This window comes from Pteropus medius, unplaced genomic scaffold, assembly GCF_902729225.1.
Source record: "Pteropus medius unplaced genomic scaffold, Ma_sr-lr_union100, whole genome shotgun sequence".
Lineage (NCBI taxonomy): Eukaryota > Metazoa > Chordata > Mammalia > Chiroptera > Pteropodidae > Pteropus > Pteropus medius.
This window is the reverse complement of record NW_024350397.1, coordinates 3,490,980-3,563,068: the sequence shown is the minus strand read 5'-3', so window position 1 is coordinate 3,563,068 and position 72,089 is coordinate 3,490,980. Positions and strand designations below refer to the sequence as shown.

Sequence of the window (72,089 nt, the reverse complement as noted above, 5' to 3'; positions counted from 1 at the left end):
TGTAATTTAATTAAATTTAATTAGCCACATATGGCTAGTGGTTATCCTGATGAACCACACAAATATGGATTATCTTGGTTAGAGACATAAAAACAAGTATTTTTAATCCAACAGTCTAGTTTTTTTAATCTATTTCGAGATTTTCAAAAGCTCTGTTTGCATAGGTGAAGGAAAATGAGAGGTTCAAACTACCAGATATAAAACAAGTAAGTCATAGGGATGTGGTGCACAGCATTAAGGAACATGGTCAATAATATTGTGATAGTGTTGTACTCCAGATGATTGTTGGACTTCCCATGGCGACCACTTCTTTAGGTATATAAATGTTGACTACTATGATAAAACTAACACAATATTGTGTTAGCTATATTTTAATTGAAATCTTTTTAAAAATCTACAAAATAGGACTTAAATATTCTAGAAACAATTTTACTTAAAGACCTTTTATCAAACCATATGAAATTGCTGATATTGTATCAAGTTTTGAACTATAAAACTTTCATATAGTTCAATGCAATACATTAATAAGCTCTTTGTGTTCTTAATAATGAGCTTCTAGTTTATTTGCTTTTGGAAATGGGATCACATCCGTTGTCTTTTATCACTTATATCCATATTAACATTAAAAGTGATCTCCTTTCTTAAACTTCAAATGTGGGAAACATATCTATAAGCTTAGATTGTATGTCTGAAAACAAAATTCAAAGAAATCTTTTTATTCCTTCAGAAAGTTTAGGTCTTATTTTTATCCAGACATCTGTGAGAGGTTTTTGTTGATGGATTCACACAGTAAATGATTGTTTATGGTATCTTCTGTCAGCTTTTAGTTTGGATGCTGAACAGCCTGATTATGATTTGGATTCTGAAGATGAAGTATTCGTGAATAAACTGAAAAAGAAAATGGACATCTGCCCATTGCAATTTGAAGAGATGATTGACCGTCTAGAAAAAGGCAGTGGTCAGCAGGTACAACTTAATTGTGCATATATAATAAGTGTGTGTGTATTTATATAAATATCTACATTTATATGGAAAAAGTAGAACGTTGAGGAGAGGGGTAAGCGAGCAGGCTATAGAGCTAACAAGAATGAAGCTATATTCTATCTCAGCCCACTATAACCTAATAATTTTGAGCAATATGTTTACATTTATCTGTGACTCAGTTTTCCCATTTATAAAATAGAGATGATAAATATCATAGGATATTTGTGAAAATTAAATAAAATAATGTATATAAAGTATCTAGCTCAATGATGTGTGCAAGATATTTCACATGTTTGCTGTTGTACATTCTGTTGTTATTTTGATTGTTTTCATTTAAATTTAGAAGTACTTTTAAACCTTATATATGTATTGTATGTGAAAATGACATCATAATTTTACATTTAGCCAGTCAGTCTGCAGGAAGCCAAACTACTGCTAAAAGAAGACGATGAATTAATTAGAGAAGTTTATGAATACTGGATTAAAAAGAGAAAAAATTGTCGCGGGCCATCTCTTATCCCATCAGTAAAACAAGAGAAGCGAGATGGTTCCAGCACAAATGATCCTTATGTGGCTTTCAGAAGACGTACTGAAAAAATGCAGACTCGGAAAGTAAGTGAATTTGGGAGAATTTTTTTTGGAATTTTTTTTTTTTTGATGTAATTTCTTATATCCTAGTTATGAATATCTCAATATCTGAAGGCTGTGTTTTAATTTGTTTAAGTAGACTTTCTATATAATCTAATTTAAAATGTTAATGTAAAATGAGTCAACCTTAAGATTCATTATGGAGCAATTGATATATTTTAATGTTAATCCATTTAAAATCATATACAGAATTGATTTCCTGGCAATCCCTGCCTCCTTTCACAGTTTTTAAATTCTCTTCCCTTCAAATATACACATTTTTATATATATTAATAGCTGTTATGTTCAGCTATTGTAGCTTCTAGCTCCAAATGCTTATTGACATTAAACAAGCAACTTTATATTTGCAGAATCGCAAAAATGACGAGGCCTCTTATGAAAAAATGCTTAAGCTGCGTCGAGATCTAAGTCGGGCTGTTACTATTCTAGAGATGATAAAAAGAAGAGAAAAGAGTAAAAGGGAGCTATTGCACTTAACACTGGAAATAATGGAAAAGAGGTAATGTATATTTTACTAGCATTAGGAAGCATGCTACCAGCAGCATTTTGAATCTTGAGTTGATTTATTTTCTAAGCAGTCATCTGTGACTCCATAATCTTTTAATAATTAGAGATTATTTAAATGTGTGGTTGATATACTTTGTAAAATTTTACGTGTTCCTCTCTTTGTTTTCAAGTGACTAATTCAGTAAACTACAATATGCCAGATATTTCCATTTTTAAATCTTGTTTTTCTAATACTTATGTGAGTTTGTGCAGGGTATAAGGGAGAGAATTTGTCAAAGTTTTTATTTTGCTCACTAGATGGTACTGATTTTTTAAAAAGCATAAAGGAGGGGGAAAGGTTCATAATCTTAACACTCTAATAATCATTCATCAAGGTACACAAGAAAACTTCCCAACTTCCTAGTCCCTATCCCTAAAGAAAACCACTATTAAATTTCTTGTGATTCAGTTCTGAAAAATTAGTTTTACAGCACAGGCAATTCAAATTAGCAGAAAGTTCCTCAGCACCATTTGAGGCATTAATTTCAACATGTCCGCCTGATCTCTCACCAAAATTGTTAAGTTAAGATTCAAACCTTTGCTTTTTTTTCTACCGTCATCAATTTATGGTGGCAAGATAAAGCTCTAAGCCAAAAAGTAAAAGAAAGAAACCAAAGGAATTATGTAATCTTTAATTTTAATAAGCATTCAGCAAATTAGTCAAAGTTTAACTGTAATTTTACCAACTCTAATCAGTGTATATAATTATATCTCTGTTACTAATAGTCCTAAGGATAAGTACTTACAGAACTAATTTTTTAAACTTTCTTTTTTATAATTCCAGGTATAATTTGGGTGACTACAATGGAGAGATTATGTCTGAGGTTATGGCACAGAGACAGCCAGTGAAACCTACTTATGCCATCCCCATCATCCCTATTACTAATAGCAGTCAATTTAAACATCAGGAACCAATGGATGTGAAGGAGTTTAAAGTTAATAAGGTGATAAAAGTTCTGTGATAATAGCTGATAATGGAGTGGCATTTTATCATTAGAATCAAAGTGAAAAGAAAAATACATATGAAATATTGCTGCAAAGCCAGCTTTTGATTCAGTAGGGCTTATAAATAATAATTCTTTGTAATTAACTTTTCCCAAAAACCATAATGTCACACTGCATAAAACTTGACAGAAATATTTATCATGTTTACATAACCAGATATTGCCATGATCTTTTCCTCCTAACAAATACTGTTTTTTGCCTATAATCTTTCTTGCCTTTTTCCTACACATCAAAGTCATACTTCTAGCCTCTGCCATCACTGCTTATACATATTTCTGACATGCCCTATGTTCATCAGCTCAATCACTCTTGCCCTCTATATTTTACCCTTTCGTTTCCCTAGTTTAATGATTTCAAAACTTTATCCTCTAAAACTGCTCAGAATTAATTCACCACTCCAGAATGCCTTCATTGTTCAACTAGTGGTAAATCCTCACTACTCTTTATTTTCATAACACCTCAGTATTATGGCTTTATTTTCTATGTTAACTAGTAATCTGAAGTCTGCTTTGTGTGTATGTAAAATTGTTTTCAGTATTATTTTCCCTATATTGATTTATTAATTCTTTAGAATAAAGACTAGATAGTCCCCTCTACCTTTTTTTAATTCTCTCCTGTATTTTCATAGAAAAGTAAGAAAAAGACAGGAGCTAGCAGTAAATATTGACTGCAGTTACAGGGTTTCAGAAGCTGGAGAACTAACATTCTTTTCCTTTCCTAACTGAAACAAAATAACTTATGAGATTATGTTTAGGCTGTAGGAGCGTATTCATGTTTTCACAGAGACCAACCAACCTCTAAGGCTTTACAATATAAGACATGAGTCTGTATCTCTTATACGAGTATGAATGCTTTCATATAGCAGTAAACTTCTTTTTAAAACTTCCCTAAAACTGCAGGTTTATTGAACATAGTTTCCTAGTGTTTGATTAACTAATGACTTTATTGCAGCAAGATAAAGCCGATCTTATCCGACCTAAACGTAAATATGAAAAGAAGCCCAAAGTCTTACCGTCATCTGCTGCTGCCCCACCTCAACAGACAAGTCCTGCTGCGCTGCCGGTCTTTAATGCTAAAGATTTAAACCAGTATGACTTTCCCAGTTCTGACGAAGAGCCTCTCTCCCAGGTAAATATAAAAATCTCTCTGTGACTATAGGGCAGGGATGTAGAAAGTCATGTTTTGACTCACTTCATTTTATTTAAAGGTTTTGTCCGGCTCTTCGGAAGCTGAGGAAGAAAACGATCCCGATGGTCCCTTTGCTTTCCGTAGGAAAGCAGGCTGTCAGTACTATGCTGTAAGTTTCAGGCTCTCTTTTTAAATAACAAGCTGTTTACCTTTAACTGAAAATAAAATAATTTGGATTTTTTTCTTTTTAAGCCTCACTTAGACCAAACTGGCAACTGGCCTTGGACTAGTCCTAAAGATGGAGGATTAGGGGATGTGCGATATAGATACTGCTTAACTACCCTTACCGTACCCCAAAGGTGTATTGGATTTGCACGAAGACGGGTTGGGCGCGGTGGAAGGTAAGGTGTTTCTGTATTGCAAGCATGGGGATATTTTAGACAGTAGAGTAATCAAATCTAAAATTTAAAGTGAGGTAATCCTTCTAAATAGCTCATTTGTTGTCATTTGCTATTCTAAACTGATTTTTTGACTGAAATACTTTGCTCCCTGGTTCTTATACAACCATAGCTTTTAATGCATAACTAATGGGTCCCTAATGGATCTGCTTTTCTTCTCAAGTTTGAAAACCTCAGATATCTATCCTAACAGAATTATGACAGAAGGCACCACGCAAGGGCAGGTGTAAATCATGATTGCATAAATTGTATTAAGAAACTACAAAAAGTTGTTTCAGGAGTTCTGGGAGATATTAAAAAAAGGATTAAATAGGCTAAGAAATGTCATTTATAGTATACTGAGTTGTTTAACTCATCAGTGAAAAGGCCTCTAAAAATCTGCATGACCTGATCTTGACATCCCAGTTTGTCACGATCCGATTGCTCTTCTGCCTTTGTTTAAACCTGATAGAACTCCTTCATACTCTAAACACCTTTGTATGGGGGGAGGGAAGGAATTGCAGAGTGCATAAAAGCAAAGAAAACGAAAGCTTTCACGTAAAATGCGGAAAAATTAAAAGGCAAAATAGATAATATCGAGGTGCTTTCAGGAAGAAACCTAAGGATATGATTTATGACATATTACTGGCTTATGCGTATGTTTGTCTCATTTTTTAATCTTAGTTGCAGTTTTCATCACTTTAAACATTAGTTTAGAATTATCCGGACATTAAAATACATTTTATTTAGCACTTTTCCCCACATCGTTGTGTTAACATCAATAGTAGTGAAAATTCTCTATGTTGGCTATATTTTATTCTGTACTAGCATTAGTCAGCATTAGCATTTTAAGATGGAGTCAAAATATATCCTCTCGAGTTAGGGATCTCAAATATTTTGTCTATTAGAAATTTCGATAGTATAACATACCCCAAAGATCATATACCTTTTACTGCTTTTCTCCTACCTTGCCCATCCTACCCCCACAACACACACACACAAAGCTTTTCCTTAAATAGAGAACATATATGTTAGCAACATTTTTTAAAGTGCTCTGGTACTTTGTGATGGATGTGAAAATCTTTGGTTAAAAGTAATTTGAAAATTATTTTCATATGTTATCCGTAACTTACACTGGTAGACCAACCCAAAGAACTGTTAGAAGACTCTTGCTGTTGTAAAATATTTACCTTATTCTTTGAGGTGGATTACTCTTCTTTAATAAGATTATTATAACATAAAGAAAGAACCCCTATCAGATAGTGAGATTTTAGCCTATACGGCCAGTTACGGAAATAATGAAATCTATAGCTTTTAAATATTCAGTATGAAATGGCTTTTGGGAGTTGGGGGAGAAAGAAAAACCTTTTTTATGTAATTTTTGAATAACTATTTTACATAAGTGTTTCCTGCCTTGTTTTTAACAGGGTCTTACTGGACAGAGCTCACTCAGACTATGACAGTACATTTCGCCATCTGGATTTGGAAATGCTTTCCTCACCACAACATTCTCCCGTCAATCAGTTTGCCAATACCTCAGAAACAAATACCTCGGACAAACCCTTCTCTAAAGACCTCAGTCAGATACTAGTCAATATCAAATCATGTAGATGGCGGCATTTTAGGCCTCGGACACCACCCCTACATGACAGTGACAATGATGAACTCTCCTGTAGAAAATTGTATAGGAGTATAAATCGAACAGGAACAGCACAACCTGGGACCCAGACATGCAGTACCTCTACACAAAGTAAAAGTAGCAGTGGTTCAGCACACTTTGGTATGTTTATTTGTTATGATGTACTTTTCTGTAGAAATTCATGTTCATCAATTTTTTGAATATGTGGTTTATTGTATTTATGGCTAAAAGTTCTTTTATCTCCAAATAGTTACAAAAAAGAAGAAAGACCTATGCTTAAGTATTTATTTGAATCCTGTTTCTTCATTTAAACATATCTACATACTAAGGTGGTTTATTACTGTTTAATGTATGACATTTGTTTCCTGGATGCACTGAGAACCACAAAATCCAGCAATTACGTTTTCAAAACAATATGAAAAGAAAACGGACCACAAATTATCGCTGTTTTATGCTTGGACACGTCTCTAGTCTTTTACTTAGACTGCTTAAAAGTAGACTGGCAAGGCTTATCTGCTGTCACAGTAATTCAGAATAATTTATAAGAGAGACTAATTTTTCACAGAACAATATTTAAGTTAAAGGATTATTTTAATAATTTTGGAAACATCTTTAGATAGCGTCTACTTTAGCATATGGCTACTTTGTAAAATGTATCTAAAATAAATGCTGTCTACTAAAAATATTTCTAAAATTTTAGATTTCTATTTTAAAGCATCAATCTGTTATCCGAAGCATGGAAATTATAGAAATTCACTGTTAAAATTATGTTACTACAGATTTTTGTAAAGATAATTTAAATTTAGATTTTGAAAGGACTATAAAGATATTTATTCTGTTCCTTAAACATGTAAGGCTACAGTAAAACCTTCTACTAAATATTAAAATGTGCTTTTTTTAAAGACCTCCAGAAAAGATTTCACAAACTAACTTATTTTGTGGTTAGAAAAAAAGTATTTCTATGAAGTGGAAGTTTTAGCTTATAAGAAAAATAATTACATTTTAGATATCAACTAGAAGATAATCTAAATTATCTGAGGTCTAACAGGTTATTTATAATCCCATTAATTTCCATCTCTCTGCTTTTATAGTCAATCAAAATGAAAAACTTTTAAATATGAAAGACTTATTTATAGTGAATGTAGAGATTTTAAAAGTATAAGCTTGTAATGCATTTTCCCTGATAAGGATTTTTAAGCTGTATAAAATTCTTTGAGACTTGTGGAAAATTGGCACATTCTCCTCCTTTTAAAACAGAGAAGTGGAATTGTGTAACCATCCTAAGGATCTTGTAATGATCTCTTTTATGAATTGTTTTGCTATTCAACTTAAGTAAGCCTTAATATTGTAAAACTTACTTAATTTGTGTTGGCCAAAGAATATTAAAAGGGAAACATTGAATAGTAATATTACCAAAAGTTTAGCTGATGAAAAAAAATCTTTAGTAACTGTAATTTTCCTTTAAATCATTTCCTTCTCATATATATATATATGTATGTATGTGATACAGCTCTTAAAAAATGAGTTTATCAATTTTTTTTGTTACACTTGTTTTAAATTTTCCCTTAAATTTTACTGGAGCTTCCTATATACTCAGAGAATAGATGCCTACAGTTTGCTATAAAGTAGAGCTTTATTCTTTTATATTTATAAATAGTCCAGAAACCTAAAGCTTTTGTCTTTATGCTCTATAAAACGTATTACAGTGGAATTTTATCACATGTACATTTAAGTGAATTCAATTACAGACCCCTGGAGAAAAACAAAAAATTAAAATTTAGCAGTTTAGATGTTATACAGGATTCTAAATACAGTTCCACTAAAAGAATGTTTGCCAGCGTGGATCCCTGTGGGAGCAGAAGTGGTCCCTTGCTCCCCTGCAGCAGAGCCTGCATTGCCACTTTAGTCATATGAAGCAGTTCACTTTGGGCAGTGTAATTATAATTTTAAAGATTTTTTTTTCCTAGAGCATGGCCCACTAACATTACTTCATCTGGTACTCAACCACAGAAACTCCGATCTAGTCTGTTGTCAGCATCAAAACTGGCTCTTGGGTTTATTGAAAGAGATGGGTCTGCATCATGGTACACTCTAAAGGAAATTTTAAGGCTTAATTTTTCCTACACTGACTTTAGAACTTAACTATTATGTGAGATATGAGTCAGTTGATAAACTTGCCTGCTGCTTATTTAAGCCAAATGTGTGTTTTGATTTTGTCATTTTTGCTTATTCTGTCATTGTTTAAATATTAATATGTGTGCTGTGGCATAATGATGCCTTCTGGACTGGTTTTTCTAAATCATCCAAAAGGGCCTATTTATTCTCATTTTCAAATAGGAAATTCTAAATGAGGATATCAAGAGCCCATAATTTTAAGGGAAGGGAATGAGTTTTAACACACCAACTTTTGTAGCCTCTGTTTCAGCTGTTCAGGATCTTTTTTGCTTGCTTCCCAGTCTTGGCCATTTTGCATAGTTATGTGGCCAGATGAGTAGCCTGGTGAGTCAGGTGCTGGAGTACTTGTCCTTCCGGATGCTGCTATACAACAGAATGACACCATGTTGAGGAACTCGAGAAGGCTTACCATATGTGTATTTAGAATTCCCAGGACTAGATTTTAGGACTCAATCTATTCCAAAATAAATTGCGCATTTTTCATAATCTTTAGTTAATAGGTGATTTGGACAGTTTCAAATCCGGTTTTCTAATTTTTTTTAATTTATGAAAAGACCTTTGAAAATTTAGTGTTTGTTCAATGACTAAGTATCATTTGCATGTGTTTGAGTTTACGGGATATCAGATGTCAGAATTAATTTTTTTTTATAATTAGGACTCTAATTCAGAAAGACTGAAAACAGAAAAATGATTTTAAAACCACCTTTATATGTTTAGGATTTGAATTCCTAGTTCTCAATGAAATTTCATCAGCATGTAACTCATTTTTCTAATCTCATACACCTGTACTAAAGACTTCTTCTCATAAGTGAATAGGAAGTATGTAGCTAGAATGTTATGTTCTAAGTGTCAATATCTGTAGCTTACTTAGTGCAATTTACTTCAGTTTGTAAAGTGATATTTAATCTTACTGTAGAAAAAGAACTCTAGGTTTGAGCACTGAATATTTTCATTGTTGGATTTTATAAGTCTGCAGGACCTTAATCCTTATCCAGATGTGTTTCAAAATTCAGAATTACATCCTCAGCGAAATCTGGAGTAGCACCTGTAGTGAAATACATTAATGGTTCTGCATTTTCACGGTGAAGTGCAAGAATATTCTAAGTCACACGACGTAGAATATTTGACCACAAATAATCTTATGTTCTGGTCATTTGCAGCCAAATGAATTCAGGTTTGGTCATGTTTTGCCATCAAATGAATTACCAAACTTCTCTTTTCAGATTGAATTATCTAGATGGCTGATCAAAACTATCAGTTCACGCTTACTGATTAGGGGATCATACTTTAATACTGTCTGGAGTCATTTCATTTTATATATATTTAAATTACCCCTTTTCCTTTATTAGAATAATTCCCTGGCTCTGTACTGATCAAAAAATTTCTAATTGAGAGATGTCTCTTAAATTAGGTCTTTGGGTTTAATAGGGGGTATTTCTGTTTGTTTGCTTTTCAAGAAATATACATTTTCGTAATCTAGAATCTGTCGTCTCAAACTGAATTTTAAAATTATTTTTCCCTAAGTACCTGTCACCCTCCCCACCTTTTCTTCTTTGGTCATCTCAGTTGTTCTGCTTCAGCTACAGGAAAGTGACCTAAAGGGGCTGTTCCAGGTGCTAGTGTACTGCATGACAGTTTCCATGTATGAGAAGTGAACTCAAAATCCTAGATTATTTCATCTAAACTCCTACCCCAGAGAACTATAACAAGCAACCAAACAGTAGTTTCTGACCTCTGCCTAGACACTTCTAGTGAGGGCACATTCAACAACTTTCTCAATCAGATGATTCTACCACTGAGCATCTTGTTTAGATGTTTGTCTATATATTGAACAAAAGCTGCTTCCTTAAATTTAAATCTGCTGGTTCCTGTTTTGTCTTTGGAAGCATACAGGATAAGTTTTCTTGATCTCCAACATCATCATAGTGTCTCAAATATTTAAAGTCCTGCCATGCTCCTTCCCTAGTCTCAGTTTTTAATCAATCATGTCCCTCACATGACTTCTCTGCTGCTTAGACTCATGTTTATTAGGTGCTGTGTCTGTGAGACTTTTTCAAAGCACTTGATTCACGTTGTTGGTACATAAGTTTTATTATTTTTTGTAGATAATGATAAATCTAAAAGAAACTTTTGTCTATATTTATGTTTAAAATCTCATTGGTTTCAAGGTGGTCTTTTTCCCTTTCCACTAGTAAATATCTGTGACCTCGCATGAAAGTTTCATCCCTATTATAAGGTTATAGGAGGAAATCACCAAAGATCCCTCCTGATCTAAAATTCTTTTATTTTTTTCTAAGAAGAAATATAAAATCTTAGAATCTCATGGTGAAAAAAGACTACAGTGATCACCTAATTTAATCTCTTCCATGTTTTAGATGAACATACTGAGTACCAGCATTTCCAGCTTGTATGTTGCTCTGTATGTTTCTTCTAGATTATTTATCAAAAACATCCAGGGAAAATTTTATAACCAGACTCTAGAGTATAGAGATACCTAAGAAATAGGCTAACTAACATAGTGATCTAAAATCTTGATGAGTATTAGTGATTAAAATGTCAGGTACATTTTATTTCTAAATCGGTATTAGAAGGAAGTTAATAGTTGTTAAAAAAAAAAAAAATAGTGACATTCTCAAGACCTTTTAGAAACCAAGGATTAAAATGTTGATTTAAATAGGGCAAAACTATTTGGAACTTTTATTCAAATTGATGTTCAAATTATTGTTGCTAGTTTTTTTTTATTATTATTATAATACAAACACAAGCAAAATTCTACGAAAGAATATTTCCGTTCATATAAATGGAGTTTTCTGTTTAGGTCTTCGGTGAATACTAAATTATTGTTTTCCTATATCTGTAATGATCTGCGCTTCCAGAATTGGTCCTTTTTAAAATTTTTTACTGAGCATCTCCTACTAGGAAATTCAAGACTTAGGCAACTCACTCAAGCTTAGGAAATTAAAGTGTAAATTTAAAAAAAAAAACATATTAGCAAAACTGTCTACTAAATTAAGGATCTTTAGGTTTAAACAGTTGCTTTTTATGGATTTTTTTAAAACATAAATATTGTATTAATTATAAACATTTTTTCAGGACAGCATTAAATTTTATAAATTTTCCTCAAGTTCTGATTCAACACATTTCTGCTCTATGTAAATGATCCAAGTGACAGAAAGTTACTTTTACATCAGTATTTAGGAATTATTCTATTATCAGTAAAGGTCTTCTCTGTAGAAATCAGATCTGAGAATTTTAAACATAGTAGGAAAAGAAACTCATCGAAGGACAGATATCAACTAAACAGATTTGTAATACAAAATTTAAAAAATCAATAGAATTTTCCCAACAAGAAATTTTTTGCTCTTGTAGCCCAAAAACTTAGTTCAACTTAAGTATAAGAGCCTGTGTTGATATAGTAATTTCTGAGGTTTTCATAAATATTAGTTCACTATTTTCTAATCCATTCAAAATATGAAAGAATTCCTACCTAAACATCTGTAGTTCTACAGGGTAGAAGCTGTATCCTGGTACATAAAGATTCTTCATGAATTATAAGTGAAAATTATAAAACTCGATGGAGTGATATTCTAACAAAATTATCAAAATGCAGTTAAAGACAAAAATTAAGTGGCAGTATTTTGAAAATAATAAACTTACGGTTGAGAAAATTTGCATGATTTATAGATTCCCTGGTATCCAGGGATGCATGATAACCCTTTTTCTTTTTCTTTTTTTTTTTTTGTTTTGAAATAATTCTTATCCAAACATCACAGGCTTCTTAAAGAAGCCTATAAGGTCAGATGTTGTGATTGTATGTGCTTTTTTTTTCTTTTTTTAATTGGCAAAAGAAAAAGGTTTCCTTTTTAAAAAATGCACACACTTTTGGGGGAGTAATAAATGAACATTTTTTTGTTTGTTTTTTTTAGAACTGAGCTCTCCATAGACAAACATAAGTAGCATAATACAGTGTCTTTCCTCAGACATCATTCTGTACAGTAAATCAACATAAACAACTCCGTTCTTATTGACTGGATTTTTTCCAGGTGGGTTAATTGGGTGGGGAAAATTAATTAACCTTAACATTTGGAGCCTCTTTTCTTCCTGTTAAACTTAAAGGATGGGTTCTTTAAAAAAAAAAAAAAAGCAATAAACCAACAATCTTATGTTTCATGTAGAAGAATTATTTATGACTAAAATTAGAAAATATGTATAACAATTTATACACAGAACCATTAGGGATCTTCCGAATGCCTTGGACAATAGTACGAGTAAACTAGAAACCAAATGGTAATTATCAGATTTCTTCTCAAACTCAGTGCAAAATTGATTTCTAAATATGTGGATTAAAAAGCTGGTATTACCTTTTTACACTGTCTAGCACAAGTGTCACAGCTTACAAAAATAATGATTCTGCAGCTTGGGAAGTGAGCGGTTCTCTTTCCTGTTTAACTCAGGAAATTTAATTTTGTTTTTCTTTAGACCCGAGCCACTCTCATTAAATGTGGTTGAAAAAATGCTGAAATTTTATTTGAAAAATGATCTTTAACAGGACCATGAGCTTTTGTCAAATACTTTAATTTTGCACAAATTTTTTAATGCTATAATTTGTTTTAGTATTGTAAGATGTGTATATCTGTGCATTTTTATAAAATGTTTCCTCATTTTATGTTCAGCATTTACAGCCGAACAATACCAGCAACATCAACAGCAACTGGCACTAATGCAGAAACAGCAGCTTGCACAAATTCAGCAACAGCAAGCAAATAGTAATTCTTCCACCAACACTTCACAGGTGAGGGATTTGTCTGTCTTATGATTATCCCTCATTGTTTCCCACCAGAGTTCATCTCTAATTACCAACTGTTGTCATAGAACCTTGCATCTAACCAGCAGAAAAGTGGCTTTCGCCTGAATCTACATCATAGCCATTCTATACAGGGTTTAGAAAGAACATTACAGGTGAGTATGGAAGCTGTTGCCTCTGCTCCCTATTTTAAAAAGTAAAACTAAAAAGCATAGTTAAATGAGATGGAGACCCTGTCTTCAAGTCCAGACTGTGGTCTGTAAATACTCCTCTTTCATTTATAACCCCACCTACACCTAGCTCCTTATCTTTGGTATTTTAATTATTGTTAAAATTGATTAAAGATTATCAAGCTAATATAACCTCTTTTTAGAATAAATCACTTTTAAACCTAAAGCATGATAAATGTTTGCCATTTAAACACATTTAAGGCTTAAAGGCTGAGAGTTGAGTCTCTGAGCATCTTGAAAGAAAAATTCATTTTAAAAAATTCAAGGGCCTTTTTATGATATTTTGTTATGATATTTTGTTAATTTCCATTCTAAAAGGATAATTATCTTACTGTCCCAAAGGTGCCTTTGGTTATAAGTGTATATATGTGTAAGTTAAGTGAAAGAAGTTTACCTACTCATTTATTCATTATATGTATTTGTCAATCATTGAAATGTTTTACTAGCTTATTTCTTGTCCAACACTTTGTGTTGGTGATTTACTGTTTCCACATTATAGAAAGTTTATTTTGTTAATTGGTCCATATTATATATAGTCACATATGAGGATCAAAATTCATAATCCTTAAGTTATAAGATTACTTGAACATTCCTTGAGTTTTGACTGTCAGAAGAGATATAAAGATATTTCAGTAGTTTGCCACTTCTTTTGTTTATATTCAAATTGATTTTTGCCCTGTGTAGCTTTAATATTAATTTGAGACTAAATGATGCTGATTAGATTTGTTTCATACTTTTCTTTTTAGGGTTTTGTTTCCAAGACTTTGGATTCTGCTAGTGCTCAATTTGCTGCTTCTGCTTTGGTGACATCAGAACAACTAATGGGATTCAAGATGAAGGATGATGTGGTGCTCGGAATTGGGGTGAATGGCGTCCTTCCAGCCTCAGGTAAGGATAAAGATACTGAAATGGTTTTGCTACTCTTTGTGACACATATCTATAATAAACAGCAAAGTTGCAAATTTTTAGTTGCTTCTTTTTTTTCCTCTAGGAGTATACAAGGGCTTACACCTCAGTAGTACTACGCCAACAGCACTTGTACATACGAGTCCATCAACAGCAGGTTCGACTTTGTTACAGCCTTCAAACATGACACAGACTTCAAGTTCCCACAGTGCACTGAGTCATCAAGTAACTGCTGCCAATTCTGCAACAACTCAGGTCCTGATTGGGAACAACATTCGATTAACTGTACCTTCATCAGTTGCCACTGTAAACTCTATTGCCCCCATAAATGCACGACATATACCTAGGACTTTAAGTGCTGTTCCATCGTCTGCCTTAAAGCTGGCTGCCGCAGCAAACTGTCAAGTTTCCAAGGTTCCATCTTCATCCTCTGTAGATTCAGTCCCAAGGTAAGTAGTTATCTTAAGACGAAAGTGTTTGAAAAATAAAAGATCTAATTTTAATTCTGACATTACTCTCTATGTGTTTTTTCCTTTTTTCTTGGTACATTAAAATGTATAAATGAGAATTCTTTATATAAGAACTAAATAGATAAATGTAATTCAGTATTGTTGAGAATTTGGACTAAATGGTATAGTGAATATTCATGTATGATTTGGGCATCACTTTCTTAGTGTAATAATAACTTATAATGCTCTCATTTTTCTTCCACTTTTGGGTGGAAGGAGTTCTCTTTAGAATGCTTCTTTTGTTTATGATTTCTGCCACAGCTTCTTATGTAGACAAAATTGATAGAACTCACCATAGCTAGTATGCTAAGCTGCTCTTAATGTAAAGGCTTACGGTATTCATACCAGGTCAACTTTTAATCAAACCATTATTTTCTATGCTAACTTGTCTTCTTGGGTTTCAGTAGACAGTTTAGAATGTTTGCTCAGGCTCCATTCTATTTTAAACATTAATGGCAATTAAAATCCTGCTGTTGACAAAGTACTATGGGAGAAACAAAAAGAGATAGATTAGGAGTTTTCAGTTTAGTTAGAAAACAAACATAAAGTGTGAAAAGTTAAATAATGGTAATTGTAAATAATAGGTAACAATCATTCTAGAGGTATCACAAAGCATTATATACGTGTCCAATTAATTGTATAGATTATGGCTGTAATTTCTGTATAAGGAGACATCTTTTCATGCCGGGGGTGTTCTGGGAATGTTCTACAAAATAAGATCAGATATGTTCTTGGTTGGGCAGAGAAAAGGAAGACAGTCGGAGAAATATAAATGTGTTCCGAGGTTAACAAGTAAACTAGTTTGTCTAGAGATTTGGGAAAGTTAGTTGAAGTCGGAGTAGGAGAAGGCCAGACTGATATTTAGAGGTCCTCAGCTGACAGTGGCCCAGAGGGAGGAGCAGGGTTTGTAGCAACAGACTGCAGCCTTTAGTTTCCAATCCCCATGCATTCCTGTCTGCTCAGTACTAACCCATTCTTATTAGTGTCCTGAGTCTGGTCATACCTAATCAGTCATAGTCCTTAAATATATAATGCATGGTTTTCATTGCTATAGAACTATAATCATGGGATACTCATGGCATATGGAAAACTTTTTATATCACTTATTTTAATCCCTTTGTTTCAAAGATGAAAAAACTGAGGTCCAGAGAGGTTAACTGACTTCTCTAAGCACACTCAGCAGCCTCGGTACTAGCACAGCTGAGACCCTGGTCTTCTGGTGCCCAGCTCAGTCGCTCTCCTACTCATCTACGCATGTAGAACCTGACAGGAAGGAACCTCAGTCATTGTGCCTTTTTTTAAACTCTTGTGACTATTTGGGGGTTCTTTCTGTTTTTAACATGCAGGTTCCTTGGGCACTACTGCAATTCAGTTAGTAATATGTTCAGCGTGGAATTTATAGTGGGATAAGCCTGACTTCTGGTTGTGTGTTCCTGATAACGAACTATAAAGGTTCATATTCCTCTACCCGAAATTTTGTCTCAAAAGAGTCAAACTTCTTCCTATTAAAAATATTTAAATTTTTTATTGGGAAGATAGCCTTGATTTGTTAAATTTGTATTTGTTAAATTTGTTGCAGAAAAGTAATTTATCGAACTTTATTTCAACAGGGAAAATCATGAATCAGAAAAGCCAGCACTAAACAACATAGCAGACAATACAGTAGCGATGGAGGTCACGTAGCTTCCTCGGGAATGGGACTGGAACCTGGGGACTTGATTAGGTGCTATGCATCAGTAGCATTTTGAATGCAAGGGATGATGGAATGCAGCACATGCGTTTCTGTGGCAGCTGTGGGGACTTGACAGCAATGCTCATCTCTCATGCTTCAATTTTTCTTTTCTTACTGTTAATAGGAAAAAATCAACATCTGTAAATTAAGAATACAGCAATTATCTGTACAGTACTGCATATTTGTAATACCCTTGTATATATGTTACTTGAATACAGAAATGTTCATTTGTGATGCTTTGCACTTGGGGGTGGGGGGTGGGAGGGAAATAACAACAAAGAGTGTGAGATGTGAGATTGTATAGAGATGAAGTGTCATCACATCATGTGCATGGTGCGGAACCTGCTGTTTTATCTATTTATTGTGCCGTGTTTACAGTTTTTGTACACTGTACCTTCATCGGTTCCTGTGCTGTAGTAAATGTGTTAGGTAGCTGTGGACTCCTTGGTATTTTGTAAATGGTATAACATAACTTGGTTCCCTTCCGGGTCCCTGAGTTTTCTGTGTATCATGTGAAAAAAAAATGGTGACATACATACAGAATTTTACAAAAAAAAAAAGGCATCAGTTTTAAAAAAAAAAAATGGGGAATGTACTGTTAAATGGGGATCTTCCTGGTCTACTACCATTAGGACAAGTAACAAGCTAAAAATGAAGTCTCCTGAATCTTCCCGTCCCCACTTGCCCACGATGCTGTGGGCAGTTTCTGGTACTTAAAGCACTAATGTTATGTTGCTGCTCTACAAACAGCCTAGTAGCCCATTTCCTTCCACACCAAAAAGTGTTAAATCAAGTATGCAAATGGAGTCCTTACAACTGGAGTTTATGTTGTCTTGCCCTTTTTTTAGCACAAAAAAAATTGTACTTTTTTATTGTCGAATTGTTTAAAAGACTTCATTCTTTACTTGTTCTTACAAAAAAGGATATAAGGGAGAAGAATGCAGTAATTGCTGTACGTGCATCATCATTCCAGTTTCTAAAAACAGCCAGCCAGCTCTTTTCCTTTTGAGACTCTCCAGAAGGCTGCAAGGCCAGAACCACAAATATCGGGTGCCTTCCTTTGGAAATATTTGACCTCTCTTCTGTGAAGAGAATGGTACTTAACAGACTACTGCTAGTGCTTTGTCAGTACCGAAGTCTGAATGCCCAGTCCAATGGCATACATTACCCTTAAGGTTTTTAATCCCACCTGGAAAAAATTGTGATAGAATTCTCACAAAATAAACCCAGGGCATTACATGTTGACAAACTAATGTGTAGTGGTCTTTTGCTTTTATTTTTACCCCAAGATTGTGTGACTTTAATTAAAGTAATTTGGTAAAGAGGGACATGGGAATGATAATGATGTCTTTAAGTTTATTTACAATTACTTATTGAATGATTACTCTCAGACTGTTTTCATTCCTACAACGGTGGAAAAATTCCTGCCCTCGTGGAGTGTATAATCTCATTGGGTGATAAAAACAAAATAAGTAAAACTTAAATTGTATTATAGTAAATGTTAGGGGGAAAGTACAGCAAGGAAATGAGGGGAGCAGTGCCAGGATGGGGTGAAGGGTGGGCAGGGAAGGGCTGACAGAGATGGTTGCATTTGATCAGCAATGTGAAATTGGGAAGAAAGCCTTACAGGCAGAGAGAGTGAGTACAAAGATTCTGAGGTGTGGCTGTGCCTGGTTCGCTAAAACTACAGCACGGTGGCTGGTGCAGCAGGAAAGAGAACAGCGGGGTGGGTCAGGGAGTAATGGGGAGCCCGCTGGTGGGGAGCCTGCTGTTGGAGGGCCCGGGAGGTGATGTTAACAACTTTGGCTTTTCCTTCACTTGAGAAAGGAGTTTGGAAGAAAGGAATGATGTGACCTAAACAGGCCTACCCTGGCTTGGGTGTCCAGGGCAGACTGCAGGAGGAGCCCAGTTAGGAAGCAAGTTGTAACAATCCAGATGAGAGACAATAGTGACAAGGAGGTCATGACAAGTAGTTAAGTTTTGCTTGTATTTTAAAGGTCGACCCAGCAAACCGCTCACTGAATAAATGCGAGGTACATGAGAGAGACGATTTTAAGGATGACTCCAAGATATTTAGCCCGAGTATCTGGCCACAGTTCAAAAGCACTGTGCTGAGGAGTGGGTTTGGGGGAAGCTCAGTTGGGACTGTTTGAGGTCTCCATGACACATCCAGCTGGTGGTGTCAAGTAGGCAGTCGTATATAAAAGTCTAAAATTTGGAGGAGAGGTCTTAGCTGGAGGTTAAAACTTCAGTCATCTTTATAGATGAAGTTAAAAGCCATGAATCTGGGCAAGATTACCAAGAGAGTGTGATAAAAATCTTCACGTAATAAATACAGCGATCCCTGATTGGATGTTTTAGAGTTATTCTTACCTTTAAGAGAATTCCTTTTCTCAAAGGGACAGACTTTCAATTCGGATAACGACCTTTGTGTATTCTGTTCTATATTTATTAAGGAGAAAAGATAAAAATGTGCCTTTCAGTTCTGGTGACTGGTTAGTATGACTGAAAATTTAAAATGTTGGTTTAAATGCACTCAGGAATAATTAGGATTAGGATTTAAATTTCTAAATGAAACCTACCAGATAGAATACGGCCTGGGCCCCCAAAGCACCTAGTATTCCTACTGTTCACAGGCAAACTTATAAAGGATTGGGGAACAAGAAAATGAGTCCTCATCAAGCATGCCCAGTTAGGAATTGAAATGAATTGCATGGGGGTCGTGAAGCAGCAGCTAGGCAAGTGATGATCAGCATCCATGTAGCACTTACTCTTATTTGACCATACCAACTCAGATGCAGAGAAAATACAAGTTCGTATCACTCACATTTTAAAATAAGGAAATTTACCCAGAACAGTCTTTGGCTTGTAAATATCTTGCCATTTTTCCAAATACTCTGCTACCAATGTAAAAACAATGCAAAAGCAATTAAAACACTAAGGTCTTAGGGAAAGGGAGAAATAAGTTATCAGGGGAACTTTGACATAATCTAGTTAGTAACTCCCATTTATTGAGTACTTACGATGTAACATCCTATGCATAGGAATTATTTAATCCTCACAATAACCCTTTTAAGTAGATACTAAGATTATCACCATGGTGTAGGTGAGATTCACTCAAGATTATACAGTAATTGACAGTCCAAGATTTGAACTCATCTGCCAGATTCCAAAGCTGCCGCTGTTTGTATCCACATACTTAGTGAATAAGCCTGGAAACAGGTTTCTAATGTAACTTCTTAGTAACCTTCATTCCTATTGTTTTCCAATTTTGTCCATTTCATGAGCAGAATCCCTAAAAATTTCCCAAACTGTGACTTTCTACCCTATGTATAAATTCTGTTTTTCCAAAAGGATAGCATTTTCTGAACTCCAAATTTAGGAGTTTTTTCATGAATATTATAACAATGTAGAATATAGAACAGTGTTAATGTATGGTATGTTACAGACAGATAAACGTGATTTCTCACTCCTCACTAATACTTAGTAGAGCAGATCTACTTCTTTCTATTTTACATATTGATATTCTATCTAAATTCTTTAAAAGAAAGAATTCTGCTATTTTTGAAAAGTTTGAAAGTAATTAGCAGTAGAGAGATGAATAGACAAATTTCACATTGATTCCACAACAAATATTAACTATGCCAGGCACTACTGCAGATGTTGGGGGACACAGCAATCAATGACTGAAGTCCCTGCCTTCATGTAGCTGATATTCTCTAGAATATGCATTGAAAAATAGGCTAGGCAAAATTAAATATTAAAATTAGAATTAACATTAGATAAAATGTCTAATAGAGTCATCTTACTTGAGATTTTTTAAATTATTTGTAACACTTATCCAGCTTTGGAAATTATCTGTGAAATACATTATTGCAAGAACCAGGCAACAATTCCAGGATCTTCTCACGAGTATATATTCTGAACAAATTAGGTACAAAAGCCAAAAAAAAAAAAGTTTCATATAGACAAAATATAAAACTGCATTTTGAAAGAGAATGCAGTCTCAGAAAATGATCTATGTAGTTCTATAAAACAAAAAGGGATTGGTATTATATAGATCATTAGTCTTTACTGAATAATTTATTTCTGACCACATGTATTAGTTTCCTGTGGCTGCACTAATAAAATAACGGAAATGATGACTTTAAACAAATAGTTGTGAAGTTTAGAAATCCAAAGTAAGTTTCACTGAGCTGAAATCAAGGTGTGAGCAGGGCCATGCTCCCTTTGGAGGCCCTAGGGGAGAATCTGTTTCTTGCCTCTTCCAGCTTCTGATGGCTGCTGACATCCCTTGGTGTATGGCGGCATCACTCCAAAGTCGGTCTGTCTTCACACTGCCTTCTCTGTGTTTGAAAACTCCCTCTGCCTTTCTCTTACAAGGATACATGTGACTGCATTTAGGGCCCACCCAGATAATTCAGGATAAACCTTTCAAGATCCTCAGTTTAATCAATCACACCATTTGCCATACAAAAGTAATAGTCGCAGGTTCTGGAGATCAGGACATGCAATCATTTTTGCCATTCAACCCACTACAGCACAGTGCTTACATGGCTCCAAATATTGAACCAAAAGATACTTTAAAAATAAAAAAGAAAAGCACAAATAGTTTATCTTTGTATGAAACCATTGTTATAAGTAACTGGATTTTTTTTTTTTTTAATTCTGTTTTGTCTACCTCAGAAAAAAATTATTAGGTTTCCAGAAAAAGCATCCATAATGATCATGGAGGTAAGAGAATCGTATTGTGGATAGATTGAGAACATTTCTCTAGTCTGGAAAGATGAGATAGAATATGGCTAAAGTCATTACAAAGGATGTACTTAGAGTGATCATTGATTTTGTTCAAATATTGAAATTCTAGAAACGAGATCACCCCAACCCATCCACACACACACAGTAGAGCTTGGGAAAAAATTTATGGTTGGTGGAAGAACTATACAAGTTTAGAGTGAATTTAAGGTATCAACTGTGCTTGGAAGTTAGATAAAAAGTTCACAACAGGTTTAATGTTTATAATAAAATTGATATGCTGTTATGGTCAAACTAGGGATTCTTTAAGAAAAATCTTACTTGCAAACTAGCCATTATTAAACCAACTCTAATTTCCCTTAGACCAGGGATCCCCAACCCCCGGGCCACTGACTGGTATCGTTCCGTGGCCTGTTAGGAACCAGGCCCCACAGCAGGAGGTGAGTGGCAAGTGAGCCAGCAACGCTTCATCTGGATTTGCAGCCAGTCCCCAGTGCTAGCATCACCGCCTCAGCTCCACTTCAGATCATCAGGCATTAGATTCTCATAGGAGCACCGATTCCCGGTGCCAAAAAGTTGGGGACATCTGCCTTAGACTAATCTGATTTGACTCAAGTTAGATTTTATTGTTTATCATTTGTGCTCTTGACTAAAACTCCAAGCCTGTGCTCTTCAATGTGCTAGCTACTAACCTCATGAATACTTAAACGTAAATTAATTATAATTAAATAAAATTAAAGATTCAGCTTCATAGAGACACCAGCCACATTTCAAATGACCAAAGCCATTTGGCACAGTGGCCATCATATTGGACAAAACATTCACTGCAGAAAATTCTATTCCAAAGCTGTATATTGATCATTTCTACTTGGATGTCTTCAACGCACTTCAAATTCAACACGTTCCACACTAAAGTCAACTTGCCTCTTCCTCCTCACCCTTAAAAAAGAATCCACATATGCAAATTGGTTCTTCTCTAATGTTCTGTACCTTAAACAGCACCACAATTTACCCATCTTACTGAACCAGAAACCCAGTCATCCTAATTTTTTTTCTTCTACCTAACCTCCCACATCCATCAGGCAAAAACGGTTTTTTTAACTTCCTGTATGTGTTCAATTGGTATACTTATTTCCATCTCCACCACAGCCACTTTCATGCAGGCCACCATAATCTCTCTTTCAGAATACTGCTACAGTTCCCTAACTGCTCTCCTGCTTCCAGTCTTAATTCTAAACCTTTCCCCATCTCATTCTGCTGCCAGAACATTCTTTCTAAAACTCAAATCTGACTGTTAATTTCATGCCCAAAACTTCACATGGTTTATAAAGACCATGTTTGGTCACTTTCCTCTTCACATATTCAAGCCCTAATGACAGCTAACATTTAGTGAGTACTTATTAAGTGTCAGCTTTGCCTAAGCACTTCATTTGCATTATCTCATGTAATCCTCATAACCAAGGCCATTGGTATGGTTGTATAGGTTATGCTACTGTTAACTATGTGGTCCTATATGATGGCAAAACAAAACAAAACAAACCCTCCCGACTTATGGATGAGAAATCAGGTAGGATGTAACTCCAAACTATTATAATTCCTGAGTCCACATAGGTAAGTAAAGGTCATAAGCTTAAGTAGCAGTTAGCTTCGGTGAGGACAAGTGCAAAGTACTGTGCATTTGTGGATGAATAATGCAAACCACATATAGACGATTGGTTATTCAAAGCTGGGTTATCAAAACCACAGAGGCTTTGCTTCTAGGAAAAAATATTCCCTCTTCCTTCATGAGGTTGAAAAGTGGAAGAAATTCTCACAACTGTGCCCCCTTTTGTAAAGTAAAGCAATAAATCTTTGTGTGACTTGTCGGCCATTCCAGGAAACATTTATGCCTATGCATAAATGACATTTAACAGTGTGATTATTCTGAATTTTGGATGTATACGAAGAACATTAGAAATGATAAACATGTATGTACATATAAGAACGTTTTCCTGTTTAGTCTTTTTAAAAGATAATTGACTTTTGAAGCAAAATAATAATGTATTATTGTATTATAAGGAGAAAGAAAATATATGACAACTGTAGCACAAAGGTCAGGGAAGGGAGAGGGCCTAAGGAAGTTGTATCATATCACTTGAAGTTAGGCTATAAGTTAAAGTTGTAGACTATAAGTCCTAAAGCTACTGCTAAAATAATAGTTGTAGCTAATAAGCTAAAAAAGAAGATAAAGTAAAATTATAAACAATATTTTACTGACCCAAAAGAAAGCAGAAAAGAAAAAGGAAACAAGACAGAATAAATGGAAAACAAATATAAACGTGGTAGATTTAAACCTAACCACAACAATAATATTATTAAATGCTAATGGTCTAAATGACCCAATTGAAAGGTAAAGACTGTCAGATTATATAAAAAAAGAAAAACCCATCTATACACTGCTTCCAAGAAAACCACTGTAAATCAAAGACACAAATAGGATAAAAGTTAAAGGAGGAGAATGATATACCATGCCAACACTAGTCAAAAGACTTCTAGAGTGGCTATATTAATATCGAAGTACATTTCGGAGTGAAGAATATTACTAGGGATTAAAGAAGGTCATTTCATAATGATAAAAGGATCACTTTATCAAAAAGACATAATTCTGAACATTTATGCATCTAATTATGGAAATTCAAAAACATGAAACAAAAGTAATGGAATTGAAAGGAGAAATAGGCAAGTAAACAATTACAACTAGAGATTTCAACACCCCTTCTCAATACTTGATAGAACAAGTAGACAGAAAAGTGAGTGAGAACTCGACTAGCACACCATTATCAACCGACTTGCCCTAACTGATATTTATAAAACTCTGTCTAATGACTGCAGAGTGCACATTTGCTTCAAAGGCACTTGAAACATTTACAAAGATATACTATATTATGGGCTATAAAATGTCTCAATAAATTTAAAAGGATTTAAGTCATACAAAGTATTTACTCTGACCACAGTGGAAGTAAATTAGGATTATTAACAGAAAGAGATCTAGAACACCCATAAATATCTGGATACTAAGTAACAAAATTTTAAATATCAGAGTCAAAGCAGAAGTCAAAGGAGAATTAGAACATATTTTACAGTAAATGAAAATGGGAGTACACCTATTAAAAGTGCGAGAGATAGCTAAAACAGAGCTTAGAGGGAGATTTATAGCAAAATAAAAATAAATGGCCTAAATCTTCTTAAGAAACTGGAATAAAAAGTGCAATTTAAACCTAAGCAAGAGAGATTCGAGACAGCATAGAATGTAGAGGCTGTACACACCTCCTCTAGTGACCACACCAAAATTATAACAAACTACAGAGCTACTAGTACACGCTGTCGCCAGAGGTCTGCTGAACAGAAGCCCTATAACTAGGTCACCTCAAATAACAGGTCACCTCAAAACGGTAGGTGGGGTGGAGATGTGAAATGACCTGGTCCCACAGCCATGAGTGGCAATCGAGAATTGGCAGGGCTATCTTGGCTGCAGAGCCCCCTTCACAACCTGAGGAGCGAGGGTTCTGGCCCCACACTGGGCTCCCCAGCTCAGGGTTCCAGTGCCAGGAAAAGAAGGCCCCACAACCTCAATCTCTGGCTGTGAAAACCATCAGAAGTTACAGCAGAGTGAGATGGAGCTGCGGGAAGTGGAGACCTTCATCTTAATGGGCCCACACCCGGCCTTACTCACTGACACTCGCTCTGAGCTCCAGTGCTAGGGCAGCTACTTGAGGGGTGCCAGGGCCATACAGAGAGGCACTGAGCTGTTGGACTTCATGGCGAGGACTGGAGGGGTGTCTGGCTCTTGGACAGAGATGCACGCGGAAGCCATTGTCCTTTTGGTGAGCCCTACCCCCATCCCAGCCTGCAGACGCAGGCTCCATCAACCTGGATAATACAGGTTGCTCCACCAAGAGGATTTCCCGAGGCTCCGCCTCTCCCAACTTGTGGGCCCACCCAAGCCACTTCCACTGATTTATTCCATACAAATGATCTGTCTTGGCCCCTGCTGCGAACTTTCATAAAATCTCTCAAAGGCTCACAAAACCCAAAGAAGCAACGACTGGCCTCAGCATGCCCTGTACCTCTTGCTAAGCAGGCCCAAATCCTGCACTTGTGACAGCCGACCTCGGTTTTGAACTTGACCCCTCGAGGTACCTATAAACCCAGCACGGGTGGCAGCCATATGTGGATTGCTTGGTGACTCTCACCAGGTGGCCCTAAGGTGCACAGGCTGAGACTGAACTTGGCCTACAGCTGGGCCCCTCCCAGGTCTGTGTCAGGGAGCCCTACAGCACACCTACAACATAAAGTCACTCTACGAAGACCAGGATATTTAGAAGCCCTACCTAATATATAGAAACAGACACGAGGAGGCAACCAAAATGAGGAGACAAAGAAGCACATCCCACATGAAAGAATAGAACAAAGCTCCAGAAAAAGAATTCACCAAAATGGAGACAAGCAATCTACCAGATGCCAAGTTCAAAACATTGGTTATAATGTCAAGGAACTTAGGGGACAAGTAAGTGAACTCAGTGAGAACTTTAACGAAGAGGTAAAAAACATAAAAATGGAGATGGAAAACATAATAGGGAGCCAATCGGAAATGAAAAATACAATATCTGAGATGAAGAGTATATTAAAGGAAATCAACAGAGCGGAGGAAGCAGAAGATTGAATCACCGATACAGAGACTGGGACACCAGAGGATACCCAATCAGAATGGCAACAAGAAAAAAAATCCAAAATAATGAAGGTAATATAATGAGCCTATGGGATAATATCAGACGTAACAACATTCACATCATAGGGGTACCAGAAAGAAAAGAAGAGTGAAGTTGAAAACCTATTTGAAGAAATAATGATGGAAAACTTCCCTCACCTGGTGAAGGAAATAGACATACAACCCCAGGAAGCTCAGAGAGTCCTATAAAAGATGAACCCAAAGAGGCCCACACTAAGATACATCATAATTAAAATGCCAAGGTTAAAGACAAAGAAACACTCTTAGCAGCAAGAGAAAAACAGTTAATTACCTATAAGAGAGCTCCGATAAGACTGTCAGCTGATTTCTCAAAAGAAACGTTACAGGACAGAGGGCTTGGCACTAAATATTCAAAGTGATGAAAACCCAGGATCTACAACCATGATTACTCGATTCAGCAAAGCTATCATTTAGTCGAAGGACAAATAAAGAGCTTCCCAGACAAAAATAAGCTAAAGGAGTCCATCAACAGCTAGCCAGCATTACAGGAAATGTTGGAAGGACTTCTTGAAGAAGAAGAAGAAAAAAATCGTAGCAAAAATATGATTAAAGATTGGCAATAACTACATATCTATTAATGAGTACTTCAAATGAAAAAGAATTAAGTGTTCCGATCAATAGAGAGGGTGGCCGAATGGATAAGAAAACAAGACTCTTACATATGCTGCCTACAAGAAGCTCACTTCGGATTAAAAAGACACTCACAGACTAAAAGTAAGGAGATGGAAGAAGATATTTCATGACGGACCTGGAGGGTAGTGTGCTGAGTGGAGTAAGTTAGAGGAAGACAAATGCCATGTAATTGCATGTATATGTGGAATCTAAAGAACAAAACAAACTAACAGAAACAAACTCATAGATACAGAGAACATTTCGAGGGTTACCAGATGGGAGGGGGTATTGAGGGAGTCGGTGAAAAGAGGGGAGGGGACTGAGAAGTACAAATTGGTAGTTACTAATAGTGATGGAGATTGAAAGTGTAGAATAAGGAATATAGCCAATAATATTGTAAAAACTATGTATGGTGTTAGAGGGGCACTAGGTTCGTTGGGGGTGATCACTTTGTGAGTTATATAGATGTCTAATCACTATGTTGTACACCTGAAACTAATATAGTATTGTATGCCAACTATAACTGAAAAATAAAAAATTATTATTATAAAAAAAAACTAAAGCAGACAGAAGAATGGAAACAGTGAGGGTCAGAAAGGACGATTTTTAAAAAGTAAAACAATAAAATCAATGAAAGCAAAAGCTAGTTCTCTGACTAGATCGATAAGATTGATAAACTTCTAGTCAGAATAATTAGAATAAAAAGAGAAAATACAATTTACCAAATCATGAGTATGAGAGGAAACATCACTGCAGATTCTACTGAAATTAAAATGATAAGGAAGCTTTAAAAACTATATGCCAATAAATTTGACAACTTAGGTGAAATGGAAAAATTCCTTAAAAGGCACAAATCACCAAAGCTCCCTCCAGGAGAAACAGATGTTTAAAAAAAAAAAAAAAAATTAAACTACAATAAAAGACTACAGACCAATGTGCTTCATGAACAGTAATACAAAGAATTTTTAATTTTTAGCAAATCAATTGAACGATATATACAAAGGAGCCTACATATAATTAAGAATCACCCCAAAAATGACTGTGTGGCATATCTAGGTGACTAATACCTGAGATGCTTACATAGTATTGCATGGTTGAGCAACATTGTAAGGCAGCTGAAATTTACCCTAGGCTTCTAAGGGAGTGTGAATAGAACTCAGATGGAGCTCAGAGTTGTAGAGCCTCTGCGTTGAAAGATAAGGAACACAATTATGTATCAACAACCAGGGATCAGATGGGGCAACGTATACCCTCGCATGTGCCAATGTGTGATCGGATGACATATGAAGTCCAGGCAGTTCTGGTTCAAAATCTGGCTATGCCACAACTCTCTGTATGACTTCATATGAGTTACTCAACCTCTCTAGTCTTTATCTCTAAAATAAGGAAAATATTAGTACCTACATTGTTGAGAGAATTCAACGAGATCCTGAAAATATAGTATTCACTCAGGCTGACATTAAAAAATAAAAAAGATAAAAATATAGTGCCTTCCCCTAAAAAATAACCAAATTTCATGCTGTCAAGATGATGCAGTCAAGTGGGAAGTAGGAAAATAATTCACAGCTTAATACTTGTTCTGTTTTTTTGTTTGTTTGCCAAATAAGTTGACATACAGATGTACCCTTCATTTCTTGCTCTTCCTATTATTATGAGAAATTAAGTGAGACTCTCAATTCACTACAGCCCAGATTGCAAAAGGAAAAGAGATATGAAAAGTCTAGCCAGCAATATGCTGGAGCCAGCTCACATCGAGTCATTTGTTAACTTTTCAGAAATTTTATGAACTGATTTTTAAACAGCCTTATTAAAAAGTAAAAATATAATCTTACAAGTAAATAAATTATATAAAAACAAAGGTAATAATACAAAAAAGAGAACTACAGAACAATATGCCTGATGAATATTAATGCAAAATCTTCAACAAAATACTGGCAAACAAAATTCAACAGCACATTAAAAGAATTATACACTGTGACCAAGTGGGATTTATTCCTAGAATGCAATAATGATTCAACATACAAAAATTAATCAATATAATACAGCACATTAACAGAATGATAGGAAAAACCCACATATTCATCTCAATCCATCTAGAAAGAGCATTTGACAAAATTTAATACCTTTTCATGATAAAAACACTCAACAAACTAGGAATAGAAGGAAATTATCTCAACATAATAAAGGCCTACATGACAAGCTAAAGACCAACATCATGCGCAATGGTATAAGACTGAAAGCTTTTCCTCTAAGATCAGAAACAAAATAAGGATGCCTGCTTTCACCACTTCTTTTCAACAACATAGTACTGGAAGTCTTAGCCAGAGTTATTAGGCAAGAAAAAGATACAAAAGACATGCAAATTGGAAAGGAAATAGTAAAGTTATCTCTTTTCACTGATGACATGACTTTAGGTGTAGAAAACCCTCAAGATTCCTAATAAACAAATTTGACAAATTTGTAGTATGCAAAATCAACACACAAAAAGTTAAGTAGTGTTTCTATACACCAACAATAAATAATCTGAAAGGGAAATTTAAAAAATAATTCCATTTATAATAGCATCAAAAAGAATAAAATATTAGAAGTAAACTTCCCCAGGGAGGTTAAAGACATATACTGAACCTACAAAACATTTTGGAAAGAAATTAAAGAGGACACCAGCGTACGGCATAGGGAATATAGTCAATAATATCGTAATAACCTTTGTGCAATGACAGATGGTACTAGACAGCATGGCGATCACTTCATTAGGTATTTTAATGTCGATTAACTGTTGTACACCTGAAACTAATATAATATTGTATATTAACTATATTTTAATAAAAATATAAAAAAACAAAGACACCAACAAAGGGAAAGACAGACTGTGTTCATGGATTAGAAGACAATATTGTTAGGAGGTCAGTTCAACCCAAACTGATGTATACATAGACTCAACATAATCCCTATCAAATTCCCAATGGCAATTTTGCAGAAATAGAAAAACCCATCCTAAAATTCAAGGGACCCTGAATAGCCAAAACAATCTTGAAAAAGAGCAAAGCTGGAGGTCTCACACATCCTGATTTAAAAACTTACTACCAAGCTACAGTAATCAAAACAGCGTGGTATTGACATAAAAACAGACATAAAGACATTATAATGAGATAGAATAAAGTGCCCAGAAATACTCACTTATATGGTCAAATAATCTTTGACAAAAGTGCCAATACCATTCAAGAGAGAAATAATAGTCTCTTGAACAACTGCTGTTGGGACTTTACACCATACATAAAAATTAACTCAAAATGGATCAAAGATCTAAATGTAAGACCTAAAACTATAAAACTCTTAGAAGAAAACATAAGAGAAAAACTTAATGATATTGGATTTAGCAATGACGTCTTGGATATGACACCAAAAGCACAGGCAACAAAAGTGAAAATAGATATATTAAACTACATCAAAACTAAAAACTTCTATGCATCAAAAGATATACTCAGAGTGAAAGACAACTAATAGAATAAGGAAAATATTGCAAATGGTGTATCTGAAAAGGAATTAATATCAAGAATATACAAAGAACTCTTATGACTAAGCAACAACAAAAAATGAATAATCCAATTAAAAATAGGCAAGTAGCTTGAATAGACATTTCTCCAAAGGAGATATACAAATAGCCACAACCATATGAAAAGATGCTCAACATCACTAATCATTAGAGAAATGCAAATCAAAGTCACAATGCGATATCACTTCATACCCAAAGGGTACTGATTATTGAAAAACAAAACAAAACCAACCCCCCTCCAAAAAAAAAAAAAAAACCACAGAAAATAACAAATGTTGATGAGAATGTGGAGAAATTGAAATGCTTGTGCACTGTTGGTGGGAGTGAAAAATGGTACAGGCGTGATGGGATATATTATATATGGCAGTTCCTCAAAAAATTCAAAAGAGAATTACTATTTGATCCAGTAATTGTACTTCTGGAGATACACACACACACACACACACACACACACATACACAGAGCAGGAATTGGAAATGATATTTGTACACCCACATTCATAGCAGTATTATTTATAATAGCCAAAAGGTAGAAACAACCCAAGTCTTCATAGACAAATGACTGACTAGATGAAGAAAATGTGATATATACAGGCAAGAAATACTATTCAGCCTTAAAAAGGAAGTAACTACAACATGGATGAATCTTGAGGACATTATGCTAAGTGAAATAAACCAGTCACAAAAAGACAAATACTGTATGATTCCACCTATATAAGATATCTAAAATATAAGGTAGAATGGTGGTTGTCAGGGGCTGGGGGGAGGGGAAAGTGAGGAGTTGTTTGATGGGTATAGAGATTGAATTTTACAAGATGAGTGCAGTTCCGGGTGGAGACTGATTGCACAGCAGTGTGAATAGACTGACCCTACTGAGCTGTACACTTAAAAATGGCGACGATAGTAAATTTTGTCAGATGTGTTTTACCACAATTAAAAAAAAAAGGTAATAAACACTTAGCCTCATCACTTCCTGGTTACTTTCCTATATTTACTCTAATCTACACTCTTGAGGTTACATCTATTGTATACATATGGTAAAAATATCGTGTACAGGTGGGCTTCTACACATCTCTTCCCAGTTTGACATTTAATGACATCGCATTGATAGCTTGGAATCAGCCGAGATAGTATTTACCCCCACAGAAATTGGTAAACACTAAGAATAGTTGCTTGTTTGTTTGGAGTGCTGGTTGTTAAATTTTACCAGCACACCCCTAGGTCTAGCATACGTGTTTCTCTGAGCCCTCTCGGCCACCAAACAATAAACTCATCACCCGCACAGGGTGGCCCTTTTCTTCTAAGCCCCTTTCACAGTGCTACGGGATGATGAGGGTGGATGTGGAAATCACATGAAGAGTGTTATTTCTGTTCATTGCCCCCAGGAGAAATAAATGTGAAAAAGATCACTAGGACCTGATGGGGAAAGTGTGTCAAGCCTGCGGTTCTGTGTTCGAGCCTCTAAAAAACTGCATTATTCACAGCTCTCCTTTCTGCCCAAGATAACCCAGACCAAACCCCTCAGGCAGAAATCCGGAGGCATGGACCAAGCCTCACACTCCCACATCTCCAAGCAAATAAATCTCTTTGATTATTATCAGGGCCAAAGTCAGCGGTTCTGGGATTCATCTTGATGTAAAAGATACAGATCTTTGAGGCCATAGATGGTAAAGTCTGGCTGACAAAACTTTTTATGACTCTTTCTTCAAATACTTGCTAATTAATCGCTTACTAAGTTGACAACTTTGTTCACACTCTGAGTACTAGGAGGAAGTCACTGGTGCCCCCTTGTGGCAACCTTGGAGAAGGCCAGAACCCAGAACAGCCCAGAAACCATGGAAAATGAAAGGGCACGGTGGGTGGCAAGGCAAAACGCACATCGTGGTGCTTCCACTTGTGTTATAAAAGGGATAGAGATGGGGAAGCAGGTCTACATAATCTCTATAAATGTTACCATGTCCACATAATGCTTCAAAATGTTTTTAAGAAATAGAGACAGCTTGTCCTTAAATAAAGAGAGGCCACACAGCAAGTGTTAACTGAGACTGTGCCAGACACTCTTGGGCATTGTTTATCAAAGTCTGGTCCTCCAACCACCTGCATTAGAGTCAGCTGGCATGCTGATAAAAGTGCATATTCCCAAACATCACCCAAACCTGACAGATTCAGTTTCTGTGGGTGGGAACATATAAAACAAGCTCCCCAGGTGTTTCTTATGAACCTAATGTCTGGACCACTTGAATTCAAAGATGAGTTAGAAATCCTACTAGGTCATCACTGCTGTTATAGCAGGCTCTCACTGAAAGTCTCTCGTGTAATCTGTCCCAGATCAAAGGAAACTGAAGAGACAGGACAATTAAATATATGTAATCCTGGATGGATCCTGGTCCAGAAAAATGACATTAGCGAGGCAATTGATGAAGTTTTAAAAATGTCTGAAGATTAGTTAGTATTGTCTCCATGTCACTTTCCTTGTTTTGGTGATTATACTCTGATTTTTTTAATAAGGAGTTAGCGTTTGGGAAGCTGGAAAAAGGGTCTCTGGGAATTTTTTGTACTAATTTTTTGCAATGTTTTGGCAAGTAAAAAATTCTTTCAAAATTTTAAGTTACAAATATTTTAAAAATATAAAGTCTCTGGTTTGGTAAGTACATCTTTGCTACTCGAAGTGTGGCCCATGGATCAGCTGCATGAGCTACACCTGAGAACTTGTTAGAAATGAAGATTTTTAGCAACCCCCAGGAAACACTGAGCCAGAATCTGCAATTTATAAGATTCCCAGGTAATGAATTCATATGTTCATTCAAGTTTGAGAAACAGCAAACTTTACTCATATTACCTCATTAAATCTGCCGACAACACTACAGTCCAGATAACATTATTCCCATTTTACTGATATATAGACTGAAACTCATGGAATCATCACTTTCCGGTGTCCCATGATGTAAGTAAGGAGAAAGGCCAGATTTGAACTGACGTCTATCTGATGCTTAAGCCCATTCTCTTAGTTAAAGTGCTTCCTGACATCTGGCTACAGATACAAAATTTCCAATTATATGCAAGAACTAGGACTCAACTCTTATAGACCTTATTTTCCGGCTTTGTGGACAAAAAAAAAAAAAAAAAAAAGAAAAAAAGAAGATGTTTCTATGGAAAGTAACCTCACAAGGTGATCTGATCATAAATTCCTAACTGGATAGGTCACGGTGGATAGTCACACCCCAGGCATAGTAAAATTTTTATTTTTGACTTAAAAAAGTATTGTCTATTTTTTTCTATGCATCCAGGTTAACACACCTTTGAAATGCTCCCTTTCAGCCCCTTCTTCTAAAGTGTACAAGAGAGCACATAACCTTAACTATCCTGTAATCCGATCACCATCTTGCTTTCTCCCACCTTCAAGTAATCTTCCTTACATTCCCTCCTTAATCACAAATGCATAAAAGAAACTGCAAACTGTTATTCTCCTATCTCCAGAGACTTTGAGATCTTGCTCCCTGGTTTGTCATCAGTTTGGCTCAAATAAACTCTTATAAAAATTTTCTACAGATTTAGACGTTTATTACATCAACAAGTGAATGGCTAGTATAGACACCCTGCACAGTCTCTTAGGGCTCCCAGTATCCAGTACTGTCAACTTCTGGTCATTATTATTGAGGCCCCCACAGCTAGTTGGAGGTGAGAAGTAGGCCTCCATTATGTGCTTTATCTAAGCACACCAAGGCTGGTCTTCAGAATGCATGAAGTAAATGACATCTCGGACTGGTGTCTTTTTCTTCTAATCCACATGACCTCCCTATATCCCAGTACTGCAAGCCTGTCCCTTCCCAGGTTCCTGGCTTTTGTCTTGGGCCAATAGGATTATTCCTGAATGGACAAATCTACTTTGCAGTGTTGGCTGAAACAGCTCCCGAGTGGTGCTCCTGAGGAGGTCTGCATGAACCTAATGTGAAGCACGAAATAGTGGCACTCAAATGGTGACAGAGACAACTGCAAGCTGGTCAGATGACATTCCCAGGCCCACATGTCTCTTTACTCAAAGCCAACCCTTTGAGGAAGAAGCCACACTATTGCATAAAGCAGGAGGAGGAAAGTGGTTACAGCCACACCTAGTTCTGATGGTGAGTCAGGCAGCTACTCGGAGATAAGCAGGGTGAAAGGTCTGAGCCTCAGATCAGTTTAGAGTTTATCCCTCCGAAGATTTATGTGTAAAGATTGTCTTCCTCTGACTCCCTTTCTTATCTCAACCACATTGCGTGTGTGTGTGTGCGTGTGCGTGTGCGTGTGTATTTGTGTGTGTCTGTGTGTGTGTGAGAGAGAGACAGAGATAGACAGAGACAGAGACAGACAGAGAGAGACACACACACACAGAAACAGAGACAGAGAAATAGAGATTAAGAGAATGAAAAGAGATAGAAACATCCTTAAATCCATTTAAACTGGGTGTGTAGAGTCAAAGTCACCTCAAATCCCACTAGCACAGAAAGTTTCACTTCTCCCTTCCTCTCTTCTCCATTACATGGTTATTGGGAAATCTCACATTCTAAAAACCATGTTTCCAAAGGAGAGGCTTATTAGGGGTGAGGGAGGGTATTCAGATCATCAGAGCAGCTTTTTAAACTACTTTTTTGGAGCAATAGCTCTCAAAGCTAGTTTGCCTAAAAATCATATGGGATGATTTTCACAGGTCTTGGGCAGGCCCCAGGAATATTGTTCTGCAGGTTCAGGGTACCAAAGCTTGGGGTGCATGGTTCTGGCAGCTGGAATAATGTGCGAAGAGCCGTGGGCAGATGTGACGTAGCTTTATTCAGGCATAGCAGGACACAAGGCACCTGCACAGCTCCAGCTCTTAGCTGGCATAGGCGGGGCTGTTCTTAGAATAAGGTGTATAATAATGGCTTAAGGCAGGTATTATAATCAATCACAATCTACAGGTTGTATAGGATGTTGTATCTAAGGTCACCTGAGACACTGTAGCGAAGGCCCCCCGGAAACTGTCTGGCTTGCTGGGAGGGAGCCTGACAGCATCCATTTTGTTTGCCAGTCCCCTCACCCAACAAATATGCATCTGCCATAAGCGTTCCCAGGCAATTGGGCTGAGGGAGATCTAAAGACCACCCTCTGAGAAACAGGGCTCTATAGTAGCGCTTCTCAAACTTTCATCAGCATTCCTAGGGATTTTGTTAAAATGCAGGTTCTGACTCTTAGTAGTAGATCCCACATTTCCAACAAGCTCTGAGAATGTGCTAATGCTGCTGGTCAGAAAACCAGCTCAGAGCAGCAGGGCCCTGTAGCATGAAGCCTTTTCCAATTATGCATCCTGATTCGGGTGTTCTCTAATAATATGTGCTGTGCGCTGTTATAGGTTTCTTGAGTTACCAGAACTACAACTCAACCTAGGAAAAATATGACAGTACTTTTATATAGTCTTCTCTCTGCTAAAAAATAAATAAAATATTGTGCGATTGCTTGAACTTAAATAAAATTGTGTTACACAACCAAACATAACTAAATCTTGCCAGTCAGCTAAGAATTACTCTATTTTTGAAAGCCACATAAAATTCAATAGAAAGTCTGCTGGGACCAGGTGTCTTCCGGTCTTTGGAGACAAAACTGCTAATTCAGGCTCCAGCTGCAAACATTTTTTCTTCTCAATTTTTCTTTCCTTCTTGGGAAAAAGACTTAAATTCAGTGATAGCAGAGCTCTAGAGTTCATTTAGAGAGAACTTAAAATGTTTTCCCATTTGTTATCTGCTGAACTGTGTGTGCCAAAGGCCCTGGCAGAAGGACATTGTCACTGTGCACACATGAGGTGATGGGAGAAGTGGCAACTTGGCCTAGGACGATCATGCAGAATCAGGGGAAAGGGCCATGGATGTCCCTTAGATTTTTGTTGTTGTTGTCGTTGTTGTTGTTTTGGAGTTTTTCCTCCCATTTTTAAATTTTTATTTATTTTTTTAAATTGTGGTAAATTATACATAACACAAAATTTACCACTTTAGCCATTTTTAAGTGTACAGTTTAGTGGCATTAAGTACATTCACACTGTTGTGCAACCGTCACCAACGTCCAGCCCCAGAACTTTTTCATCAACCTAAACCGAAACTTTGTACACATCAAAAAGTAACTCCCCATTCCCGCTTCCTCACAGCCTCTGATAACCACTGTTCTACTCTCTATCTTTATGAATTTGACTACTCTAGGTACCTCATATGTCTTAGTCAGCTCAGGCTACCATAACAAAATACCACAGGCTGGGTGGCTTACACAACAGACACTTTATTTTCTCACAGTTGTGGAGGCTGTTAGTCTGAGATCAGGGGCCCAGCATGGTTCTAGTGAGAGTTCTCTTCCCAGCTTGCCAATGGCTACCTTCTCCCTGTGTCCTGTGGGGAGAGAGCACTCTGATGTCTCTTGTAAGGACACTAATCCTATTGGATCAGAGCCTCGCCCTTATGACCTTATTTAACCTTAGTTACCTTCATAAAGGTCCTATCTCCAAATGCAGTCACATTGGGAGTTGGGGCTTTAACATGTGAATTTTGAAAGGACACAGTTCAATCCAAAACATTATATAAGAGGAATCATACACTATTTGTCCTTTGTGTCTGGCTTATTTCATTTAGTATAATTCCTCAAGATTCATTTGTATTATAGCATGTATCAGAATTTTCTACCTTTTTAAGCCTGAATAACATTCCTTTGTAAGAATATACCACATTTTGTTTATGTATTCATCCATTGATGGGTATTGGTTTTGTTCTACCTTTTGGCTATTGTGAATAATGCTGCTATGCATATTGGTGTACAGGTATCTGTCTGAGTCCCTGCTTTCAGTTCTTTCATGTATATACCCAGAAGTGAAATCTCTGGATCAAATGGTAATTCTATGTTTAATCTTTTGAGGAACCAGCATATGGCCCTTAGAGTCTTGAGCCATGGTCAGATGTTGACATGTGGTTCCACAGCCCCATCACATCTCTTAAAAGCAGGGCTGACTCTGCCAGAATCATAAAGGGAGAATTCTTTCTCTGAAGTGTATCCAGCGTCTCTAGTTTTTCTTCTATGCTGCCTATTGAGTGGCCCTTCACCCCCCAGATGTGCCCATGATGGACCTTGAAGCTCGTTACAAAGACAGAGATTATTACGTTAGATTAAAAAAAAATCAAGACCCAACAATATTGTGTTCATATGAAATTGACATTGAATATGAAAACACAGATATGTTAAATGTAAAAGGATAAAAATATACCAAGCAAAAACTAATTGAAAAAGGTTAGAATGGCTATATTAATATTATGCAAAGTAGAAGAGAGAACGAGGAATATTACCATGGATAAAGTGGCACAGATCGAAATGATAAAAGGATTACTCCATCCATAAAACACAACAGTCTTACATTTGTAGGCACCTAATAACAGAAGCAAAAACTGATAGAAATGAAGTGTTAAATGGGCAAATTCCCCATAACAGTTGGAGATTTCAATACTCCTCTCTAAGCAATTGTAAACAAACAATTAAAAAATCACTAAGGATATTGAAGACTTGAACAGTATCAACTAACTTAACCTAATTGATATTTACATAACATTTCACCACAAAACAGCAGAATACACATTCAAGTGCACATGAAACTAGATAACCATATTCTGGGCCATAATATAAGATTCAATAAATTTGAAAGAAATAAATCAAAGTATATTTTCTGATTATGATGTAATTATATTAGAAATCAGTAACGGAGAGAAATCTGGAAAATCCCTCAAATATTTAGGAATTAAACAATAGGCTTCTAAATAACCCATAGATCAAAGAAAAAAATTACAAATGATGTTAGAAATATCTTGATTTAAATTAAAACAGAAATACATTTCACAATTTGTGGGAAATGGGTAAAGTAGTGCTTAAAGGGAACTTTATGACATTAAACACTTATCTTGGAAAAGAAGAAAGATCTAAAATCAGTATTCTAGGTTCCCACAGTAAGAAATGAGAAAAATAAGAGCAAATTCAACCCAAAGTAAGCAAAAGGAAGGAAGGAATAAAGATAACAGTGAAAATCAGTACAAATCAGTACACATGTTCTGATAGAAAAACAACAGAAAAAAAAAAGCTGACTTTTTATGATCAACAAAATTGACAAACATCTAACCAGAATGGTTACATTAAAAAAAGGCCAAAAAAATGAAGAAACACCTCTAAAGATTTTACAGACATTGCAAGAATAATGAGATAGGGAAACAAATTTTTGTCAGTAAAGTTCACAACTTGAATAAAATGAAGAGACTCTTTGAAAGACATAAATTACCAAAGCTTATTCAACAGGAAATAGATAACCTGAATAGCTCTTTATCTATTAAATTGAATGCATGGCTAAAAAGAAAAAAGAAAACAACTTTCCACAAAGAAAATTCCAAACCTAAGAAACTTACCCAAATTCTTCCCTTTCTGATTGTGTTTTCAAAAGCCTAAAGTTGGGAAGAATGTTAGAGATCATGAACAAGGTCATGGCTGATGACATGAAGGGAGAAAGATCCTGAAAGATCCTGAGCCAAGAATGGTATTTCCCTAGACTGGGGACATGAGAGCTTTGGGAATATGCATCCCAGAGCAGAGGGCATCTGGGCTCCAATTCCTGACTGCAGGCCAGACAGGCAGCAAACTTTGAGACATGTGGCTATAGGCTACATCATGGAAGACAGGACCAAAGATTGCCCATGCTGCGTTCTGGTTGCAAGAGAGCCACTGGGGCTGAAAAGCCTACATGGAGGGAGGCAGTTGTCCTCTCAAGGTGCCCTGTGTGGACAGTGACTTGAGGACCAGTCAGACTTCATCCAAAGCCTTTATACTTTGTAACAAGCCCCAGAAACCTTGATACGACCCTAAAAATGGCTGCAATTTATCTCCCACCAGTCTAGCAAGAATGAGTCTCAAACAAAAAATTGAGTTAAGAAGAAAAACAATATTTCTTATACATTTGAGATTATAGGCTAAGAGATATACCCACTACAAAAATACAAGTAAGGAAATGACATAAAACAATATCAAAAGGAAAGCATCAAGATGAAGAAAAATATATAAATTGTATTTGATAACCTTTTATGACAAACACTATCTCAAAGTCAGAAAAAAGTTATCTGGCACAGATTCCACCAGAAAAGCAGAAAAAGGAGAAAGGAACTGGTTATTTGTATAGATGGAAATGGAAATAAACCGCCAAAGGGAAGATGGACTGCTCTTACAGAGTAACTCCGAGGTCAGCTGAGGCCACCCACTCTGTTATTTGAGCTGTGCATGAACTATAACTCGACCACAATTTTGCTTACTATCAAAGACTTACCCATGATTTCTCAAATTTCAGGAAGCATGTATTTTATGGCCACCCAAGTCCACTGAACAACCAGCCCAGGCGGCCAGAGTCTCACCTTCCAGGACTGTTCCCTGTCTGTCATATACTGTCACTAAAGCTTTTGACTTAGCAAAAAACTACTTAGTACAGGGAGAAATTATGGCAATTCTTTAGAAGCAAAAAAGAAGAGCCAAATTAGCATTCTTTTCTCTCAATTCACTAACAATTAATAAATATTTATTCTCTTCCTCCATTCCTTATATCAAGGGGCTGGCAAGTAATAAACATCTCCCCAACCCTTATTACATCCTTATGAAAAAAGTCACCCATTGTTGAGGCCCACACCATCTCCTCCCTAACTTTAGACATTATCCTGGGAGACTGTAATACATGTAAGTATTCCTTCTAACATACTAACCTCTTTGTCCTTCAACTATTTTAATGGTGCAGCCCAGTTTTGCATTGTAAAACTTTAGTAATGCACATCAAGGAGATTTCAAAAGACTCAGAAGAATACTAAATAAATCAGCAGCAATTTCAAGGCCATCATGATTACTGAATATCGAAGTCTCATAATTTGCATAAAATATCTACAGTTGTTACACTCCTCAGAAGCGTGCGGCTGTTTAAGTAGAACAGTTTCTGATCCTGACTGATGTACACACATCTTGCATCTACGGTTACAATCTCAGCTGAATCCTGAGCCCAACTCAGCAATCCTACTTCCTGTTCCCACTCAGCTCCTTCCACTTCTACCTCAGGACTCTCCACAAGTCTTCTGACCACTCTTTCCGTCTGTCCCCTTGGCCAGGAAGTTGTTCTCACTCACAGGGAAAGCAGAGTTTCTCAAGCATGAATACTAGTTCTCCATCCCCACCCCAGAGAATAGTTTGTATCCCACCCACACATACCTTGGTTGCCTCTGATCCTTTCTAAAAGGAGAGGTGGCCCTCCTCCATCCAGGGTTAATCCCACCTCATGTGCTTGGGCTCCATTTCCCCGTTTTCTCAGACACGTGGCTTTTCAAATATTTCCTCTTTTTCCTATGTCTTCAATCTCTCCCTTTCCACTGGCTTCTTTTCTTGAATAAGTAAACATGCTCACATTTCTTAAATCCTATGGGTGTGTGTGGGGAAGGCTGAATAAATCTTTCATTTCACGGTAACCTTTTCTGTTTCCTCACCCCCATTTACTGTTTTTTCCCCCTCATTGGAAACATTTATTGCTATTTCTGATGATTAAAAGAATATATTTTTACTTCAGAACAACTTTTAAATTAACCAGAATTACAAACAGCCTACTTTAATTTTCCCTAACTTGGCTACATGTAGCGAATGTATCAAGCCCTTATAAAAGGAAAGAGGCCAATATATTTGGAAACGTGAATAAAAAATTGACACAGATTTAACTACCACTCCCATCTTCCCTGCCCTCCTTACCCCTATTCTCTCCCTGCTAGTCCCGAAGCCCAACATTGCGCATTCTCCACCTTGGGGCAGGTATGGCTGAGGATTTTAATGGCTCCTTCTGGTCCATGTCTTGACTGTCCTGAGCTCCCCAGCTCCTTGAGGAGCAAGGAGGTCACAGGGTGAAAGTGAGTTGATGGATGTCATGGCAACATATCTTTAAATATGCTCCCCATCCCCAACTTCAGTCCATCTCCTCTAAAGCTACTATATTCACTTTAACTGCGTTCTGGTTGCAAGAGAGCCACTGGGGCTGAAAAGCCTACATGGAGGGAGGCAGCTTATTTACTCTTAAACTAAGTCGATGGACTAGAGGGTGGTAATTATTATTGACTTAATTACTTTATCTTACTTGGTAATAATTTGATAATAATCAGTAGTAATTAGGAATCAAAATATTCTTTGGGTAAAGCCTCATAGATCTATCTATACAAAGTCGCATCTTTCTCTGATCCTTCCTTTGTTGTCACATCTCTCTCTGACCACAGCCAGAAAAGGTTCTCAGCTCTTAAGGTCTCATGGGCCCATTCAAATAACCCAGGATAATCTCTCATTTTAAGGTCTTTAACAGTAATCACATCTGCAAAATCCCTTTGTCCATATAAAGTAATATATTCATTCACAGGTTCTGGGGATTTGCACGTGAACCTCTTTGGAAGGTCATGATTCTGCCCACCACGCATGATACATTTTAAACCTTCAATGACTGAATCTCTTGCTATAATTCTTTACAAGTGTGAGAGTGTGAACTGTTATGCTGATGATCACCTGCCAACCCAGACAGGGTTAAACCCATAAGGACTTGTTTCATCTACTCAAGCTATCAGTCCAAAAGTAAAATCTAAAATCTATGCACTGTTAGAAACACAGAGAAGCCCTCGACTGTCTGATGATAAAGAGAAGTACTTAGGTATTTAATAAAACTGTTTACATTATTAAATTTGTCCATTTTAATTGAATTCTCAACTTTTTTTTCCCACCTCTGTGTAGAGATGATTAGTGACTCCAAACAGCTACTGTGTCTCATTAAAACTTTTTGGTTTTCCTAATGGCCATCCAAATCGTGAGGAGAAAGTCATTTCAAAAGAAACCATTATTCTTTGAGGTAATATGCTTAATTGGATGAATTTTCAAATTAGCAATACCTGCAGATGTTTTTGTTCATCTGAACAGCTTGAATTTACTCCTACTAAGCAGTATTCCACAGATGACATGTACATAATAACAATACAACTAGATCTGAGGAGAGGCATTGTTTGATTATGGTGTCCTTGATTCCTTTTGCTAGTTGAACAAATTAGTTTCAAATTCAGCCAAAGATCTTTTGGAGAGAATTTTAAAATAAAAAGACTCAAACAACTTAATAAAATATTCTCAGGAGTAATTTTCCAGCTCTATTGGCAGCCTCAACTAAATAAGGAATGTTTTTCCTATCATTTTGGGCACCTTTAGTAAATAACACAAGTACAAGTTCTGGCAATCTCTGCAGATAGCTTTTTTTAACTAATATTTTTTGAACAAAAATCACTTATATTACTTTTGTTAGGAACTGACAAAAGAGTGTTGCAGAAAAATCAGACTGGTGAGAAACCAAGCACCACTTAGAGAGTTGGAGAACTCAGGTTTATTACGCCTGCGGTCCCAGAAAAGCTAGCACTCTGAAGATCTGGGCCCCGAGCTCAGGGGCAACCTTGCTTTTATGGGGCTCATCTGCACAGTTACAGTTGGCCAGTTGGCATGGGCCAATTGGTTAATTTGTCCTCAGGTGGTTACAGAGAACAGGAGTTGCTATGGGCTACGGGCAGTTACAGAGCGTGAGATTTTCAGACATGAATTTAGGCAATACATCTGTTATCTAGAGAGAACAAGCAAGGGGGGAGGGTGAGTCTTCAGTTGATTTCAAGGTCACTCAGCCCTTCGGCCTATGCAGCAAGCATGTCTACAGAAGCAGAACAAAGAGCTGATTACAAGGTTAGCTATTTGAGTGGAAAATTCCTCTTCAAGAGTAAATTATATGTAATCACCTCTCAAACTATGAGTGCACACAAAGTAAACTTGGTGCAAGTTTACATCAAAATTAAAACATTCTCATTAATATAGATCCTCAAATTCTTTTTTCCTTAAGCTATGTGAAGTTGAGCTCAATATCTTTATTTCCTGACTGATCTTAACCACTTTCCTTCTCACTGGAGAACATTTTGGTAAATTCATTAAATATACCACTGTTTATACTCTATGGTTTACTTCTTTATGTTTATTTATAGCAAGTGATACTACTTTTCTGAGTAGTAATATAAATTTTCTTTTAAAATACATTTATAGGGGGAGAAAAAAATGGCATAGATGATAGAGGCTCTGTGCATCCCTCTGGTGACCAAATTAAAGTTGTGACAGTAATAAGGAGCAGCAGCAAGGAAAAACGGCCTGGGATCTTGATGAACAAGCCATACAACTAGGGAGAAGTCCAACAAAGCACCCTGCAATGGCAGAAGGTGGGATGGGGTGAGGACGCGCAACTGCCCAGTCTCCAGCGGCTGAGTGAGACAGAGGCTGTGGCAGCAGCAGAAGCCTCTTAAAGGGGCCGTGTCCACGAGCAGATTTTCGTGGTGACAACCTGCTCGCTCTGAGCACCAGTGCCGATTGGGCTGCATGCAGGGGGCACCAGGAACTTACAGGAAGACATTGTCGGAGTGAGGGCCTAGGCGAGACCCTCTATACAAAAGTGCTGGCAGTATCCATTGTTCCCTGTTGAGCCCTCCCCACTCCCAGTGCATGGACACTGCACCGCCATAGCTGTGATGTCACCAAAATGGATAAGAGGTCACTCTGCCCAGAGTATTCCCTGAAACTCTGCCTCCCCCAACTTGCGGCCCCACCCAAGCCATATCCAGGTGTATCCCCAGCGAGTCAGGTGCTCCTTGCTGAGACTCACACTGGAGGGGGCAGCTGGCCTTGGTTTCTGGTGTGGACTTTTATGGTAACTATAAGCACAGCATCTGTGGATTGCTTGCTGAATCTTAATAGGTGGCTCCAGAGGAGTAGAGGTTTGGGCTAAATTTGGCCTGCAGCTGAAACCCTCTCAGGACTGTGCCACTGGACACCTACTTCACAAATACACACTAATAAGACCAGGAGACTTAGGAGCTTTGCTTAGTACATAGAAACAGACACGGAAAGGCAGCCAAAATGGGAAGGCAAAGAAGCAGAAATCATATGAGAGAAGAGAACAGAGATCCAGATATAACGAAGTCAAGTAATCTAGAGATGCAGAGTTCAAAACACTGGTTATAAAGATGCTCAATGAACTTTTGGGAAGTGTAGATAAATTCAACAAAGAGATTAAAAAAAATGGAAATGGAAATTGTAAAAGGGAACTAGTCTGAAACGAAGAACACATTATCTGAGATGAGAAGTATATTACATGGAATAAACAAAGTGAATAAAGAAAAGGATCAAATGCCCTATCTAGAGGATGGGAAAGTCAAGGACACTCAATCAGAATGACAAGAAAAAAGATGCCAAGACTATACAAATAACTTAAGGAGTCCATGGGACACTATTAAGGGTCCAAATATCCATCTGATTGGCGTAACTGAAGAAAATCAAGATGTTGAACAGCTGTTTGAAGAAATAATGATGGAGAACTTCCCTAACGTGGGGAAGAAAATGGACATAAAACCCCAGGAAGCAAGAGAATTCCAAAATTCAGGGATACAAAGAGGCCCACACCAAAACACATCATAATTAAAATGCCAAAGTTTCAATACAAAGAAAGAATATTAAAAGCAGCAAGAGAAAAACAGATAGTTACTTATAAGGGAAAACGCATAAGACTGGCAGTTGATTTCTCAAAAGAAACTATGCAGAACAGAAGCGCTTGCCAAAAAATATTTGACAGGATGAAGACCCAGGATCTACAACCAAGAATAATTTATCCAGCAAAGCTATCGTGTAGAGTTGAAGGACAGATAAAGAGCTTCTCGGACAAAAATAAGCTAAAGGAATTTATCATCACCAACCCAGTATTACAGGAAATGTTGGAGGGACTTCTTTAAGAAGGAAAAACACGTATCAAAAACAAGAATAAAGAATGATAACAATTACATTCCTATCAATAAATACCTTAAATGGAAAAAAATTAAGTGCTCCAACCAAAAGATAGAGTGGCTGAAAGGATAAGAAAACAAGACCCCTACATATGAAAAGGAAGGGGATGGAAAAAGATATTGCTTTGATGGACCCAGAAAGTATTTAAGTCAGACAGAGAAAGATAAACACTATATGATTTCACTTATATGTGGCATCTAAGGAATAAAAAGAACAAACTAATCATAAAAACAGACTCACAAATATAGTGGAACAATTTGGTGTCAGACAGAGGGAAGGGGAGTTTGAGGGGCTAGCGATGTTGAGCATCTTTCCATATATTTGTTGGCTATTTGTATGTCCTCTAGGGAGAAGTGTCTGTTCAGGTCCTCTGCCCATTTTTGTTTGGATTGTTGTTTTTGTGTTGTTGTTGTTATTGAGTCATATGAGTTCTTTGTATATTTTGGATATTAGGCCCTTATCAGAGGCATTGCTTGCAAATATATTTTCCCATTCAGATGGTTGTTTCTTTACCTTGCTGATGGCTTCTTTTGCTGAGCAGAAGGTTTTTAGTTTGCTGTAGTCCGATTCATTTATTTTAGCTTTAATTCCCTTGCCTTTGAGGTCAAATTCATAAAATCCTCTTTAAGTCCAAGGTCCTTGAGTTTAGTTCCTATGTTTTCTTCTGTGCATTTTATTGTTTCAGGTCTTATATTCAGGTCTTTAATCCATTTTGAGTTAATTTTGGTGTGTGGTGATAGACAACAGTCTAGTTTCATTCTTTTGCAGGTGGCTTTCCAGTTTTCCCCCACACTATTTCTTGAAGAGGCTTTCCTTTCTCTATTGTATGTTTTTGGCTTTTTTTGTCAAAAATTATTTGCCCGTATAAATATGGGTTTACTTCTGGACTCTCAATTTTGTTCCACTGGTCAATGTGTCTGTTTTGCTGCCAATACCATGCTGTTTTGATTACTGTCACTTTGGAGTATAATTTTGATGGGGATTGCATTAAATCTGTATAATGCTTTAGGTAATATGGTTATTTTAAGTATGTTGATTCTTCCAATCCAAGAACATGGAATATCTTTCCATTTCTTTGTATCTTCTTTGATTTCTTTTAATAGGGTCTTGTAGTTTTCATTATATAGGTCTTTCATATGTTTTGTTAAATTTATTCCTAGGTATTTTATTCTTTTTGTTGCAATTGGAAAAGGAATTATTTTTTACTTCTTTTTCTGATGCTTCATTATTAGAGTATAGGAATGCTATGGATTTTGAACGTCGATTTTGTATACAGAGACTACTGTATTTGCTTATTGTTTCTAGTAGTGTTCTTGTGGAGTCTTTAGGGTTTTCTATATAGACAATCATGTCATCTGCAAATAGTGACAGTTTGACTTCTTCGTTTCCTATTTGGATGCCTTTTATTTCTTTCTCTTGCCTGACTGCATTCGCTAGGACTTCCAATGCTATATTGAATAACAGTGGCGATAGTGGACAGACTTGCCTTGTTCCTGATCTTAGAGGGAAGGTTTTCAATTTTTCATCATTAAGTATAATGTTGGCTGAGGGTTTGTCATAGATGGCCTTTATTATGTTAAGTTACTTTCCTTCTATACCAATTTTGTTAAGTGTTTTGATCATAAATGAATGCTGTATCTTGCGTATGTTGAACCATCCTTGTGCCCCTGGGATGAACCATCCTTGTGCCCCTGGGATGAAGCCCACTTGATCGTGGTGTATAATCTTTTTAATACCTTGCTGTATTTAGAGGAACCTGCATTTTTAACAAGCCCCCTGAGCCTCTTTACCCACTAAAGTTGGAGAATAACTGCCTATAAAAAAATACATTTATATTAGTAAACATGAGTCAAATTAAACAAAATAGCATACATTGAAATTTTGGAAATGTTGACATAACAAAATTAAAAGCATTGGCCTAAGTGCCTGGCAAATAGTAAATACATGATGAAAGATAACTACTATTTTTTGAAAAATTTTTATTTATGTTTTTAGTTAAATGATTGTAAAATTCTACATTTATATTATTTAATCTACAATTTAAAATTTATTCAACAAATAGACATTGTCTGCCCTTACATGTCAGGCCCTGGGAATTCAAAGATGAAAAAGAAGAAAATAGTCTCTGCTTTCAAACAGCTATCATTTGAGTGGAGAGAGATATACTCAACAACCAAGAACAATATAATGTTTTATTTCTTATTATGGACCTATGTACAAAGTATTGTAGAAGCACAGGGGAAGACCCCCTAGATTTGCAGGGCAAGGTCAGGGAACTCTTTATCGAAGAAAGCGATTGAGCAGATATGTGAAGGGTGAGTGAAGGGACTCACAGGCAGTTCCATCGTCCTGAGGATGCAGCTTATGGAAGAGAACAGAGGGAGATGAGGCTTAACAGGAAGGTGGGGGTATCCCTGTGGACCTTCGTAGCCATGCGAAAAGTTTCGGTTGTATCATGTGGCTAGCAGGGAGCCAGAGAGTAACTTAGTTCTGGGAAGTAAAATAATTAGATTTGCATGTTAGAAAAATCACTCAAGGAGGAGCAATGTGGAAAAGCCATTGGAGGGGACAAGGCTAGAGGCAGGAGAGTGGCAGGTAGCTGTGCAATAGTCCATGTGAGAGCTGATTCAGATCAGACCAGGACAGAGTGGATGGAGAGGATGGGCAGATCGGAGCAGTGGGAAGGAAGAAGAGTCAGCCAGACTTGGCTCTCTCCAGCCGTCCACACAAACTTGCCAGATTTCTAGATAAGCCTGTAGTCAGTTCCACTTTCTCTTAGTCAAACCAGAACAGCATTCTTTGCAGCTACTCTCTGAAATCCTCGTGTAAAATAACAGGAACCATTTAGTTTCCAAATCAAGCAACTGTTGATTGCCTTGTCTTTGGAAATCAGTATTCCATTCACAATACTGCAAATGTCTGCTGACGAATGTGACTTGAACAGATGTTAAAATAATGTTTTGGGTAAGTAGGGTGCTCTGTGAACAAGGTTAGAATCTTCCCAGTATTATTTTCCAACACCACACACCTGGCATCTTGGCTAATTGAAACTGTTAGATATTATCCAACATAAATCTTCCTTATATGGCTAATGTAGCATAAAATTATGCCAATCGAAGCAAAACATAACGCATAATAAACATTGGCAAAACTGGTGACTGTAACAGCAGCTTTGCATATGGAGTGCAAAATCAGGTTTTCTTCTTGGAACATGTGGCCAATTCTTTTTTTAAGTGGAGTGCACAAAACAAAATAAGGAATGTTTACTAAATTTGCATTGTAACGTAAAAATTTATTAGTTATGGAAACAGCAATAAGGGTCACAAAAAGGATCCTAGTCAAGGTTTTCTCTGATTTTGGGAAGGTGTTTTTGACAACCTGGTGCCCTGCAAGTGTATGCACATCTTCCACATCAGATACTGAAGACAAACCTGGCTGTTCGGGGCCAGTCACAAAAGACGTACAATTCTCCCATCCTCTACAATGCTTCTCCATTTATTTACCCGACCTTAAGGGCTAGGTTATCCTCTACGACAACGAAAACAGCTAACATTTTGGGAGCCAGATATGATCTAAAAGCTTTACATATATTACTTTGATTAATCCACTTGACAATCCTATGAGACAAGTACTATTATTACTGATACTTTTTAGCGGAGGAAACTAAGGCACAGAGAAATTTAGTATTATGCCGAAATTCAGACAGCTAGGGAGTGGCAAAGTCAGAGTTCAGACCTCAGGACTCCTACCTGCTTTTCTGTACTGACTCTAATTGGGAGGAGATGCTTAATGACCTCAGGGCCTGGAGTCATATCTTGGCATTTATACCTTAAGCAGAGTCTCCTGAATGAGGAACTAGAAAACCTACCATATTCTGTATGTCAATGAAATATAGCTAGAAAATTTAATTAAACATTAAGATTTCATTTACAGTGATGACCCCAGACACTTGGGCATTAATCAGTTAGCCAAGAGAGCTAATCATTGAAAACTGCAAAATCAAAGAGGAGACTACTTAAGTTGAGGTTGTCATTAAAATATATAAAGATGTTTTATATTTTCTCTTTTTTTGCATAAACCTCACAAATTTATAAAGTTCTAGAAAATATTAGAGAGAATTTTAATTAAAGTGACTATTTCAAAGGTAAAATCATTTTTAAATTATGATAAAAACTACACAAGACTCTCCAGAAATTAACTTCATCAATTATATGAAGGGAAAAGGAAAAGGAAACAGAGGGGAAAAGGAAACTCTGCTTAATAAATGCTGTGGAAACAAGTCTACAGCTGGGTAGCAGATGTACAAAACTGTTTGACTCCCCAAACTGCAAACTATTACAAGTGGGTTAAAAAATTACATCATATAAAATCTGTAAAGTACTAGTTCATCCAGCTGAGAAAGAGAAATAAACTTATAAAGAAATGAAAATTATTATCAGTTCCAAGATGTTTGGATTTCTTTTTTCTTATTGACCCCATGGTGTTGCATTTCTTTTTTCTTTTCTTTCATTCTCTTTTTCCTTCCCAGGTAATTTTTGTAACAGTTTGAGCTGAAATGACAACCTATGCTGGGGAGCAAGATCTCAAATGCTCTTATGCCATTGCATTTTTACGGCTTATCTCATCTATCCAGTTCTGTTGCTTCTTTAACATGGAAAATTAAATTTTTTTCTCAGGTTGTTATAATCTGCTGGAGGTGGGGACACAGATGAATGGCCATGGAAAAAGAAGGGACTTCCACCTGGCCTATGGCTTGCTTTCTTCCAAAATGCCCACAGTCAGATCGACATGAGAGAAGTCCAAAACTGTAGAGAATTTTAATGAGTTTATTTGAGCCAAACTGACAATTGCTGGGAAGTGAAATCTCAATGGATTAAAGAAATGCTCCAGAAAACGGCAGTTTTGCAGCTTATTTTATACATTAGACTCAAAGGAGGAAATGTAAATCCATTGGCGGTGGATTAATGGGGCAGGAGAAAGCAAAACAGGAGAAACTCTGAGATTGGATAAAAAGTGAAACAGAGGGACACATACTTCTTTTATATCGGTGGGTATGGCAGAGTTAATAATTAACATTTACAGCACATAGAGATGGTATGTGAGGAACAAGATAACCATGAGGGATTCTTGCTCTGGTGCTGCAGGCTGTGCTTGGAGGGGTGTGGAGAAAATGAAATTACTACAACATTCCAAGAGTATGTTATCCCGGATGCAAAAAGACAATTAACAAGCTTGCTTAAGGTAAAGACTGATCTTTGTCAAGAAAGGTCCAGAATGCGACTACCTGCCATGATCTGCTTTTTGTTAGGAAGTTTCATGTTCAGACCATCCTATATGGTTAATTTCAGTCTCTGAGTTTGTAGGGCCCCCCATGCTGGCTTGTCCTGAGCTTCTCAGGTTTAGTATGTGGCCCCTTTTTCCTCCACACTCACATAACTAGGTTACATGACAGTCTGTTTGATTTCATAGGTTTGGATATTTTTAAATTTTATTATTGCATAATGGAACACATTATGTATATGTCACAAGAAAAACAAACAGTCAAGAAACAACATTTGTGAGGCTACAAATGACTAAAGCTATGTTATGAACAAACAAATACAGAACCAGAAGTATTTACTAAACGCCCTGAGAGAGGGAAGGGGCAAGCCATTAGACGCGCGCCCTTCCCTTCCACGCTTCTTCGAAGGTTCCCACGGCCAGAACCAGAATACAAGGAGGAACTCAGCCTCGCCCTTCCTATCACCCACACCTGGGGGTCAACTTCGACCTCAGATTTTCAGAAAAAGCAAGGAGGTCAAATCCAAAACGTTCGACGGCCCAGACCCACACTTGGGTTATCAAGGAGAAGCCAGGAGCCCTTCCCAGCCGCGGGAGGGTCCAAGATTACGGTAAAGGCGGTCAACCAATCAGAGCGGAGGCGCCGCCGCCATGCTTACTACGGGCAGAAAACGGAACGAAGACTTGGCGTCAGTAGGGAAGAGCTGTAGAGCAACCGCCCAGGGCTTAGGAAATTGACTATACAGGCCACTCCACCCTCAGTTAAAATGGCAACCTTTGCTGCTTCACTGACTTGGAATTGGCGTCAGGGAGGCTTTCTACGTAGGGCCGCAGAGTAAGTCAGAAAATAGTTTTACACCGCAGCGTCGGGCGGATTAATTGCCGCTTCTTTCCGGCGGGATTTCACAAATGGCTTTTACACTTGCAGTGTTAGAGCTCAGGTGTAGAGGGCGAGTTAGAACACACTGCCCCTTCCCTCCGCGAGCTGAAGCCGACGGCCAGGAGCGAGGGTCACAGTGCTGGGGGGCTGGGTCCGCGGAAATACCCTTCCCAGGGAGAGGTCGCAGGGGTCGCCTGGCTTCTAAGGAAGCGGAGGTCTTACTGGGAGCGTTTGCGTCCATGGTGGACCCGCACGAGGGAATTTGGGAGAGCCAGGTGTTCCTCTGTCTGTCTTAGCTGCCATTTAGGCGGCTTTTTTACTTCAGGCAATTTCAGTCTCGATGCAATTTTGGTTCCAGACTTGAAGCCAGAATGGTTCCAGACTTGAAGCCAGAATGGTTGACAGCGTCATCACAGCATTTTATTTATTGACCATGGATTCTTATGATGCACCAGAATTGGCTCCCTGACAAAGAGCATCTTCAAGCCTTTAGGACTACTTTATAGGTGCCGTCCACCTGCAGAAACGATTTGAATCAGTCAGGGAGCGGATTTCATTTGTCCCGACTCCACCTCGAAGGAAAATTCCCCAGTGTTCACATTTGCAGGAAGATGTTTATCCTCAAAAGGTTGCATTCCTTCTGCAAGGGACTTTATGTAATTTAACTCCCTTTTATAAATTCTGTACTGATCTTAAAAAGTATTCTAAACTTCTGGATGCATTTACTGCTGCTGAAAAAGCAAAAAGGACTTGCTGTGGAAGTGGGAGATTTCAACATCAAAGTGATTTTCTCTACTCTCCTAGGAATGAAAGGAACACAAAGAGACCCTGAAGCATTTCTTGTCCAGATTCTGTCAAAATCTCAATTGCTCTCTGAGAACAGAGAGGGTAAAGTGTTGTGGACTGGTTGGTTCTGCTGTGTATTTAGAGACAGTCTTGGGGAGACTTTCAGATTTCACTTGTCTACTCTTATTCTTTGCAAATGGAGCAGCAACTAATACAGCCATAATTGGAAACTGCTTTCAGAAAACTTGACTGTTATTTCAGTTCCTTAGCAGTCAGTGCGTTTAATCTTGGATGGCAGCTATGTAGACTGCATACAGAGTGGACCATTATATGGCTACTACTGAATGTCTTCGGTCTGTATCATGTAGCACTCAAGGTCTGGACATTTATGCCATACATCTAGAGGATACAAAGGTTTTGTGGGACAGTGTCCACAACACACTTAAGGAAGTTACACAGGAGGAAGTTGACTTAGTCGTGGCCTGCTTTTATTCACATTTCCATAGGCATTTCAAAATTCATTTGTCAGCCACGAGATTTATTCATGTTTCAACATCTGTAGTTTTAGCACATACTTGGAAAAATAAAGGTTCTGTGTCATAAATACCTTATTGGAGTGTTGGCATATTTCACAGAACTGGCAGTTTTTCAAATTGAGCAAGGCCTTGTGGGGACTATAAGGTATGTATTATATACCTTTTTCTCATTGATTATTTGCCTAATTGCTATGCTGATAGGGATTGCTGAAGAAATGGGCATCTATCTCTGCATCTGTTTTCCTCAAAATGTCTTTAGAGCAGGGCTTTTCAACGCTGTTATGAACCGGGCTGCACAGCGAGAGGTGAGTGGTGGGCAAACAAGCAAAGCTTCATCTGTATTTGCAACCGCTCCCCAGCGCTAGCGTCACCGCCTCAGCTCCACCTCAGATCGTCAGACATTAGATTCTCATAGGAGCACTGCTCCCTGGTGCCAAAAAGGTTGAGGACCGCTGCTTTAGAGTTACCCATTTGGAAGCCCAGAGGATCTAGAAGAACAAAGAAGGTGCTAGAGGACAAACCACAGCCCAGGTGCTCATGTAATAGTTGTGATGCTCTGGGATGCCAGTCTCGAGAAAATGCTGAGTTGTTAATTTGTAAAAATTAACATCTTTCTAAAAAAATATATTTATTATGTCAAACTTTTAGGATTCAAATGAGACTTCACTAGTATTGAGTATTTCTGGTTTGGGCCTTTAAAACCTTTAATTCCTTTTAAGAATTTTAGACTTGCATTCAGAGAGAATTTATGTCTTCTAAAGACATTTCCTTAGCATCATTTTGCTGTGTAGAACTAGCAATCAATCCTCTCTAAAGGAAATAATCGTTCAATTCTTATTGCAATGTTGAATTAAATATTCACTTTTTATATGAAAAAAGGGCAGATTTCATTCTAGGAGTGATTTCAGAGTAGACGAATTAGGAGTTTACATGGGGGCAACAGAGAGACAGAATCTACAAAAATACTCAGCTTCAATAACAAAGGAAGAGTATTTTAAATAACTGAAAATACTATTACCATAAATGATAAATGAGAACTTCTTAATTGTCTTTGTCACCCTAGTCCTACCACAAGGAAAAAAGTAATAGGCAAACCATAGGAACATGGAAGTGGGCAAAGATTTTTTTAAATCTCTTTAAACATAACTATTTTTTGTTAGAAACATGTTTTTTTTTTAATTAATTTATTTTTTAATTGAAGAAATGATTTAAATCCTCCCCCGTCTATCTCACCCTTCCCCCTCCCCGCCTATCTTCTGGTAACCACTAGTCCTTTGTCCATGTCCATGGGGCAAAGATTTCTAAGTGTACTTTCAGAGCAGTGCTGGGCTCGCGCCTTTGATCAACTCTGTATTGACTGCACTATTTTACAATTCCATAGGGGCAGATAACTTAGGCATTTTTTTTTTCTGTCTGGTAGAGATGAATATGATTTCTGTCCAGTGGAAAAGAAAATGCCAAAGGTTACAGCTGATGGTCTTGCAGGATACTAAGCTGCTTATCAATCCCCAGCTCTCAAATGCTCCTTGAACGAATTTTAACATCTTATTGTTTCCCACATCAAATAATGGACTTATTTGACATGAGCTTATTTTATGTTTGCAAGAGAAGCAAGGTGTTATTACCTTTCTGAAAATTTACTTTAGCCCTTTTGGAGATCATCCTGTTGAGATGTCCGAATGAACTTACCTGACAGCCAATTAAACTACCTTGCCTGAGAAGTGCACCCATGGGTTGCTTAAGCTCAGACATATATTTTCTTGGTTTCCAGAGTGATTCTCAAGTAGTGATAAAGCTACAGGTTCTGGTGGGTTTTTCTCTTTCTGATTCTGTGGTTTTATTTCTGCAAGGCCAATCAATTATTCCCCACTAAAAGCAGCAATGATTGGAAAGTTTGCTGATATGGTCTCATGGTTTGGGGATCTCTGTTGGATAGGATAGATGACAGAGACTTATTCTCTATTGGATGACAGATGACAGAGAATCTGGTTTGTTTGTCTTTTTGTTTGTGTCTTTAAGAGCTCAATTCAGTAAACCAGATATTTGATGCCCACTGTGAAGGGACTCTTTGAGATCAAAACAGGTGAGCTTTTGTGTTTCTGTGTTTACTTTTGATTTGTGGCTGAAGTCATACAACTGAAGCTATAAGCTCTCTTTGCATTTATGTTTAGAATTTAGAATAGCCTTTACCTCTAACTGTGCAAGTATGAAATATTTCTCTACATCCAGAGGTTGTTAATAATTACCTCTCTTAAGTTAAAGGAGCCCTGTTCTGATTGTTTATAGAGATAAATAGGTGCCTAATAGTCACATAGATAAATAGTGGAATAGTCACAAAATTTACAGAAAATAAACCAATTGTACCTTTAATACTTTAATGTGCTAAACTTTTAGGGAAAAATTGTTTTTATAGAAACTGCTAGCTCGGAAACATTTTAAAAATTCAAGTTTATATAATTAAGGTAAATCATTGGACAAATCAGACTGATTTGAAAATTTTGATTTAAGAAAGAAAATAAACAGTTTTATGTTTTTTTTTTGATTTATCAGTACTAAGTAAACTATAAACATACATTTTACTTTTTCATCAGATTTAGGTTTATTTTCTCATAAAGAGATTAGTTAATTTGAATGTCATACATTTTTTATATTGGTTATTTATTAAATAAGCTAACATTACTCCTATATAATGTTTAGGATCAACAAAATGTATATTTGTGTTTAAATTGAATAATAATTTCAACTAAGTTTTTATAATAGTAGCTATATTTTATAATATGCCAGCTTAAACATAATTTCGAAGATCCTCAGGTAACTTAAAAACTTGGATTAATAGTAAATCAATTTAATTAATGAATAACCTTTTGATACCTGAATAATTTCTAAGTATGATTGAACATAGAACACTGATTACTAAGTATGATCTTAAGTTTTTGGTTTTTATTTTGGGTTTATTTATTTTTATTTTTTATTTTTTTAATACACAAGGAGTGGTTATATCTTTGGTTCATGTTAAGGAATGTGTTTATTTTGCCACTTGAAGAAGTTATGAAAAGAAGTGTATGTGTGTGGCTGTATGGAGTAATGTTATATGTATCATGAGCTTTGCTAGTCTGTGGAAATGCTTATAAGTAACAAACAATTCTCGGTGACCTGCCTCCCAGTTTTCTATTTGAGTATAAGTTAGTTAGTTCGGTTAAGAGTTACGATTAATGTGAACTAGCAGCAGTAGTGACAATTACAACTGTGCATGCAAAATAATGGGATGAGTTGTTTTCAAAGGAAAAAGAGAGTTTTGTCCTGAAATAAAACATGTTTGTTTCAGAATATGCAAATGTTGAGAGTGTGAGGGAAACAGATTTTATTTGCTTTAGTTTATTCTAGCTGAGTCTGAAAAGAAACCATGATATGCGTTAATTTTTTATAAAGTTTTGATGGGCTTATTCACCAAGTAATTTTTTAAAAGTGGGGAGAGCATCATGAAACATTACTTCCATTTACTATATGAATGCAAAACTAGAACTTGGCATTTTCCTGTTTCATGATAACTTGATCCTAGAGCTTTTACCAAGTGGTAGTAAAAAGTTATCTTTTACCTTTTGAGTGATCTACCCAGATAGCAGAGATTCTACAGCTTGACAGAATAATGTCCTTGATCATTCAAAACTAAATACAAAATGGTCTTCACTTGTGAAAGAGCTAAATTTTCTTACAATTCTGCCGTTTTCTTTTATGTTTATTTAAAAATATTTCACATTGGCTAAATAAGTGACCATGTATTGATTCTTAGGTCCCCTGTGATCCTGTCTTAATCAAGTATCCAAATATCCTCTAATTATTCTTTCATTTTTGTCTCCCTTTCAAAAAAAAAATTTTTTTTTTCTTTTTCTAAAAGGGCGCTTTCGTACAAACTATTTTGAACTATCCCATGGGGCCCTGGAAATCACAAAGATATATTCTTTCCGTCTTATAAAAGGAAAGATACTGGAAATAATTAGGTTTGTGTGGCATTCTCTCTCTCTCTCTCTCTATATATATATACACATATATATATATGTATTTTTTTAATTCAACATTGTTGTAAGAGCTGCCAAATCAGAAGAGATGCTCAGCCTTTCCTAAATTAAGTTTGTATCAGTAAAATGTTATTAATGCTAGTATTCCAAAATGTGTATGTTTTATGAGAAGGTCTATGGAGATTTATAAATGCCTTCTCTGTCGCTTATATATTCTTACTTTCAGGGGAAACATTGATTAAATCCTGATCCTAGTAGAGAATTTTACTTTCCTCCATTCTGATACTTTGCAATATATTAACCATAACTATTCAGTCTCGTGATCATAGGGATGTCTGCTCCTCTCAAATGCTTGTCTGAAGGCTCTTTTCAAATTCTGCTATAAGCTAGAATTTGTTCTTTATGAAAGAACAGTTGCAAAATCCTTGAGAAAGGACTGTAACAGTTACTTTAAAGTATCCATACTTCAAAGAATAGACTTTTCTGTACAGACATTTGAGCTGAAGTTGCTCAGATAACATTCAGACTATTCCAGTGAACTGAGTGGGGATTTCCAGGACTCTTTTTAGTCCAGATGCAGACATATGTCATGAAAGCAGATTACTGACCCAAGATCCAGCCACACAAGAATCAATTCCAACAAGATTGAGCTAAGGGAAATTTCATATGCTATTTTGTTTGGAATATTGTTGGTATTATTTTCAATACTCTAGTTTTCATGGAAATAGGAAGAAGTCCTTTCTCTGTTTTTTAAAACTATAGCTAACTCTCAATTTAGTAGCCTATGCTTTTGCAAACAAACTTTTGTGCATTTTAATGTGAAAACATTAAAACCTTTGTACATTTTAATGGTATCCAATTCTCACTGAGCCCTCAGAATTCAGGAAACAAACACTTTTATTGAATCTACTTACTTTTCATAACAATATAGTTATTTTTACAGGTTTAATAATAATTTGTCCTTACTTTTACCTTGAAACAATGGGAAAGTCAACTGTGCGATCAAGACCATACCTGGAGTGTTATATTGGAAAATGATTCTTATTTGTCTGGTCTAAATAGGTACTCCAAGTAAAATACAGAATCTGGTGCTTGGTAGTTGCTCAAAATTATATGGCTCTAAGTTTGCAGAGTAAACTCAAGTTGGCCTCATGGTTAATTAATTATCTTGCTACACCTATATAAATAATCAAGCTAACCAAATCTTACGAGACCAGCCTTGACTGTATCAAGAATAGTCTTTGGAGATTATTTCTGATTGCAAGTGAGGGAAACTGTCAGAGTGATTATGCAAAACCTGGAAATAAGCAAGAGAGATTTCTGGGTGTTCTTTCAGTACAGTGTTAGACTTGCTCTTTGATTTACTTTCTATCATTTGGGCTATTTTACAGCTCTTTACAGGTTGACCTAAAGAGGTCTGGTAGAGATGCAAATAATCTGACTGGTAGAAAAGATAACGACGAGAATTACAGTTTATTGCTCTGTAGATATTAAACAGTTTTTGTTTAATCCAGCAATCTTATCCTAATGATCCTTCATTAGATTGTAAGTGTCCAGTTCTGCAAATGCTTTGAGCCAGTATTAACTTCTTCCTGGATCTCTTATTGAGTTGGATAAAGTTTTCAAAATGTATTTATTATAGATTTGTGTTAAAGCTATAATTTTCCGTATTTTAGCAGAGGTTCAAAATGTTTTCTAAATAAATACAAAGCCCCATAGATGAAGTTCCAGAGCATGCCCTTTACAGATGGGACCAGGGGGCTGAAATCTAGCCCATGCGGCATTCATAAAGCCATCTGCCCTGTCGTGGGCCTGTGTCCACCCAGAGGAAGGGCACCCTTTTCTTCACCCAAAGATATGCCTGCATGGCTACTGTCATGCTGTCTTCTAATTTGCCAAAAGGCACTCTTAGGCTAATGGTAGCCCTAACCGTACGTGTGAAAGTAACAATGATGTTTTAAAAGTATAAAATGCAATGAAGTAAGTACTGCGTGAAAACTAGGATAAATATGTTGTGAGTAACCCGTAAATATTTTCAATCTCTGAAAAGAAATATGCCAATACATAACAACCTATGAAACTCACTATAATTTAATTCAATGTGTCTGTTTTAGGGTATATAGCCCAAGAAAATAAATTCTCCCCCTTTCTCCTCCAAAAATAGATATATGTACATTGATAACATCAAAAATTGTCAAACAGTATGCATAGTAGCCCCAAGGACTACGTTAATTCCTTGCAGTATTTTTATAAACTAATAGTACATAAAAAAAGAGCAGACTGAAGAAATGTAAACTGCTTTATGGTGGGATCATGTACCCCCAGCTCTGTAGCTCCTGGCACATAGTAAATAAGGTGCTCACTAAGAGTGTGATAATGGAATGAATTTGAACAGGATATATGCACCTAAAGAGCATTGTAAAATCATAATGCATATATAACAATCCAATTCCAACAAGGCTGGAAAGGATTAGAGACATGTGGAGGCCTGTGGAGTTTGAAATTTAAACTGGCCAAGGAGATTTAAGAATATTTTTCAAGAAGCAATAGTATGAAAACAGTATTATAGGAGGTAGTAGTGACTAATTGGATCATGGTTAATGTGGGATAAAGATGGCTCCAGTATTGCCAATTTTGAAAGCTGGCAAAAGATTAAGAGTGAAAGAGTCTCCATTTACATATGGTAAAAGAGACTTCGAAGTGATATAAATACTAAAGAGCTTAATATTGATTCTTTTTCTGTAAAGTGTAAATTTCTAGTTAATTTGGTATTAAGAATCTTGATTTTAAAAAATCTTAAGTGACCCAGGTCTGTTAAAGTAGAAACACCTTGAATTTCCAAGAGATTATCACTAGAGGGCAACCTAATCATATCCACTTGCTGTCTTTAGAGCCCGACTACCTTGAAGTGTATAGCCCTTGGACCAACAACATTATTAGTTCCATCAGGGTGCTTATTACAAATGCAGACTCTTGGGCTCTCTTGAGACCCACAGAATCAGAATCAGTATCAGTATTTCAACAAACTCCCCAGTGGCGGGTATGCACATTGAAGTTTGAGAAGCACTGTGTGGGACACACAGGTCTCTCCTACCTTTTTGTTGATGATGGCTTGGCATTTCTTTTCAAATGCCAGGCCTCAATCACTCATTTGCTGTGTTTATCTTTTCCACTCTATTGCTCCACATTTTCCTGTGGCTGTTGTCCGCTTCACATTTCCCTCAAAACTAGTGGAATGTGTATATGGAAGAACAGGACGGAAGTAGGTTTTAAAGGCTACCCAGCAAGCTCCACAGCTGCTCAGCTCATTCCTGCTGCTAGCACTTTTTAAGGCCAACACAGAGCAGCTGTTTCAACCCTTTTGCATTTCTGCAGGATAAAAAGATAAATTCTGATTTTGGTTTACCAAAACAGAAACAGAGAACAGCTGCTTTTTAAAGAATGTTTACCACCGAGGTCACATTTTTAAAGTAATCACATTTGTAAAGAAATCACTCTGTCCAGAAAACCAAGCAACATGAACAGGCTTCCCCCATACTCTCCCAGCACAGGAGGAAAGGGAGGAAAGGAAGTGGGTCTGTCTATGGGCAGGGCCAGACTAGATCTTTGTGGACAGGAACTTCATGGGCGACTGGCTCCATCCATCTTTGCAAGTGTTTCTCTCCACAAAGGCACTGGCAGATTTGGGGCAATAAGTTAACTCTTGACTCCATTTCTGCCTTTTATGCTAGTGGAATTCTACCAACCCACATTTGAATTTCCTTGCATCTTACTGATGTCAAAATAAGCCTTAGCTTGCCCTCAACACAGGGAGAGAGGATCGCAGACATGATTTCTCCCAGGGGTTGAAACAGCACAATCCCAGGGCAGCAACTAGAGCCGTGACCCATATCCTCAATTACAATTCAACTATGTTCTAAAAATCTAACACAGAAATTCAAACTTTCCAGGGCATCAGAATCCCCTGGAGCGCATGTTAAAACACAGATTGCTGGGCTCCATCTACAAAGTTTCTGATCCAGTAGATGTGAGGTGGGATGTGAGAATTTGTATTTCTGCTGTGTTCTCAGGTGATGTTCATGCTGCTAATTGGAGACCACACTTTGAACACCACTAAGATGTTCAAAAGCATCTTAATTTACTGCTATCCATTCCTGCAATGAGTTAGTTGTGGCAGGCTAGTTGTCTACAGAATTTCTGTAGACAATAGTCAACTTTTTTTGGGTTTCATTCCCTATTTAAAAGACCATTTTAAACCGTCTGCTGAACTAAGTACAGATTAAAATATGACTTGACTTAGCCCAACCCCACTAAGAAGCAGATTTACTCTCTGGATTTTTAGTCTTGTTTCCCAGGCAAACAGGACTTCTGCTAAACAACAACAACAACAACAACAACAACAACAACAAAAAACTACCTCTTGCTTTTACCTCTATAACCCACAAGGTGGGGCTGCTGGGCTGCCATGAAGGAGGCTGGGAAAATCCCCATGATCAGAGGGCATCAGTAATGCTTCTAAGGGCACCAAGAGCATCTTAGCATCAGCTTGAAGAATGTAGTATTTCGGGTTACCCGTAATCTATAATACAATGTGACTCCAAGAACTCCTATGGTCCTCCTTTTTCTCACCAAGTCATCAATTTCTTCCCACCTCCTTATATCAGGGTTTACAATTAATTTTTGTAAGGTAAGGTGTTGTGTTCTGTTAAAATGCAAATAATCTCAAGGGGGATAAACATTATCAGTTGCAAAAGTTTGAATTAGGACATTGAATTATTTTATAGTTTGGTTATCCAAGAGGAAAGACAGGTGGATTCAAAACATAGAAATCTTGGCTGGAGACTGACCTGCTCACCAGTAACCCTGCACCTCCACCACTCTGAGGGGTTTAAGGGGAGCGACATCAGATGGCAGAATAAGAATTTCTGTCATCTCTCAAGAACATTAATTTTTGACAACCACCCATAGACAAGAGTACCTTTGTAGGAGTCCAGAGGTCCAGCAGAGACGTTCTAGTACACCAATGGAGCAAAAACAAACAAACAAACAAACAAACAAAATCCAAGAATCAATGCGTTGAAGAAGGTAAGAAGAACAGTTTCACTTTACCTGTATTACCCCTCCCCTAAGGCAGCAAGTGCTAAGAGAGACCCCTTCAGCCCACAATTTCTGTCACAGGAGAGAGGGAGAACATAGTAAACGCTCAGCTTCCCAAGCTGTGTGGGATACTGCCCAAGAGGCTCACTCCTTCTCACCCCACCCAGAAGACTAAAGTGATCAGCATAGATGAGAGTCTGGAATAGGATGGAAGCACAGCAATAAGGGCTCAGAACTCATCAAAGGGCCATGGAAGCTTTACAGACTCCATCAAGAAGCCCAACCATGAGCTTATTGGTATACCTCACCTGTGTACCCCTCTGGCCCACAGGTATCCCCAATGTCCTGCATGCCTACCCTAGCCCCCATAGCTATCCCTAGGCAACCCCTCAGACTGCAAAAGTGAGCCTTTGCAGACTGCTTGAAAGCACATAAAGAATGCTGACCCAAATCCACAAGGATAGGAAAGGCACACAAATCTGAACATTTTGTGGTACTGCCCCAGGGAAAACAAACAGAAGGCTCTCAGCACATGCCTGATTGAGTGGGGTTAAGAGAAGGCATACAATCTTAAGAATTCCCTACCCCAGGAGGGAACAAGAGGTGTGGAGCAGGCACATCCATAGACAAGGTCTCAGAGAGCCTTAGAATCCCTAGCTGGGCTGACTGGTGAAGGTCTTTCTCTCCTGAAGCCAAGTAGTAAAGACTGGAGATGGTGACTTCTCCTTTAAATGCAATGACAGCAATGCAAGATGCCAAAGAACATGAAAAATCAAGGAAGTAAGACACCACCAAAGGAACACAATAATTTTCCATCAAAGGGCCAGCTCCCCCAAAATGGAGATTTATGAATTGCTTGACAAAGAATTTAAAATAATTGTTTTAAGGAACCCTATCAAGCTATAAGAGAACGCAGACAACTCAGTGAAATCAGGAAAACATAAACAAAATAGGAATTTCAACAAAGAAATATAAATCATAAAGAACCAAAGAAATTCTGGAGCTGAAAAATACAATGAAGGAAATGTGTTAATGAAAGACTGTCCAGCCTAAGAAAAAAGTCTTATAAGAGTTTGAGCCAAACTGACAACAGTTGCTGGGAAGCAAAATCTCAACAGATTGAGAGAATGCTCCACAGAATGGTAGTTTTGCAGCTTATGTTATACATTAGAATCAAAGGAGGAGATGTAAAGAGGGTTACATGAAATTCATTGGTGGTAGATTAGGTAGGCAGGAGAAAGCAAAGTGGGGAAATCTCTGAAAGTGGATAAAAAGCAAAATGGAGAGCTGCATATTTCTTTTACATTGGTGGATAAGGAATAGTTAACATTTACAGCACATAGAGATGGTATGTGGACAACAAGTTAACAACGTGGCCTCATTTTTCTGGTGCTGGTGATTGTGCCTTCGAGGGATATGGAAAAGAAAATTACTCTGACATTTCAAAGGCATGTTATCTTAGACACACAAAGACAATAGACAGGGTCACTTAAGGTAAAGATTGACCTATGTCAAGGAAGCTACAGGCCTAGGTCCTACCTGCCATGACCTGGTTTGAGTAAGGAATTTTTATGTTCAGAACATCCTGTACAGTTATTTTCTGTATCTGGGTTTGTAAATCCCGCCATTCCAGCCTTCCTTGAGCTTGTCAGATTTAGTATGTGGCCTTTTTTTGGTCCACTAATGAAAAAATAAAAATGCTACAGAGAGAGCATCAACAGACCAACAGACTTGATTGATCAAGTGTTGTTTGAGAATGTCCAGTATGGAGTGCAGCCTTTCTTAAATTTTCTATAATTTCCTAAATTTTTTTTGGCTGTGAAATGCTTCTTTTATGGGTTTGGCAGAGCCTGAGTTTGAGAAATGCCAGCCTAACACAATAGTGTGGGAATGGGATGACATGATAATGGTATTTGTCTGGGAACCCCAGGTCCCTGAACATCTCAATCATGTCCTTGACAAGCCACCTGTCCCGAAAAAGTTGCATAAGGGAAATACATGTCCAGAAGAAAATAATAGGTAAATCGACACTCATTGTTGTTGAGATTTGATTCCTATCCAAACATAATGAAAGATAATCAACCATGTAAAAAATGCCTTGTGTCTAGATTAGATCAAGTCTGGAGCCTAGAACTACAGCAAGTTAAAAGGCCTCCTTTCTCTTTTGCGTACATCTTTGATCTTCCACTCTGAAGATAAGAAAATGTTGACCCAAAGTGCAGAAGAAAAGAGGAAAGCAAGAAAGAGAACACTTTCCGCACTAAAGGCTCTCTCAGGTATTGGCAATTGCAATGTGGAACTGCATCCTCGGCTCTTCTGATATCACCTGCCAAGGCAGTCCAAAGAGTCAGTGCAGAAGAGTACCAGAGGAAGAAAGAGCTGTCACCAAACCTGCCTCTTGGATGTTGAGCATTCTAAGGGCTGGGCTTTCAGAAGGGAAGCATATCATCAGTCCATCCATCCATTCATTCTATCATTAATTTGTCAGGAGCACCAGGTGTGCAGGGAAACTACAGATAGAGTCTTTGTCCTAAGGAGCTTGCTTCTGGAGGGTCGGGGAGGGGCAAGACAGAAACTGATCAAATCAACAAATATATATATATATATATATATATATATATATATATATATATATGTATATATATATATATACACATATATACACACACACACACACACACACGCATATAGATATACATATATATGTATATCCATATATATAAAATTTAAAATTTCTTCTCTCTTTCTTTAGGCACATTGGTAAATTTGATTTTCTGATTTCCCTGAAGCCAGCAGAGATTTGGGTTCATACCTGTTTTCTCATTATCCACTTTTCCACTTGTTTCAGCTGCTCAACAAATTACCCCGAAACCTAGTGGATTTGATTATGCTCATGGATTTTGTGGGTCATGAATTCAAACAGGGCATAGTAGAATGATTTGCCTCTGCTGCATAGTGTCTTGGGCCTCAGCTTTGAGCTGGAACCATCCAAAGGCTCCTCCATTCACATCTGTGGTGCTTGGGCTGGGACAACTGGAAGACTAGGACTACTGGCCGGAGTGCCTTTGCTTGGCCTCCATGTGTGGCTTGGGCTTCCTCACAGTGTGGAGACTTCTTACATGGTGGCTCAGGGCTCTGAGCATGAGAGTTGCATCCCCTATTCTGGCCCAACCTTGGAAGTCACAGAACATCATTTCTGCTAAACTATATTGTTCAAAGGAGTCACAGTTCACCCAGGTTCAAGGGGAGGGGACATTTATTCTACCTCTTAAGGAGGGAATGTGGCAATATCACACTGCAGAGGATCATTTGGGATAGAGGAATTGTGGCTATCTATGGAAAATACACTCTGCTATATATCCCTTATCACCCACAGCTTACTAATCATCTGGATCTGGCAGTTTTCACTTTGAATGGCTGTTGAATTTTGTCGAAGACTTTGCTGCACCTATATTAGAAAACTATATAGTTTTCCTCCATTGTTCTCTTAGTACAGAAAATTTCTTTTAATGTATGAAGTTGTCTGAGTAGTTTTTTAAACCAAAAGTCTGTCATCTCATGGCATGAATTATTAGTGCAGACATGGTCAAACAGGTTGTAAGGAAAAAAGAAAGGAAATGAATATTTATTAAGGACCTACTCTATGCCAAGCATTGCAATAGGTACTTTATTTTTTTACATACTTCAGTCTCCTCCAGTCTTCTTCGTTATGAATATGCCACTGCTATAACTCCTCCTCACAAGCAGAGGATAGAAAACAGAGAAACATCTCTTAAAGTTTCATGCAGATAGAATAGGAGAAAAGCAAGAGAGGGATACAGAATTAAGGCAGAGACTCACATATGTGAGTGCCTTTTCCCATGACCATGTACATCAAATGAATCAATGGATATAAACATTGCCTGGGACATAAGAGCTCCATAAAGGTAGCTATGATGATGATGATGATGATGACGATGATGATATTATAAGCTTCTTGAGGACAGAGAGCATATCGTATATGGTTTCCATCCTCTATAGTCCCTTGCAATAGTACACACTCAAGGTACATGTGCTGGTTAATTGATGAATCCACCCTCCAAGAGCAGATGTCATAAATTGGAGCAGGGGTTGTTAATCAGGACACTCTCTTCTCCTAGTGTTTGAAAGTTTAACTCTAGGATTTGAGATGAGGGATTACATAGGATTTCTGGGTGGGAGTTCTAGAAAAGAACTAACTATATATGAACATCTTAAAGAAGAGCATTTTATTCAATCCTGGCATTTGGAAGATGAGTTTTAAATGAGATAAGAATCTTGCTGGTGTATCAGTTAGGATGTATTCAACTGTACGCAATAGAAAATCTGACTCATTGGAACATTTATTATTTCCTTGGTAAGATGTCTAGAAGTAGATGACTTTCCAGTGCCCTTGGTGAAATTTATTTCCTCAAGTTCAGAAAATGGCTGCTGCACTCCAGGTATCACATTCTCTCACAATTGCATTCAAAATAGGAAAAGCCAGTGTGGACAGAAAACTCACTTTCTTATGGTGATCTACCTTTATTCATGAAAAAAGTCTGTGTCTGCCCAGAGCAGCTCCATCCCTCTATCAAAGGCAGGACTTCATATGACAACCTGCTCCATCTTGTGATCATGATGACTTTGATTCTTTTCTTAAAGAAGAGAAATGAGCAGTTGAAGTAGAAAGTAAATTAGGCATCTCAAATATTTTCCACCTATCTTTTTCATGCTATAAATTGTGGTTGGCACTTGTGATTTATAGAAGCAGCATGACCCTAACTCTGGAGGAAATTATAGTCTATCGGGAGGGCCAGACATGAAAACATTTAAAAAAATCTAATTTAGTAAAAATAATGTTAGGAAAGCGTGCTGTGGGGCCCACAGTTCACAGGCAGTTAACCCTGCTGGGAGTGCCTAGGAAGGCTCTTGGAGAGGAGAGAGTTCAGCCTGGGGCTTTAAGTATGACAGTGCAAAAGAACAGAATCCTGGGAGAAGATGACATGAATAAAGAGCAGAAGCGATATTCACTATGATGTTATAATGGTGGTTACATTTGTCCAAACTCACAGAGCGTACAACACCAAGAGTGAACACTATTATAACATAAGAACTTTGAGTGGGGGCACGAGGTACATGGGAACTCTGTACTTTCCACTCCATTTTGCTATGAAGCTAAAATTGGTCCAAACAATAAAGTCTATCAAAAGTAAAAAGGCACAGGGACACTTGTACTCTTGGGAGAATGTAGTTCCTTAAGTGGTGGAGGAAGAAAACAGAGTCCGTGATCAAAAGCAGTAGAAGCGATATATTTAGTGAGCATTTAATGTGGCCCAGGACTCTGTTAAATGGCATCTGGAGTATAATCGATTGTTCCAGTGGTGTCCCTGAATACTCACTCCTCCTATGTCCACGCAGTCGTGAAGTCCTCACCCACATGGACTCCTGGCTTCTCAGTGTCATTGCTTTGGCCAGTTAGACATTGGAAAACATGTTGCTGACAGAGGCTTGCAAAACACTTGCACATTAGGCTTATATTCTTGCTGCTGAGAACTCGTCTACATCGTGTGAAGAAGCCTGGACTACCCTGGAAGATGAGGGACCATGGGAGCAGAGACCAGCTGTCCCAGCTGAGGCCGTAGCCTAGAAAAACCAGCCTGCCAACCTGTAGACGTGGGACAGAAAGCCATCCTAAACTGTCCAGCCCCAGCTGAGTTGCCCACCACCATATAATGAGCCAAGGCAGCCTCTATCAGAATAACCACCTTCCTGACCTAATATTCTGCTATTCTCTCTAGCTCACTCCACTCCAGCTGAACTAGCCTACTAGTCATTCCTCAAACTTCAATCTTGCCAGCTCACTTCCACCTCAGGGCCTTGGCACTTGCTGTTCTCTCTCATCAGATATCCTCCAGATGTTTGCTTAAATGTGACCTTTAATAAGAGGCCATCAGATTTAAAATTCAATTCTTAACCCCTAGTACTTCTTACATCTTTTCCTTGATTTATTGTTTTTAGTGCACTGGTCACCTTCCAATAGAATATATGATGTACTTTTTGTATTTTGTTGGCTTCTGTTTTCTTCCACCAGAATGTTAACTCCAGTGGGCAGAAACTTAATTTTGTTCACTGATCTATCTGATGTATCTTCAACATCTAGAATAGTATCTGGCACTGTAGGCGCTCAATAAATATTTGTTAAATGAATAAAAAGGATATTCTGCTCATTGCAATTTTAGAAATATCTCTGCCTAAGTAACCCAAACTATCATGGTTACAAACAATGTGGATGTCACTAAAATTAAAAACCTAAGTACAGGACTATTTAAATCCCAGAAAGTACAGAAATTCACTCAAACAGTAAGAGGAGGAGCATATACACTTTTGGCCCAGACCCCAGCTGTCAAGATCCATCATGGTTCCAAGTATTTCACTCTGTTGTTTCTGCAAATTTACTTACATTTGTCAGAACAGAGTCCCAATTTCTGGAAAATATGGTCCCATACAGTAAAAGCAATTTTCTTTATAAGAAAATTGTAGTCACCAAAAAAGGGGCCCTGCCAGTAACATTCTGGGTTCTCGTACTTAGAGCAGTGTTCATGCTCTGAGTCTGCAAGTCCTCCGGGAGCAGGCCCCACTCCCTGCCGCTCCTCGGCCCCATTCCTCCTGGTTCCCCTCTATGCTGTGTGTCTTCAGTCACCTGGACCTACTGGGAATCCCCCAATACTTACGGCATTTACTTGCCCTGGGCCTCCACCCATGTTCTCTCCTTTGCCTGGAAGGAATTCACTTCTTGTCTTCCCAGATTTCTCTGCCACTCACCTTTTGGAACCAAACTCAAACAATAGTTTCTTGGGGACCTTTTTGGCTCTCTCCAGTCAGATGTTTTTCTACTGTGTGGCCCACGATAATAATCATATGTACCGAGCCCATATCTCTATAGACCATAAGCATCTTGAGGCTAGGGGCTGTGTGTGTAAGACTTGATTTTTTTTGTCTCCAAGACTTAGCAAAACAAACAAACGTGTTGAATACATGAGTAAATGACCACATATGGCCACATAATAGGAATTATGCTCAGTGCATATGAGGCCGCATTCCTGGATCCCAAGTATTAGATGTAGATAACTCTTTCTAGAGCTAACCCTTGTTTGGTGGGAAATGGAAAAGAGCCGTTCCCTTTGAAGAACTAAAGTGTAAAGGTGGGACTTTTGTCTCTGACTTTCAGAAGAGTCCGAACTGATGTTGCCAGATTTATTTGATAAACACAAATATAGACCCGTGAAAGTCATGTCAGCCAAAATCAACCAGACTTAAAAGTAAAGCAAGAACAAACACAGAAAAACTCAAAGGACTCAATTGGAAAGGAAAACATGTGCCGAGTAAGTCCAACAGAGCCCTTCTTTCATTTTAAGCAAGGAAAGGAAATCAGCAGGACAAAAAAAACTAAACATCCCACTTCCTCTGAGGATAGGAGAAAGACAAACACGCCAGGGAAGGCTCGGGTCTGTGTCCTGCTATGACTGGGAGCCTGTACACAGGTGGCCGCTGAAGGAATCCTGTGGGCTTTCCTAATGGCCAGGTAGGTCTCCTCCACCAATAGCAGATTCCCCAGGCGCCTTCTGAGAAACGGCCTCCCGTCCAGAAGGGATTCAAGGTGAAAACTTTCACAAGAATTGTTGGCCGAAGGAGGCAATACTCCCACAGTTCTTTTCAAATCCCAAAGCTTTATTCAGGCAGCCGAATTCCTCACTCCCACTTCCCCGACTTGATTTCAGAGCCTGTCAAAGCAGAGTGCTGAATGCCTGTTTTTCAGTTTATTTTCATACCTCTCGTCAAGCATACTTTTTCCCTCAGAGCTTTTCCTGATCTCTGTATCCAGACACACGATTTCCAGAAAGTGAATAGAGAGGACACAGTGGGGCTTACCGGCCTCCCCGGGAGGGCACCAGTAACTGGGAGCTGAAATATATAATAGCTACCCAGATCTGGTCAATTATGTTTTCCTATAAAATTAAATCTCCATCAACCATCACATAAATACTAATTAATCTCTAATTTGGATTCATAAACTGATATGGAATTCTAAACACAATTAAAAGAAATAAATGTACTTAGGCCCAAGTCAAATATCTTCCTCGTCCCAGAAAAATTACAAATGGAAGGCACTTTGAAAATAACCATCATGTCAACGTGACTGCTGTTAATGCCCTGCAGGAAAGCTAAGCCACCTCACAGCTTCCCCAGAAAGGGAACCTTCTAGGTTCTGATCTAAAGACTGATCTTGGAGGCAGATAAATGCACAGGATAGTGTGGAGATTTCTTTCGGTTCTCTTTAAGTCACTTTGCAGTTCAGCACCGAGAAAGCCTCGTGCCCACCATGAGTGGTCATCTTCCTTTCTTAAAGAGTTCCCACTTTATCCTGCCAGTAGGACCCCTACCCTCATACCCTGTGGGAGCCAGGAAGACGGATCCATTTTTCATCCAAAATGAGGACATAAAGACATACTTTGCTCCACGAGTGTGCCATAAGGTGTCAGTGGCAGCATTGAGGTGTCTTGGGAACTTCTCTCAAACCACACCAAATACAAACACACACAAAATAAAAGTTAGCAAAAATACATATTAGACATCTCTGGGAATACCAGGTGCTCCCCGGTATTTTTTAAAAAAAAAAAAATCTCTGGGTTAATGGTAGCACAGCTGAGTTTCAGGAGAAGAAACAAAGTAAATTTATAATAAAACAACTGACTGGATTTTAGGGGGGAAATCTTCAAGGGAATTACGCGAAACCCACGTAAATACTGCATTTATGTGAATAAAACATTTTTATTAATCAAATTTTTCTTGTCTTATTTTCTGGTGATCAGCTTGTGTTTCTGGCAAGTAATTTTATATTTCCAGTGTTCTCTTAATCATTTTAAATTTTGCTATCTTTATTTGGACTGATGTTTAAAATTCTAAGTAAAAGTAGTATGCTTGCTACACAAGGCAAGTCTACTAGTCACTTTCCCACCTAAGTGCCTCTTCCACAGCTGCCCTCCGCCCCACTGATATGTGTTGTAGAAGAAAGAAAACTAAATGGGAAGCTGAGAGACCTGGGTTCAAGTCCTGCTCTACCTCCGGCTGATCTTACAGTACTGGGCATGCCATTGAACTTACTTGAGCCGCTGTTTACTTATCTGCCAAAGGCTGGACTGCTAGATCAGTGTTTTCTACAGGTGATTCCCATCAAATCGCCCAGTGGAATTTTTTGAAATAAATATTCCAGGCCCCACCTCAGCCATACTGAACCAGAATCTCCAGAGGCAGTGTTGTGGATAATCAGTAAGGAGGCCCTTCCTGCTCTTCGGCACTGTCCCCCTCCCCCGCCAAGCACCTTCTTTATACCTACTCTCTAGTAGGTTCCATGGGTGTCCTCCTTCCTCAGAGAGAGCCAGCCCTCCTCCTGTCAATCAAGAACAAGCTTGATCCAGAGAATGCCACCAGGATCTCTCTCCTGCTCCCATTGGTTGGCTTTCAAGTCCATTCAAGCCTGAATATGTGCCCGGGGTTCCTTCTTCCATCCCTCTGCTCTGTCCTCCACCCCAGCTCCCTCCATACTGCTTCAGATCCCTGATGGTCAAGACCTACAAAGCTGGAGAAACCCAGTTCAGGCTCTGTCCTATGAAGGCGCTAGAGGATCCTTAAATTATTCAGAGTAAAGCTTCTATTACACACACACACACCAGCAGCCACCTTCTCTCCACAATACCAACCACCTCTCACAGCACAATTTCTGTAGGCCATCGCCTTCCCTACCAGAGGCAGAGGCAGTAAACCTCACACGCAGCCAGACTACCAGACTACCCGGGTTTGAATCCCTACTGGCCAGCTGTCCTTTGGTTAGTCTGAACTTTTCTAGGCCTCAGCTTCTTTACCTGTAGAGTGAGATTATAATAGTACATACTTATTTCACAGAGTTTTATGAGGATTAAGCAGCTTAATATACATAAAGAACTAGAAAAGTGCCTGAGCATAGTGAGTGCTGTACAAGCTAGCTATTATTATTACCAGTAATGAAGAATGGGGACAATTACCGAGAGTAGAGAGGCTAAGGAACTCACGCAGTCATGTAGCGT

The 72,089-nt window shown here is 37.5% G+C and overlaps 1 protein-coding gene and 1 pseudogene across 4 annotated transcripts in view; both read left to right on the top strand.

The window, feature by feature from the left end:
- EPC1 (enhancer of polycomb 1) overlaps positions 1-17,996 on the top strand; it is a 94,850-nt gene extending 76,854 nt beyond the window's left edge. The window contains exons 3-15 of one of the 4 annotated variants that reach the window (XM_039839758.1): positions 821-966; positions 1,390-1,596; positions 1,983-2,131; positions 2,963-3,122; positions 4,135-4,311; positions 4,391-4,480; positions 4,564-4,712; positions 6,176-6,528; positions 13,236-13,354; positions 13,435-13,521; positions 14,343-14,484; positions 14,588-14,951; positions 16,622-17,996. In XM_039839758.1, coding sequence (XP_039695692.1) covers positions 821-966; positions 1,390-1,596; positions 1,983-2,131; positions 2,963-3,122; positions 4,135-4,311; positions 4,391-4,480; positions 4,564-4,712; positions 6,176-6,528; positions 13,236-13,354; positions 13,435-13,521; positions 14,343-14,484; positions 14,588-14,951; positions 16,622-16,694 — 2,216 coding nt within the window. In that variant the 3' untranslated portion in view covers positions 16,695-17,996. The remainder of the gene's footprint in view (positions 1-820; positions 967-1,389; positions 1,597-1,982; positions 2,132-2,962; positions 3,123-4,134; positions 4,312-4,390; positions 4,481-4,563; positions 4,713-6,175; positions 6,529-13,235; positions 13,355-13,434; positions 13,522-14,342; positions 14,485-14,587; positions 14,952-16,621) is intronic. The other 3 variants (XM_039839760.1, XM_039839761.1, XM_039839759.1) reach the window with 3 other exon arrangements.
- Positions 17,997-51,337: 33,341 nt separating this feature from the next.
- LOC120584122 (centromere protein L-like) lies at positions 51,338-68,098 on the top strand (annotated as a pseudogene).
- The last annotated feature ends 3,991 nt before the right edge of the window (positions 68,099-72,089 follow it).